At 43.4% G+C, this 72,089-nt stretch overlaps 3 protein-coding genes, 1 long non-coding RNA gene and 1 pseudogene across 4 annotated transcripts in view; all 5 read left to right on the top strand.

Annotated features, from left to right (window-relative positions):
* LOC139033868 (uncharacterized) overlaps nucleotides 1-2,303 on the top strand; it is a 4,966-nt gene extending 2,663 nt beyond the window's left edge. The window contains exons 2-3 of the long non-coding RNA XR_011486360.1: nucleotides 772-861; nucleotides 940-2,303. This is a non-coding gene — a long non-coding RNA (uncharacterized lncRNA). The remainder of the gene's footprint in view (nucleotides 1-771; nucleotides 862-939) is intronic.
* A 1,391-nt stretch (nucleotides 2,304-3,694) lies between these two features.
* On the top strand, nucleotides 3,695-11,751 carry LOC139033871 (allergen Bos d 2-like; annotated as a pseudogene).
* A 13,784-nt stretch (nucleotides 11,752-25,535) lies between these two features.
* LOC110125862 (allergen Bos d 2-like) lies at nucleotides 25,536-29,844 on the top strand. The gene is made up of 6 exons (XM_020875181.2): nucleotides 25,536-25,616; nucleotides 26,096-26,235; nucleotides 26,429-26,499; nucleotides 28,475-28,582; nucleotides 29,558-29,659; nucleotides 29,828-29,844. Exons 1-6 carry the CDS (start codon nucleotides 25,536-25,538, stop codon nucleotides 29,842-29,844), a joined length of 519 nt encoding a protein of 172 aa, XP_020730840.2.
* Nucleotides 29,845-38,446: 8,602 nt separating this feature from the next.
* Nucleotides 38,447-43,282, top strand: LOC110125863 (allergen Bos d 2-like). The gene is made up of 6 exons (XM_020875182.2): nucleotides 38,447-38,585; nucleotides 39,126-39,265; nucleotides 39,460-39,530; nucleotides 40,838-40,945; nucleotides 42,975-43,076; nucleotides 43,246-43,282. The coding sequence occupies exons 1-6, from the start codon at nucleotides 38,505-38,507 to the stop codon at nucleotides 43,260-43,262; spliced, it is 519 nt and encodes a 172-aa protein (XP_020730841.2). The 5' UTR covers nucleotides 38,447-38,504; the 3' UTR covers nucleotides 43,263-43,282.
* A 25,645-nt stretch (nucleotides 43,283-68,927) lies between these two features.
* Nucleotides 68,928-70,283, top strand: LOC110125857 (aldo-keto reductase family 1 member B1-like). The gene has a single exon (XM_070463837.1). It carries the CDS (start codon nucleotides 68,954-68,956, stop codon nucleotides 69,902-69,904), a length of 951 nt encoding a protein of 316 aa, XP_070319938.1. The 5' UTR covers nucleotides 68,928-68,953; the 3' UTR covers nucleotides 69,905-70,283.
* The last annotated feature ends 1,806 nt before the right edge of the window (nucleotides 70,284-72,089 follow it).

Genomic DNA, 72,089 nt, shown 5'->3' with positions numbered 1-72,089 from the left:
GTCCACTGGGTGGGGGTCTCAGTGTGCATAAAACCGCTCACAGGCTATGACCCAGAATAATGTCTATTGCCCTCGGGGAGGGACTGCAGGCCCCTGTCTTTGCTTCATGACTGCATTACTATTATTTCATCTCCTCTGTCTGTTTCCCTTTGCTATCCGACATTCTCCATTCTCCGATTCAACTTACTCTTTGACTGAAACCTTTCACAGACAAAAAGGCAGGCTGAAAATATCAGGGGTGGGGCAAGGAACATAAGGCCCTGCACTGTCTCACACTGTCTCAATGGGGTCAGTGTGCTTCTGAAAATTCCAGATCATTCCCCACCCATTCATTTCATGAGGGCTCATGCAAAACCCCAGGGATGGAATTCTAGGATGTAAGCAAAGTGAACAGGAAGAGTTATAGTGTTGGGAGGAATTCTGAGTCTCAGACTTGCTATGAACTTCTTCAATGTACCAAGAAGGGTTGCATCTCACGGGGGCATGCTTAAACTCACAGGTGAATGTTGTGTAGCTCACTCAGTACTTGTGAGAACAGGAATGTGGTAACTTGTTAGCTATGTGGACGCTACCCCATGGAAAAGTCTGAAGACCTATGTGCACACTCAGGCAGGTCTGTGGAAAACTACCTGGAGAGCAGGGTTTAGGTGATGGTGGAGGGCAGTGGTGTTGGTGAGTCTTACTAGACACTACCGGTATCAGCTAGGTGACACTCTGTAGAGGATTCTAAAGCTAAACTCTTCTGCCCTGTTTGCTATGAAATCCAGGCAGAGGAGACAGCAGAAGAACTTCAGAAGTATCAGGAACTGAACACTGAAAGGGGGATTCCAAATGAAAATACTGAAAATGTCATCGAAACAGGTAAAGCCCCAGAGGACAACAGGTATCCGAAATGAAAACACATCACAAGGACATTAATATCAAACTTCCCTTTCGCAGAGACATCTGTTATAAAAGCTGCTTTGAAATAATCCCTTGAAATAGAGGCATGTCAATGGTCATCTTTCCCCTTATTCATTCTCTCTCACAGACAACTGTTCTCCTTAAGAACAGAGAACATCAGTTGGGTGAGTACACGTGTGACAGATGACAAGGCTGAGCTTCTCTTTGGTAGCCTTTGGTAACACTTTGGGGAAGGGTTTTTTTTAACTGCTTTAAGAATGGGACACATACAGAATGTCATATTACCCAGTCACGAAAAAGAATGAAATAATGCCACTTGCAGCAACATGAATGGACCTAGAGGTGACCTTACTGAGAGAAGACAGTCAGAAAGAGAAGGGCAAATATATGCTAAGACTTCCATGTGGAGTCCAAAGTGTGATGCAAATGAACCATTCATAAAACAGAAACAGACTCTCAAACATAGACTAAATTAATGGCTACCAAAGGGGAAGCAGGCAAAGGGTAAATTAGGATGACCAGATACACACTAAAATATATAAAATCAACCCAGAAAGATCCACTGGATAGCACAGAGAACTCTACTCAATGTCTTGTAATAACTTAGAAGAAGAATCCATAAACAGGTATACATTTACCTACATATATATAAATGAGGGCTCCAAAGTGACTCAGAGGTCGAGAATCTGCCTGCCAAGGCAGGAAACACAGGAGAGGAGGGTTCTATCCTGGGTCAGGAAGATCCCTTGGAGTAGGAAATGGAAACCCCATCCAGTATTCCTGCCTGGAAAATCCAATGAACAGAAGAGTCTGGCAAGATATAGTCCACAGGACACAAAGTTTGGGACACACCTTAGTGACTCAGCAACAACAAATGTATAAATGAATCACCTTCCTCTATACCTGAAACTAATAAAACATTGCACATCAACTACACGTCAATAAGTCAATTTTAAAAAATAATAGGATGACAAAACGTTTCACATTGCCACATGTCAAAAGCTCAGACTTCCTTAAGTCTTTGGATTCAATATCTAAAGACTGACATGGTCTAGACTCCACAGAAAGATGCTTTGAGGACAAAGGAGGAGACTGTGTGAAGCCCTGAGCTGTGAGTTATGATCGCTAGGGAATCACACTGTGAATGAAGGACCCTGCAGCCACAGCCCATTCATGATGATAAATGAGACTTCAGAAGAGACACAGATGTACAGAACAGACTTTTGGACTCTGTGGGAGAAGGCGAGGGTGGGATGTTTCGAAAGAAACAGCATGTATATTATCTATAGTGAAACAGATCACCAGCCCAGGTGGGATGCATGAGACAAGTGCTCGGGCCTGGTGCACTGGGAAGACCCAGAGGGATCGGGTGGAGAGGGAGGTGGGAGGGGGGATCAGGATGGGGAATGCATGTAACTCCATGGCTGATTCATGTCAATGTATGACAAAACCCACTGCAATGTTGTAAAGTAATTAGCCTCCAACTAATAAAAATAAATGAAAAAAAAAAAAAAAGAGAGAGAGACTTCAGAAGATGTAAGTGGCACGTTTCACATAGATTATAATCTCCTACATTTCAGAGCTGTGAATACGTACCTTAGTACCTGCCAACGTAAGACCAGATACCGGACTGCTCACAACTAATTTCACCAGGTGGTAACTCCATGCAACCCCACAGGGGCAAGCACACAGAGATGAACTTCAGTGAAATAAATCTTGTAGGAAAATTTCTCCACTGTTTCCACCAAAAACCGCTTTTCTAATTTCTCCTCTGGGAAATGTCATGTTAATCCTAGTCAGCTCAACAACGCTTTACTCTCCTTTCAGGCTTAAAGAAAAGAATCATGTAAGAATGCAAGCAGCATTGAAGCATACATATGTGTCCCAATCATACGTATGAGGATAATAGATCTTTTCCTTGAAATTATCATCCCTTCTCTCCCAGGAAATCACGACCCAGAACCCATGGTTTTCCAACTATGACTGTCCTCTGTTCTTCCTGATGTTACTGGATTCCTAAACTGATCAATAAATTCATTAATGCATATATGTGTAGTGAACAAAGCTTCTACAGGCAAGTGCACAAAACAGGTCAATTCAGCTATGAAGAAAATTGAGTGTACAAAGGAGGAGGACATAATGCTGTTTAGGGCGCATGGTGTGAATCCAGCAAGTGTGTTCATGAGAAGAGAGAATAAACCACAGATGCTAGTTGCATATGGTGGCATAATGTTCCTGTCAGATGTCATGGGAGAGGTGGAATTGGTTTCGTCAGACAACCTCAGAGAGAATCCGAGGTGTCCAGTGTAACACTTGAAAACTCAAGTGTGGGGTTAAGCAGCGTTCACCTGCTGCAGGAGACACAAGAATGAACCTTTGATCCCCGGGCCGAGAAGACACCGCAGAGGGGTAAACAGAAACCCACTGCAGGATTCCTGCCTGGGGGACCCCAGAGACACAGGGGCCTGGTGGGCGATAGCCCATGGGGTCGCAAGAGTCAGACACAATTTATCAACTGAGCTCACCCACACACACAACGAGAGTGAGCAGCATTCACCAAAGAAGGAGGCCTGATGGTGTTCACAAAGCACGGCGTCTGTGGTGTCCGACCAGGGGCGGCCGCTCTGCAGCTGAGACCCCGGAAGCAGAGACGTGGGTGCTGATGCACTGCAGGTGCAGAGTTACCTAAAGCTCTGCAGAGAAGTCCCTCATCAGACAGTTTTCAAAGTAATAGTCACTGACTGGCGCTAACTGATGGGAAGAAAGGAGCATCGTGGGTACCAAATAGATCATGCACCTGGACGAGACAAGAGACCAGGCAAAATGTTTAAGAGAGATGGGAGAGATGAGGCAGTCCTAGCCACTCAGGGAACCTTCGGTAAGCTCCTGAGCTTACTCCTTAGAAGGAAAGCTATGACCAACCTAGAGAGCATATTCAAAAGCAGAGACATTACTTTGCCAACAAAGGTCCATCTAGTCAAGGCTATGGTTTTCCCAGTGGTCATGTATGGATGTGAGAGTTGAACTGTGAAGAAAGCTGAGCGCAGAAGAATTGATGCTTTTGAACTGTGGTGCTGGAGAAGACTCTTGAGAGTCCCTTGGACTGCAAGGAGATCCAACCAGTCCATCCTAAAGGAGATCAGTCCTGAGTGTTCATTGGAAGGACTGATGCTGAAGCTGAAACTCCAGTACTTTGGCCACCTTGTGGAGAGTTGATTCATTGGAAAAGACCCTGATGCTGGGGAAGATTGAGGGCAGGAGGAGAAGGAGGACGACAGAGGATGAGATGCTTGGATGGCATCACCGACTCAATGGACATGGGTTTGAGTGGACTCCAGGAGTTGGTGATGGACAGGGATGCCTGGCGTGCTCCGGTTCATGGGATCGCAAAGAGTCAGACACGACTGAGTGAATGAACTGAACTGAACTTAGGATGAAGAAGGCTTGGGTGCACCTGAAATGCTGCAGGAGTAACAGAAAAGACAGGATAGGGCACTGGTCATGTATCCTGCCAGGACTCACTGTAAGCTGGATGTGCTTTGAATGTTTGTAACAACCACATCATGGTCTCCAAGGTCAATATATTTGTCTCCATTAACTCGAGTTGTTGACAGAAAATGGAACTGTAGCAGTTGATGAGTAAGCTATTCCTGCTTCATGGACCACTGCTTGTGTGGTGAAGGGGTTGGCATAACTCAATGAGGCTATGAGCTTTTTCGTGTAGGGTCACCCAAAACAGACATGTCATAGCGAAGACTTCTGACAGAACGTGATCCACTGCAGGAGGGAGTGGCAGACCACTCCAATATTCTCGCTGTGAGAACCCCATGAGCTGTAAGAAAAGGCAAACAGATATGACACAGAAAGATGAGTCCCCCAGGTTGGAAGGTGTCCAGTATTGTTGCTGGGGAAGCGTGGAGGACAACTCAAAATAGCCCTGGAAAGAATGAAGCTAGGCTCACTGAGGTCTCACCCAAGGAAGCTGCCTAAAACAAGAAGCCAATCAGAGAAACAATCACACTGACTTTCGGGTCCAGTGGTTCAGTCCACCAGCCAATGCAGGGGACACAGAGACTGAATCCCTGATCCAGAAAGATTCCACGTGCCACACAGCAAACAAGCCCATGTGCTACACCAACTGAGCTTGTGATCTGGAACCCCAACTGGAAAACCATCACCATGAGAAGGCCTCCAACCGCAAGTCGAATAAAGCAGAACACAGCAACAAACACCCACTGTGTGTTTTAAAATAAAAAAAAAATACATCAAACTGAGAAGAAGTTATAAGAAGTGTGAGCACTGTGACACGCCACAAAACAGTTTCAAAAATTCTAACAGAAACATCTTCAGTTTGAGTCATGAAAGCAACATTAGAAACCAGGCAGGAAATATGAACCGTTAAAAAAATGTTTTACCTGAAATATTTTCAAGTATCTTCATCCAGTTAAAAATATACATCAAATCCTGGGGAAGACAGATCTATGACAAGTGCGTTGAGTTTAATCAGTGTTGACATAGGAACTCTTAGAATTTTTCAGAGTATTCAGATGCAGTAAGGCAGAGACAAAGAAAAAAGGTCACTGGTGATTTACATTAGTTTACACAAGTAAACTAACACATCTGTCTCCACATACATAACCCCGTGTGTGGATGTGTGTCTGTGCGTCTATGAGACAAAAACACATAAAAATTCTACTCCAAGTGACTGACCAGGTATTTGTGCAATACTATTAGTCATAGTCACCATGCTGTTCGTTACATCTTTCTTTAAATCACATGACCTCCTTAGGTAATGATAGCTAGACAGGAAAACACACACACAAAAAAACAGTAGTACTTAATTAAAGCCTTATGTTTGAAACATAAGTATCTGCTTATTTTGAGAACTCTGCAGCCAGCATTTATTCAAGAATTATTTGTTTTGGCTCCAAAACATAGCAAAACTGATGTCTTGCTCTTTCAGACACCCTTGGTGAAATGAAATACACACTACTCTGGCTTCCCTTGTGCCTCAGCTGGTAAAGAATCTGCTTGCAATGCCTGGAGACCTTGGTTTGGGAAGATCCCCTGGAGAAGGGAACAGCTACCCACTCTAGTATTCTGGCCTAGAGAAATTCCATGGACTGTATAGTCCATGGGGTCGCAAAGGGTTGGACATGACTGAATGACTTTCACTTTCAATGATCCATAAATGGATGAGAAATTCTATTTCCACAAGCTTGTGAACCATGAATGCTTTGCTTTTGACACAAAGTTGTTGAAGGCCACCCATGTGATCTTCATGTTCCAACTTTCTTTAACACTGTCCCAAAAAATGAGGCAAGAATGGGGAAACACAAACCAAAACACAAACAAATCTGCTCATGGGGAAGCGACAGGAATACACAGACAAAGAGATTTTGGAAACAGTTAAAAGGAAATTCAGAAAAAAACAGTAATCTTATAGAGATAACTATTGGAGAAATTTGGAGAAGGAAATGGCAACCCACTCTAGTACTCCTGCCTAAAGAAACCCGTGGACAGAGGAGCCTGGTGGGCTGCTGTTCATAGGGTCACACAGAATCAGACACAACTAAAGTGACTTAGCATGCATGCATGCATTGGAGAAATTGGAAATGCACATGCAAAAATACACATATATGCATATATAAGAGCTTCAATCCTTTCATTGGTCCATGTTTGACAATTTACACAGAGACTCATAGATCTACATTTAAGACCAAAAGCAAGAAAGACTCTAGAGGTGGATAATCTGTGACCAAAGATTAGGTGGTTGCTGATTAGAATAAACACCAACCAGTATCCCACATGGGGAACAGAACGTGAATAACCAAGCCTCAATCAAAATATTTACATCTTTGAGGGACAAGCTTAAGGCAACACAAGACAAGCCAGTGACAGGGGAAAACTATTGGCATATCTCTGTCTGAAAAGAGACTCATATGCAGAATGTGTTGAAAAACGTACTAACGTCACTGAAAACAAACAGATAGTTCACTCAGTGATGAACAAACGACTTGCAGAGACACTTAACAGAGAAAATTGACAGACGGCAATTCCACCTCTTTATCCATTCAGGAAATGCAAAGTACCACCGGAACTGGATACAATCACACATTATTATAATAACGAAATGAAAACAACTGACTATACTGAATACCGGGAAGGACAGACCACTGGAAATTTTCATCTCCTGTTGGCAGAAATTGAAAATCAGAAGGCGCTGAGATCTAGCAGTTCCACCTAAGTCTCTACCCATGAGATGAGATGGCTCAGTTCCTGACAAAGACCTGTCTATGAACATGCATCCATCAACATTGGAACGGATAAACATGGGACATGTCCTGATGATCCTATGCAGGGGCAATGGGAACAGGGTCTAAAAACATATATAAAAACATAAATAAATGTGTTTATTCAAACGACTATGTTGAGGGAAAGAAGTCAGAAACACACACACGAGGAATGGAATAAGAGGTACAAAATACTATGTATAAAATAAATAATGGACAAAGATTATTTGAAAAATAAAAATTGTACAACATAGGGAATAAAAAAGCCAATATTTTTATCACTTCAAAAATAGAAATAAAAGTATGAATACCTATATGTTACACCTGTAACAAAAAATACTGTACATCAACTATACTGCAATTTCAGTATTAAAAAAATAGAGACTCCTCGGAGGAATTCCCTGATAACTGGTTCCTGGTAGAGGCACCACATGTTTATCTTCTTCAACAGAACAGTGCCATCATTAGTATTAGAAAATCAGCTTAAAGCGACCTCTTCAATGTGGAAGGGATAACACAGCAGTTGTTCAAGAAGCACAGAATGCCAAAATGCTCAGCTGCCAACCAGGATGTCAGAAGATTGCATCTATGTTACCTACGTCTTGTGACTAAACACTGTTAGGTCATTATACACTCTGCCAAGAGATGGGTCCAATAAAAAGTGCCACTAATGCACATTCTCTCCATTAACTGAGACGCCCTCAGATTCTCTAGAAGGAGGATGACAAGCGTCAGAAGTTGAAGCTTCTGTTGCTGAGTCTGGCCCTTGTCCTGGTTTGTGCTGCCCAGGAAACTCCAGCTGAGACAGACCCCTCACAGGTACCCAGAATGAGCTGATCTGCTCGAAGGCCTTGCTTGTTTGAGTGTGTGAGTGTGTGTTTGCGTGTGCGTGTCTGTGAGGTTGTGTGTGCATGTGACGCAGATATTCTTGTTTATATGTATGACCAGATTGTATACATACCTTCCTCCACGTATCTACATGAGCATAATACAACCCTCTGTGTATCTGCTTTCTTTTTTTTTTAATCTTATTTGCCTGTATGTAAAAAAAAAAAAAAAAAAAGTGCTATCATTCAGAAAGTTATGAACTGTGACAGTCTTTACTGTCATCGTTTTACTTATTTCAAATAACTCTGAATTCTCTGCTAAAAATCTCTGAATTTGATTTCTGCTCCAATAAGAAAGATGATTTCATGTCCTGTTATTCAGCAAGGTAGGGGGTAGAACTCCTCTTTGCTTAATATGATTCAATTTACATCTCTTCTGTGGTAAATGCAGAAGCATAGATACTGCTGTATATTGGTGACTAACCAGAAAGGAGACTGACTGATGTTTATGAAGAACTTCCTTCTTAGGTTCCAGGATGCTGGCGCGCAATTTATATACTGTGGATAACAAGGAGAGGATTGTGGACAGGGGCCCACTGAGCTGTTACTATCATCAGGTTGAATGCAAAAACGACTGCAAACACCTCTCCCTTACATTTTATGTCAAGTAAGCACAATCATCCCCAACTGAGAACAAGGAGTCTGTTGACTTCTGACATGGGGTCCAGTCTCCAATGAGCAGTGAAAGGTGTAAGTCAGAGCTGTGAAGCTGAGCGGGCAAACTCTAGTGACGTAACGGTGTCCTCAGGTCCTGGGAGTGAATAGTGAGGAAGTAATGTCTTGTCTGATTGCTCTTCAGGATTGATGGGAGACGCCAGTTTTTCTCGGGAGAGCTAAAGAGACAAGGAGGAGACATTTACATCATAGAAGGTGAGTATTCCAGCTTTTCTGACGGGTTGTCTTACCCAAACCATGGAACGTGTTCAGACTGATTGTCTCCGTTTCACCAAAAACAGCTAGATGTCTGGACTGGTGAACCGTTTCCTCTACTCATTACCAATGCAACCTTGGAAAAGCCATTAAGTTTTCAGCAATCAATTCTGTCCCACAACACCAGGATGAGGTCCAAGGCTGGAATGTGGCCGTTGGTGGTCTCTGAGAAAAAGCCCCAGAACACCGACTCCTCATGTTCCTCAGGCATGGAGAAGTGTGATAACCTACATAAGATAATAACGACTCTTTCACAATTTTTGCTTTTATTTGACCTACATGATGAATTTTGCCTTAACTAAAGAAATTCTTTAAGTATTAAAAGTTCTTCATTAGCAAGTTTACTAAGTAGAACATAATTAACTTAAAGCCCAAAAATGACAACCGCTAAACCAAGAGTGAAAATTTCAAACTAATTTTTACATAATTTGAAAGGGACTTTAGCGTAGACTTCTATCTCTATAGCTTAAAATAAGGAGAAATAATTCTCAAATATGAATATCAATACATAATTGAAAGGGGAATTAACATAGATTTCTATCTGTAATTAAAACAACAGGAAATAAATCTCAAATATTAATATCAATGCTGTAACATTCTATTCAGTGATCAAATGTCCATGTTTCATTATGATGGAAAAAATGTACAATAGAGCACTCTGATCTTGGTCTGATGCATTTATTTTATTTTCCACTGTGGAACACAGACACAGGAACCAATCTGCAATCATTTCAGTGTTTATGTCTGACATGTTGCAATAGACTAATTTTTACCTCTTTTATTAGCTCTTCTACTACAAAGTAACTCTGGATGATGTACTAACTTTGCTTTAAATAAGATTCATTTAAATTTTTTCAATTCCTTGGTAACCATGGCTGTGCTGGCAAACTGGGTCACAAAATTCCTGGATGTTTAATAGTCAGCTCCTTTGAGCTCAGACGAGAACGTTGAGGTTCAATCCTACTGCAGTCGCAATGAGCAATTTTGCTATCGTTCACAGACTGCCCAGTCTAGAAGACTGGACGTCTTAATTCTCTCTAGGAGAAGGGGGTGTGGAGAGAGCTTTTCTAGTTCACTAAATGTCTTAACCAGTTTTAACAGCACATCACTAGAAATCTCAGTGAGATAGACTCTACCATCTGAGCGAAGGCTGATGACTGCATGTGAAGAATAAGACACTCTCAAATGAAAAGAAGTTAATCATATTGAGGTTTGATTTCTTTTTTTCCTTCTGTTACAGATGTGGATACAAATCTTTTCCAACTGATTCATATACCAGACAATATGCTGGTAACTTATTTTGAAAACGATGATGGACAGAAGATTCCAAAAATAACTGAAGGTGTTTTACAGGTACTGTAGCTTACCCAGTACATGGTTCTGTACCCAGTTCATGTGATCAGTATCATTACAGAAAGGAGGGAGGAATGCACATAACTTATATTAGGGCTTGACTGCTGGCTCAGATGGGAAAGAAGCCACTTGCAATGCGGGAGCCCTGGGTTGGGAAGATCCCCTGGAGGAGGGCAGGGGAACCCCCACCAGTATTCTTGCCTCAAATCCCCATGGACAGAGGAGCCTGGTGGGCCACAGTCCATGGGGTCGCAGAGAGTTGGACACGACTGAGCGACTAAGCAGAGAACTTTTTTATAGCACACTGAACAGGTGTGTGTTCACAAGGAGAGGTCAGATTTCATGTGACATGATTCAGGGATACAGTTTGTCTGCTAGAAAAATGAGGCCATGTATCCACTGGGGATTCCATCAGATGGCTCTTTCAAAAGTGAGATACACTTATCCCCGATTTCAAATGGAATACTCCAAGATGTTCCATGAGTTTCTCACCAAGTATCACACAGCGGAGTTTCCAGGTCCTGAAATCCAAAAAGAACTGAGGTTTAAATCTTGAGTTTAGAAAACTCAAGTGTCCGGGCCATGACTGCATTCATCTCCACCACAGATGCTTTCTTCTTTGTCATGATCTTGAAAGTACTGCCTGAACCTGAACCCAATGCTCCGCAAATACCACTGGATCACACTGAAGACTGAAGAGGCAGTGTGTTCTGGGATGCCAGTCATTCTGCCATCCGGCCAATCCCCTGTGTTCACTGACATGTCCCTTTATCTGTTCTGATGTTATACCCTCATTGGAGATGGGTGGGTGTCATGTCTGGTCTTTGAGGATGACAAGCGTTGAGTTTTTCCCTCTGTAGCATGTGTGATGTTGTTATTAAAAGTGGGTTCCTACTGCCCACCCTTCAAAAGCCAAGTAAGAGGCCAGCTTCATCGAAAGGAAACTCTGCCTTTGTTCAAGTGCCCACAACTGGGAGGAGGGGGGACTTCGGTCCAAAGGCAGACTGCCCCACCCCACAACTGACTCTCAGGGAGATAGAGCTCTACAGACAGACAGAGGGGGCTCCCTGCAGAAGCAACAGACTCAACTCCGACAGTCACGCTGGAGTTGGTCGCTGGTCTGACAGGCCTCATCATGATCGGTTTAGGCACAGTTAATCGACAGTGGCAGGGCCACGATAATCCCATCTCCTTGACGTCAATTCTCTGAACCGTGGCGGCTTCTGTCATGGCCACAGTCTGGTCATCCTGTAGTTGACCTGTCCACCAGGTGAGGGTTTCAGTGTCTGTGAGACGGGATATGACCCAGAATAGTATCTACTGCTCTTGGGGAGGAAAGAGAGGTTCTTGTCTTTGCTTCATGAATACATTACCATTTGGTCTCCTTTGACGGTTTTCCTTGCTTTCCCATGTTCTCATTATTGACTAAACTTCTTCTTTGACTAAAATCTTTCACAGACAAAAGGCATGCAGAAAACACAGCGGGTGGGGTAAGGAACACAGGGTCCTGTACCGTCTCAATGGGGTCAGTGTGCTTCTGAAAAGTCCAGATCATTCCCCTGCCCCATTCAGTTCATGAGGGATCATGAAAACCCCAGGGATGGACGTCGAGGATGTAGACAGAGTGGACAGGAAGAGTTAGAGCTGCGAGGAGTTCTGAGTCTCAGACTCGCCATGGCCTTCTCTGATGTGCCACGCAAGGCTGCATTTCACTGGGGCATGCTTAAACTCACAGCTGAATGATCTGTAGTTCACTCAGTAGCTGTGAGAACTGGAACATGTTAATGGTGTGGACTCTGCCCTTATGGACACAGCTGAAGACCTCTGTGCACACTCGGGCACATCTGTAGGAAACTACCTGGAGAGCAGGGTTTAGGTGAGGGTGGAGGGCAGTGGTGTTGGTGAGATTTATGGATGACTACAGGTAGGAGCCAGGTGACACTCTATAACCTATAAAGGATTCTATTGCACACGTCTTCTGCCCTGTTTGCTATGAAATGCAGCCAAAGGACAGTTTCACTCAAGAAGAACTTCAGAAGTATCAGGAACTGAACAATGAAAAGGGGATTCCAAACGAAAATATAGATAATGTCATTGAAACAGGTAAAGCCCCAGAGGACAACAGGTATCCTAAATGAAAACACATCACAAGGACATTCAATTCAAAATTCCCATTGGCACAGAAATCTTTTTCAAAAGCTGTTATGAAATAATCCTTGGAAAGAGAGGCATGTCAATGGCCATTATTCCCCATATTCATTCTCTTTCACAGACAACTGTCCTCTATAAAAGCAGAGAACATCTGTTGGGTGAGTGGAAATATAACACATACCACACTGAGCTTTCTTGTACTAGGTTACCACTTTGGGGGGGTGGGTGTTCACTGCTCTAAGAATGGGATACATACTTGATGGAGTATTACCCACCCGTGAAAAAGAATGAAATCATGCCATCTGCAGCAACATGGATGGACACAGAGATGATCTTACTAAACAAAGTAAGTCACAAAGGAAAGTGAAATATCAGGTCATCACTTCCATTTGGAGTCTAAGATATGATGCAAATGAACCATTCATAAAACAGAAACAGACTCTCAACATAGAAAAAATTAATGGTTACCAAAGGGGAAGCAGACAAAGGGTAAATTAGGAGTTTGAGATGAGCAGATACACACTAAAATATACAAAATAAACAACAAAGACCTACTGGAGAGCGCAGAGAACTATACTCAATGTCTTGTAATAACTTTCAGAAGAAGAATCTAAAATTGTATACATTTACCTACATATATATGAAAGTGAAGGCTTCCCAGGTGCCTCAAAGGTCAAGAATTTGCCTGCCAATGCAGGAGACACTGGAGAGGTGGGTTCTATCCCTGGGTCAGGAAGATCCCTTGGAGTAGGAGATGGTAACCCATGCCAGTATTCTTTCCTGGAAAATCCTTTGGACAGAGGAGTCTGGAAGGCTATATTCCATATGGTCACAGAAGAGTGGGAAATGAACCAGTGACAAAACAACAACAAAAGTATAAATGAATCACTTTGCTGTATCCCTGAAATGAACAAACACTGCACGTCAACTAAATTAGAATAAAAATGAACTGAAAAAATATGGGATAACAAAACGCTTCACCTTGCCATGTGCCAAAGGCTTGGGCTTCCTTAGAAGCCCATTGATGTAAATATCGAAACACTGACACTGGTCTAGCCTCCACAGTGAGATACTTTAAGGACAACAGAGGAGACTGTGTGAAGCCCCGAGCTGTGAGTTATGATGATCGTTGGGGAATCCCACTGTGAATGAAGGGCCTTGCAGCCAAAACACCTTCATGATGATAAATGAAACTTCAGAGGATGTAAGTGGCACAGGTCACATAGAATACTATTTCATACATCTCAGACTTCTGAATACACAATATAGTAACTCTCAACAGAAGAGCTCATACTGGTCTGCTTACAGCTGGTTTCACCAGGTGGTAATTCTATGCAACCCCACAGGTGTACGCACACAGAGGAAATTCTGTGAAATGGGTCTTGTAGGAGAATTTCTCCACTCTTTCCATCAACAACTGCTTCTATACTTTCTTTCATGCTCTGGCCAATATCATATTAATCCTAATCAGCTCAACAAAGTTTTACACTATTTTCATGTTTAAAGAAAAAATAAATAAAGTAGGAACATGAACAGCATCGAAGCACTAATGTGTCCCAATCATCCAGCTGAAGATAATAGACCTTTTCCTTTAAAATCATCATTTCTTCTCTCCCAGGAAATCAAGGCTCTGAACCCATGGGTTTCCATCTATGAATGTCTCTGCTCTTGCTGATGCTACTGGGTTCCTAAACTGATCAATAAATTGATTAATGCCCATATGTGTAGAGAACAAAGGAGGTCTATTTGCGAATGCACAAAAGATGTAAATTAAATTAAGCAGAAAATCGAGTGCATGACGAAGGAGGTGATAACTCTGTTTAGGGCGCATGGTGTGAATCATGCAAGTCTCTTTTTGAGAAGAGAGAATAAAGCACAGATGGTAGTTTTATATGGTGAAATAAGGTTTCGACCAGGTGTCACATGAGAGATGGAACTGGTTAGACAAGACAACTACACACAGAATCTGAGCTGTTCTAAGGGGCACCTGAAAAAAACTAAACTATGTTGTTAAGCAGTGTTCATCTGCCATGGGGTTGCCAGGGGTGGTAAAGATGTTGCAGAATGCAGTCTTACATGGGCTCCCAGGAGGTGCAGTGGAAAAAAAAATACACCTACCAATAGAAGAGACACATGAGACGCAGCTTCGATCCCTGGGTCGAGAAGATGCACTGGAAGAGGAAGTGGTAACCCCCTCCAGTATTCTTCCCTGGAGAATCCCATGGACAGAGGAGCCTGGCAGGCCACAGGCTGCAAGAGTCAGACACGATTTGTCAACTGAGCACAAAAACACATATAAGAGAAGTGAACAGTGTTCACTAAAGAAAGGGTACTGATGGTGTTTACAAAGCCTGGGGCCTGTGGTGTCCGACTGGGGGGCGGTGGCTAAGCTCCAGCTCAAAGCCCAGAAGCAGAGGTCTTGCTGCTGATGCAGGTGCTGAGTTACCTAAAGCTCTGTGTGAAAGTTCCTCATCAGACACTTTTCAAAGTAACAGCCATTGGTTGGTGCCAACTGCTGGGCCAAAGGAGAATCAAGGATGCCCCACAGGTCATGACACTGGGCTAGACAAGCGATCAGAAGAAACGTCTAAGGGAGATGGGGAAGAAGAGGCAGTCCTAGACCACTCTGCAGACCTCCGGTAGGCTCCTGAGGGCGTGGACGGCTGGGTGCGCCTGCAGTGCTGCAAGATGACAGGGAAGCCAGAATAGGGCTCTGGTCGCATACCCTGCCCGGGCTCACTGTAAGCTGCACACACCTTGAATGCGTGTTACAAACACACACAGCACTCCAAGGTCAAGGTATTTGTGTCCACTGACTCTAGTTGTTGACAGAAAACGGACAAGAGTGGTTGACATATAAGCTCTACACCCTTCACGGATTACTGTGTTGTGTGCTGAAGGGGCTGGCATAACTCAGGGAATCTATGAGCCATTTCGTGTAGGACCGCCAATGACAAACATGTCATAGTGAAGAGTTCTGACAGAACATGACCCGCTGGAAGACGGAGTGGCAAACCACTCCAGTATTCTTGCTGTGCAGGACCCCAAGAGCTGTGTAAAATGGCAAACAGATATGACACTGAAAGATGAGCCCCCCCTCCACCGGTTGGAAAGTGTCCAATATTGCTACTGGGGAAGAGTGGAGGACAACTTCTAATAGGCCCAGAAACAATGAAGCCATGCGCACTTAGGTCTCACCCAAGGAAGCCACCTACAACAAAAATTCAAACTAAGAAAGAACAACCTGGGCAGAGGGACTTCTCTAAGCGTCCAGTGGTTCAGAATCCACTGACAATGCAGGGGACACAGACTGACTTCCTCACCGGGGAAGATCCCACATGCTGTTATGACAACAAAGCCCATGCACCTCATCATCTGTGCCTGCGCTAAAGAGCCCAAAAGGCAGAACTATCACCATGAGAAGCCCTCCAAATGCAAGTAGAGAAAAGCAGAACACAGCACTGAGACCCAGTGTATGCTTTTAAATTCAAAAAAATAATAATAATAACTGAGCAGGGGCTATAAGAAGTGTGACCACCGAGACACACCATGAAAAGGCTTTTAAAAATTCTAACAGAAGTTGCCAATTGAATGATGAAAGCCACATTAGGAACCAGGCAGGAAACACGAAGCATTAAAAGTTTTTATCTGAAAAAGTAATTTCAGGGATCTTTATCCAATTGGCAATATATCAAATCCTGGGGAAGAGGGATCCTCTATCACAAGTGGATTCAGTTTAATCAGTGTGGATATACCAACTCTTAGAGGTTTGTAGGGAGATAAGGAGCAGGAAGGAAGAGCCAAAGGAAAAATGTCACTGGTGATTTATATAACACACAAGGTAACTAACACATCTGCACCTCACTATACCCCATGTGTTTGTGTGTATGTCTGTGTTAGAGATAAAAATACTTAAAAGTTCTCCTCTAAGCAACTGACAGGTTCTATGTGCAATCCTATCTGTTGTAGTCACCATGGTGTTCATTCCATCTTTCCTTAAATCACATGAGCTCTTCAGACAATACAATAAACAGAAAAACACATAGGGGAAAAAAACAGAACTGAAGTTGATTAAAGCCTTATGCTTGAAAGTGAATATCTGCTTCTGTTGAGAGCCCTGCAGAGTCAGCATTTACCCAAGGATTCTTTCTTTTGGCTCCAAAATGTAGCAAAACTAATGTCTTCCTATTTCAGGCACCTTTGTGAAAATCAAAACATACATACAATACTCTAATGATCCACAAATGGATAAAAATTCTACTTTCACAAGCTTGTGAACTGTGAACATCTCGCTTTTGACACAAAGGTGCTGGGGGCTAGTCATACGACCTTCATCCTCTAACTGTCTTTATCATTGCCCAAAAGAAGATATCTACATTGCGGAAATTCAAACCAAAACCCAACGAAACCTGCTCATGGGGAAGGGACAGGAATATACCAATAAACAGATTTTGGATATAGTTAACAAGAAAATCCGGTGAAATAATTACCGTATAGCGAAAAATGCTGGAGAAATTGGAAATTCATTTGACAAAAAAAAAATAAAAGTAACTTCAACTTATTCATTGCTCCATGTTTTACAAGTAGCACACAGACTCGTAGACCTATATGTAAGACAGAAAGCAAGAAAGACTCTACAGGTAAAGCACACGTGGATACTCTGTGGCCAGACATTAGGCGATTACTGATTAGGATACACACCAAGCAGGATCCCACACTGGGAACAGAACATTAATAACCAAGGCTCTATCAAAATATTTACATCTTTGGGCAACAACATTAAGGAAGCAGAAGAGAAGCCAGCAATGGGAGAAAGATATTGGCACATCTCTCTCTTAAAAGGGACTCATACCCAGAATACTTTTAAAGCCTACAACCTCCATAAAAAATAAAAACAATTCGCTCTGGAATGAACAAACGACTTGGAGACACACTTCACAAAGAGAAGGGACAAATGGCCATCGCCCCTCTTTATTCATTCAGGAAGCGGAACTTGCAGCTGTAACTGCATCCCATCACATACTTATCATACTATCTAAACTGAACACAACTGATCACACAGAACGCTGGCAGGGATGAAGGAACAGCAACTGTCATCTCCTGTTGGCAGGAAGCAAGAATCAGAAGGCGCGGAGATCCACCAGTTCCACCCTTGAGTGGCTGCCCAGCAGATGAGCAGCTTAGTCCCTTACAAAAACTTGTCTGTGAACATGGATCCATCAACACTGTGAAGGATAAAAATGGGACATACCCTGAAGATACTATACAGGGCCAATGGGAATGGATCTGCAAAAAATATAGGTATTTACTCAAATGAATATGCTGAGGGAAATAACCCAGATACACACACACTAATTCAATGTTTGAAAAATTCTAAAGAATACCAATTAATCATCTATTGTGCCATAAAACTGAGGAGTGGGTTCCCAAATCTGGGCTTGGGGAGTTGGTTGAAAAGGGCTGGAGTGGGTTTCACCGGGGAGCCCAAGGGTAGTTTTAAAGCTGACAGATATACTCAGATACTACCTGGGGGAAAGTTTTCACAGCTGTATTCATCCAACGTTTATCAACTGTACAATCTGAAATATGTGCGTTTTTGTTGTGTATCACTTACATCTCAAATAAGAGTTTTAAAAACTCATCTTTCAGTTTAGCCATAGAGTTCAGTTCAGTAACACAGGTCTAATTCAATTTCTGTATTTTAGTCCTCTAATTAGGATCCATGCATTTACTTTTTAGTATTACCATGATCATTATTTCTTCTACTAAGGGGTTCCTGTCCACAGTTGTAGGTATAATGGTCATCTGAGTTAAATTCACCCATTCCAGTCCATTTTACTCCACTAATTTCTCAAATGTCAAGGCTCACTCTTGCCATCTCCTGTTTGATCACTTCCAATTTGACTTGATTTATGGACCTAACATTCCAGGTTCCTATGCAATACTGCTCTTTACAGCATCAGACCTGACTTCTGTCACCAGTCACATCCACAACTGAGTGTTGTTTCTGCTTTGGCTCCATCTCTTCATTCTTTCTGGAGTTATTTCTCCACCGATCTCCAGTAGCATATTGGGCACCTACCGACCTGGGAGTTCCTCTTTCAGTGTCCTATATTTCTGCCTTTTCATACTCTTCATGGCGCTCTTAAGGCAGGAATACTGAAGTGGTTTGCCATTCCCTTCTCCAGGGGACCACGTTTTGTCAGAACTCTCCACCATGAACCATCTGTCTTGGGTGGCCCTCCACAGCATGGTTCATAGTTAAACTGAGTTAGACAAGGCTGTGGTCCATGCGATTAGATTGGTTAGTTTTCTGTGATGGTGGTTTTCAGTCTGTCTGCCCTCTGATGGAGAAGGATAAGAGGCTTATGAAAGCTTCCTGATGGGATAGACTGACTGAGAGGGATACTGGGTCTTGTTCTGATGGGCGGGGCCATGCTCAGTAAATCTTTAATCCAATTTTCTGTTGATGGGTGGAGCTGTGTTCCCTCCCTGCTATTTACCTGGGGCCAAACTATGGTGGAGGTAATGAAGATAATGGTGACCTCCCTCAAAAGATCCCAGGCATGTACTGCTACAGTCCACGCCTCCAACTCTGCAGGAGGCTAACACTGTCCCAGGCCTTCGCCAGAGACTCCTGGACACCCACAGGCAAATCTCCTATGGGGCCACTGCTCCTTTCTCCTGGGTCCTGGTGCACAAACTTCTGATGTGCCCTCCATGAGTCTATTTCCCAGTCCTCCATAAGTTCTGGCTTCTCTACAGTGGGGTTAATGGCGACCTCCTTCAAGAGGACTTATGCCATACTCACACCCAGAGTGCCTGTCCCTGCGGCAGACCACTGCCAACCCGTACCTCCACAGGAGATGCTCAAACACAGTTCTGTCTCAGTCTCTGTGGGATCTCTGGGTCCTGGTATGGACAAGGTTTGTTTGGGCCCTCTGAGAGTCTCTGGCAGCAACAGGGTTTGATTCTAAATGTGAATTCGACCCTCCAACTGTCTTGCCATCTTAGAGAAATGGAGTAGCCATCACAGTCAACAAGACAGTTGGAAATGCAGTACGTGGATGCAATCTCAAAAATGACAGCATGATCTCTGTCCGTTTCCAAGGCAAACCATTCAATATCACGGTAATCCAAGTCTATGCCCCGACCAGTAATGCTGAAGAAGCTGAAGTAGAACAGTTCTACAAAGACCTACAAGACCTTCTAGAATTAACACTCCAAAAATATGTCCTTTTCATTATAGGGGATTGGAATGCAAAAGGAAGAAGTCAAGAAACACCTGGAGTAACAGGCAAATTTGGCCTTGGAGTACAGAATGAAGCAGGGCAAAGACTAGTAGAGTTCTGCCAAGAGAATGCACTGGTCATAGCAAACATGCTCTTCCAACAACACAAGAGAAGACTCTACACATGGACATCACCAGATGCTCAACACCAAAATCAGGCTGATTATATTTTTTGCAGCCAAAGACAGAGAAGCTCTCTACAGTCAGCAAAAAAAGACCGGGAGCTGACTGTGACTCAGATCATGAACTTCTAATTGCCAAATTCAGATGTAATTAGAGAAAGTAGGGAAAACCACTAGACCATTCAGGTATGACCTAAATCAAATCTGTAACAATTATACAGTGGAAGTGACAAACAGATTTAAGGGACTAGATCTGATAGACAGAGTGCCTGATGAACTATGGACAGAGGTTCATGACATTGTATGGGAGACAGGGATCAAGATCATCCACAAGAAAAGGAAATACAAAAAAGCAAAATGGCTGTCTGAGCAGGCCTTACAAACAGGTGTGAAAAGAAGAAAAGTGAAAAGCAAAGGAGGAAAGGAAAGATATTCCCATTTGAATGCAGAGTTCCAAAGAATAGCAAGGAGAGATAAGAAAGCCTTCCTCAGCGATCAATGCAAAGAGACAGAACAAAACAATGGAATGGAAAAGACTAGAGATCTCTTCAAGAAAATAAGAGATACCAAGGCAACATTTCATGCAAAGATGGGCTCAATAAAGGACAGAAATTATAGGACCTAAAAGAAGCAGAAGATATTAAGAAATGGCAAGAACACACAGAACTGTACAAAAAAGATCTTTATGACCCAGATAATCACAATGGTGTGATCACTCACCTAGAGCCAGATCCTAGGAATGTGAAGTCAACTGGGCCTTAGGAAGCATCACTACGAACAAAGCTAGTGGAGGTGATGGAATTCCAGTGGAGCTATTTCAAATCCTAAAGGATGATGCTGTGAAAGTGCTGCACTCAATATGCCAGCACATTTAGAAAACTCAGTAGTGGCCACAGGACTGGAAAAGGACAGTTTTCATTCCAATGCCTGAGAAAGGCACTGCCAAAGAATGCTCAAACTAGCGCACGATGCACTCATCTCACACACTAGCAAAGTAATGCTCAAAATTCTCCAAGCCAGGCTTCCACAATACATGAACCGTGAACTTCCAGATGTTCAAGCTGATTTAAAAAAGGCAGAGGAATCAGAGATGAAATTGTCAGCAACAGCTAGATCATCAAAAAAGCAAGACAGCTGCAGAAAAAAAGCTATTTCTGCTTTATTGACTATGCCAAAGCCTTTGACTGTGTGGATCACAATAAACTGTGGAAAATTCTGAAAGAGGTGGGAACACCAGGCCACCTGACCTGAAACTTGAGAAATCTTATGACATCCAGTCCCATCACTTCATGGTAAACAGATGGGGAAACAGTGGAGACGGTGGCAGACTCCAAAATCACTGTGGATGGTGACTGTAGCCATGAAATAAAAAGACGCTTGCTCCTTAGAAGAAAAATTATGACCAGCTTATACAGCATATTAAAAAGTAGAAACATTACTTTGCCAACAAAAGTCCGTCTAGTCAATGCTATGGCTTTTCCAGTAGTCATGTATGGATGTGAGAGTTGGACTAAAAAGAAAGCTGAGCACAGAAGAATTGATGCTTTTGAACTGTGGTGTTGGAGAAGACTCTTGAGAGTCCCCTGGACTGCAAGGAGATCCAACCAGTCCATCCTAAAGGAAATCAGTACTGAATGTTCATTGGAAGAACTGATGTTGAAGCTGAAACTCCAATACTTTGACCACCTCATGCAATGAGCTGACTCATTTGAAAAGACCCTAATGCTAGGAAAAAGATTGGAGGCAGGAGGAGAAGGGGATGACAGAGGATGAGATGGTTGGATGGCATCACCGACTCAATGGACATGAGTCTGAGTAAGCGCTGGGAGTTGGTGATGGACAGGGAGGGCTGGCGTCCTGCGGCCCATGGGGTCACAGAGTCGGACATGACTGAGCAACTTAACTGAACTGATGATCATCACAGGGCTGGTGTCATCCTGGAAGCAAACTGCCCAAGCGAGTATCATTTAGAGAGTGGCTTTCCACAGGTTCTTTAATCTAATTTGCCTGATGCATGAACAGGCAGGAGGATGGTTTAAAGAACCTGGATCTCAGTGTCAGGGGCTACATGTAAGGCTAAAATCTCATACGCTGCACTGAGTGTAGCTAATAACCTAAAAGCAAAATTAAATTGGAGAGACAAATTTGGGAGGGATCCTTGAGTGGGGTAGAAGATGAAAGTTGGCTCCTATTGAAATTTTTTCATTAAAATTAAATAAAATATAAAAGAAACCATGGTAATGATGCTTTAGTCAATAAGTCATGTCCAACACTTGTGACCCCAGGGACTGTAGCCCGCTAGGCTCCTGTCTGCATGAGATTCTCCAGGCAAGAATACTGAAGTTGGCTATTTCCTTCTCCAGGGGATCATCCCAAGATCCCAAGTCAAGGATGGAATCTGCACTCATCTCTTACATTGGCAGGTGGATTATTTACCACTAGCAAAGAAGGCATAGGAAGTATATCCATATATATATGGATATATATATATGGATATATATATATATATGGATATATATATGGATATATATATATATGGATATATATATATATATATATATATATATATGGACATATATATATATATGGATATATATATGGATATACTTCCTATGCCTTCTTTGAGCTTCACAGGTGTTGCTAGTGGTAAACAATCCACCTGCCAATGTAAAAGATGAGTGCAGATTCCATCCTTTGTATTTATTTTTCTATTATTGTAGAAATACAATCTAAATATTGTATTTATTATTCTATTTATATTTATGTGCATCAGTTCAGTTCAGTCACTCAGTCATATCCGACTCTTTGCAGCACCATCGACTGCAACTAGCCAGGCTTCCCAGTCTTTCATCACATTCTGGAGTTTGCTCAGACTCATGTCCACTGAGTTGGTGATGCCATCCTCTGTCGTCCCCTTCTCCTCCCACTTTCAATCATTCCCAGCATCAGGGTCTTTTCCAATGAATCAGTTCTTCACATCAGGTGGCTATATCATTAGAGTTTCAACCTCAGCATCAGTCCTTCCAATGTATATTGAGGAATAATTTACATTAGGTTGACTGGTTGCATCTCCTTGCAGTCCAAGGGACTCTCAAGAGGCTTCTCCAACACCACAGTTCAAAAGCATCAATTCTTCAGCGCTCAGCCTTCTCTATGGTCCAACTTTCACATCCATACATGACTACTGGAAAAACCACAGCTCTTAGTAGGCGGACCTTTGTTGAAAAAGTAATGTCTCTGCTTTTTAATATGCTTTCTAGCTTGGTCATAGCTTTTTCTTCCAAGGAGCAAGTGTCATTTAATTTCATGGCTGCAGTCACCACCTGCAGTGATTTTGGAGCCCAAGAAAATAAAGTCTCTCACTGTTTCCATTGTTTCCCCATCTATTTGCCATGAACTGATGGGACCAGATGCTGTGATGTTAGTTTTTGAAGGTTGAGCTTTAAGACAGCTTTTTCACTCTCCTCTTTCACCTTCCTCAAGAGGATCTTTAGTTTCTCTCACTTTCTGCCATAAAGGTGGTGTCTTCTGCATATCTGAGGTTATTGATATTTCTCCAGGAAATTTTGGTTCCAGCTTGTGCTTTATCCAGCCCAGGTTTTCACATAATGTACACTGCATATGAGTTAAATCAGCAGAGTGACAATATACAGCCTTGATGTACTCCTTTCCCAACTTTCAACCAGTCTGTTGTTCTATGTCCGGTTCTAACTGTTGCTTCTTGACCTGCATACAGATTTCTCCGGAGGCAGGTAAAGTGGTCTGGTGTTCCCATCTCTTGAAGAATTTTCTACAGATTGTTGTGATCCACACAAAGTCTTTAGCATAGTCAATAAAACAGAAGTAGATGGACTTACCTGTAGCTCAAACAGTAAAGAACCTTCCTGCGATGTAGCAGACCAGAGATCAATCCCTGTGCTGAGAAGTTCCTCTGAAAAGGAGAATGGAAATCCACTCCAGTATTCATGCCTGGAGAATTCCATGGACAGAGAAGCCTGGTGGGCTACAGTCTGTGGGATTGCAAACAGTCAGGCCAGACTAGAAACTAACACACACACAGATGCTTTTCTGGATCTGTCTTGCTTTTTTGATAATCCAATGGATGTTGGCAATTTGATTTCTTATTCCTCTGCCTTCTCTAAATTCAGCTTGAACATCTATATATGTATAAACACACATACACACATCTGTTATATCCATACACAAATCAGTGGAACACTTGGCAACCATAAATATGTGAAGTTTAAAGCAATGTGGATGGACTTTTAGGGTATTATGCTAAGTGAAATTAGTCAGATGGAGAAAGACAAATACTGTATGATATGGCAAATGACTGTGACAGTTTATGACTCTATGAATCATAACATGTTAAGATTTTTTTAAGCCCACAAATAAGATGAAGAAAAAAATTAAAAAATGGATAGCCAAAGGGTTGCATTCTACTTCAGTTCAGTTCAGTTGGTCAGTCGTGTCCGACTCTTTGTGACCCCATGAACCGCAGCACGCCAGGCCTCCCTGTCCATCACCAACTCCCGGAGTTTACTCAAACTCATGCCCATCGAGTTGGTGACGCCATCCAGCCATCTCATCCTCTGTCGTCCCCTTCTCCTCCTGCCCCCAATCCCTCCCAGCATCAGGGTCTTTTCCAATGAGTCAGCTCTTCGCATGAGGTAGCCAAAGTACTGGAGTTTCAGCTTCAGCATCAGTCCTTCCAGTGAACACCCAGGACTGATCTCCTTTAGGATGGACTGGTTGGATCTCCTTGCAGTCCAAGGAACTCTCAAGAGTCTTCTCCATTCTACTTATGTGTGTAAAATAAAAAATAAAACAAACTCCAGAATATAACAAGAAAAGATACAGAGAAGAAACTAGTGGTGATCAGTGGGGTGAAGAAAAATGGTAGGTTAAGACCGAAGGAGTGGAATAAGAGGTAGAAACTACTATGTTAAAATAAATAACATATAAATATATATTATAAAAGATAGGCAATAAAAAAGCCTACATATTTATAACTTCAAAAGAAGCAATAAAATTATGAATATCTATATGGTATACCTATAACAAAAAATATTTTACCTCAAATATATTTCAATTTCGTATAAAAAAAAATACAGACCCCTCTGAGGAATGCTCTGATAACTGATTCCTAGTAGAAACAACACATACTGATTTTCTTAAAATGGGACAGTGCCATCTGTACTTTTAGAAAATAAGCTTAAACAGACCTCTTCAACATGAGAGAAATAACACAGAGGTTGAGGATGTGTGTCTTGGACTCTTTGAGGATGGACAAGAATATAAATATCACTGTCCTGGAAATACCTCAAGTGTCCTCTGAGTTCTTATTTACTCTGAAGACTTAATGTCCAGATCCAACTGCGGCTTCTCTAAAAATAAATATCTCTATGAGAACCGCAGAAAACCACTAAAAGCCATCCAGGATGTCAGAAGATGACATCTATGGAACTGCATCATGTGATTAACCACTGTGTGATCATTATGCATTCTGCCAAGACACGTATCCTATAAAGAGTGCAACAATTCAAAACCTATCCAACAACTGGGATGCGCTCAGCTTCCCTAGAAGGACCAGAAGGGTCACAAGATGAAGGCTGTGTTCCTGACTCTCCTCTTTGGTGTGGCTTGTGGGGCCCAGGAAACTCCAGCTGAGATAGACCCCTCAAAGGTACCCAGAAGGAGGTGATCTCCTAGAAGGTCTTGCTTGTTTGAGTGTGTGTGTCTGTGTGTCTGGTTGTTTTTGTGTACATGTAAAAGATAAGCTCATTTATATGTATAATCAGATTGTATCATGGACTGTGGTCCAGTGAGCAAAATACAACCCTTTGTGTAACCAGTCTTTCATTTTCTTCTTCATCTTATTTGTCTATAGGCTTCAAAAAAAAAGTTTAACACACTATCATTCAGAGAGTCATTCAATCATGACATGTTTTATTTCAAAAAACCCCGAACTCTACGTTTTCTGCTCCAATAGGAATCATGAATTCATGTCATGTTATTCAACAAGGTAGGGGGAAGAACTCTGCTTAATAAGGTTGAATTTACTTCTCTTCCGTGTGAAATGCAGAAGCAAAGGTGGTTCTGGGTACTGGTGAGTAACCATAAAAGATATTGACTGATGTTTATGGAGACCTCCTTCCTCCTTAGATTCCAGGAGAGTGGCGTACCATTTACGCAGCTGCGGATAACAAGGAGAAGATTGTGGAAGGGGGCTCACTGAGGGGCTACTATCGTCGGATTGAATGTATCAACGACTGTGAATACCTCTCCATCACATTTTATGACAAGTAAGCACGACATCCTCCCCACAGTGGAAAGCAAGGAAACTGTTGATGTTTGGCATGCGGTCTGGGCTCCAATGTGCAGTGAAAGGCATGGGTCATGACTGCAAAGTGGAGGGTGTAAACTCTATTCAAGGGCGTCCTCAAGGGCTGGGTAAGAGATGGCAAGAAAGGACTGTTCTGTCTCTTGGTTTTTCAGGGACGATGGAACATGCTTGTTACTCAAAGAAGTGGCAAAGAGAAAAGAGGGATATGTTTATGTCATAGAATGTGAGTATTCCAGCTTTTTGGATGGGCTGTCTTCCCCAAACCATGGAACGTGTTCAGTTCGATAGCCTCGATTCCATCAAAGACAACCAGATGTCTGGATGGGTGGACTGTTTCTGCTACTCATTACCAAGGTAATCTTGGAAGAGCCATTTAACTTTTCAGGGATCACCTCTGTCCCACAACACCAGGGTGAGGTCCAAGGGTGGAATGTGTCCATTGATGGGCTCTGGGAGAAAGCCCCAGAATGGTGACTATACTTGTTCCCTGGGCATGGTGAAGTGCAAAAGATGATATATATATATTATATATATATATGTACATATATATTATACATTATATATATGTACATATATATGTATGTATGTATGCATATATTATATATATGTACATATTATATATGTGTACATATATATTATATATGTATGTATGTATGCATGTATTATATATATGTACATATATATTATATATATGCATGTGTGTATATACATGTATATGTAATACATATACAGGTATATATGTACATATAATATATATATTATATGTGTGTGTATATATACAGATACATACATACATATTATGTACATATATATTATATATGTGTGTACATATATATGTATGTGTGTGTATATATATGTATGTATGTATGTGTATATATATGTATATGTATGTGTGTATATATATGTATGTATGTATCTATGTGTATATGTGTATACATATATATAATTATTTTAAGATTATAAAGACTCAAAATATTTTTTTATTTCACCTACATGATCAAATTTGCTTAAAATGAAGAAATTTCTTAAATGTTAAAAGTTCTTTATTAGTAACTGTAGTAAGTAGAACATGATTAATCTCAAGTCCCAAAATGAGAACAGCTAAAGTAAGAGCTCTGCAATGCAGGAGACCCAGGTTCAATCCCTGGATTGGGAAGTACTCTGGAGAAGGAAATGACTATCCACTCTAGTCTTCTTGCCTGGAGAATCCCATGGACAGGACAGTCTGCTGGGTGACAGGCCGAGGTGCACAGATGTCAGACACGACTGATTTTTTGCTTCACTTCAAAATAAGAGCAAAAATTTTAAACTAATTTTTACATACACTGAATGTGACTTTAGCATAGGCTTTGATCTCCACAGTTTGAAATAACAAGAAATATTTCTCAAATATAATATCAACACATAAGTTGAAAGGGGCACTCACATAGATTTCTATCTCTGTAGTTGACAATGATAGGAAATGATACTCAAATGTTAATATAAACACTGTAACATTACATGAAGTGATAACATGTCCATGGGTTTCATCTTCATTGAAAACATATAGAATGGAGCACTCTAATCCTGGTCTGCTGCAAGTATTTTAATTTCAACTGTGGACATGCAGCCACAGAATGTAATCTGCAATCATTAAAGAGTATATATGCCCAACATTAGGCAACAGGCTAACTGGTCCCTCTTTTGTTACTTTTGTGCTAAGAAACAACTCTGGATCATGCAGTCCCTTTCATTTCACTAAGATTCATTTAATTATTTAGAATTCCTTTCTAGCCATGACTGTACTTGCAAACTGGGTCACAAAATCCCTGAAAATGTACCAATTAGCTCTTGTGAGCGGGTATGCGATGGTTGAGGTTCAATTCACACTATAGTTGCAACAAGCAACTTTGCTATCGTTCACAGAAGGCTCAGTATAGAAGATTGGAAGTCTTAAAGATCTTCAAGAGAGCGGTGTGTGGAGAGAGCATCCCTACTTCATGAGTTGTGTTAAAGAGTCTAACAACACACCACTAGAAATGTCACTGAGACAGAGTTTACCATCAGAGGGAAAATGGATGACAGAGAGCGTGTGAAGAATAAGACATGTTCAACTGAAAAGGAAAGAAGTTAATCCTACTGAGGTTTGAATGTTTGTTCTTGTTTTTTTTGTGTTTTTTTTGTTTGTTTGTTTGTCTGTTTGTTTTTTCCTGTCACAGATGCGGGTGCAAATACTTTGGAACTGATTCATGTATCAGAAAACATGCTGGTGACTTATGTTGAAAACTATGATGGGGAGAAGATCACAAAAATGAGTGAAGGTCTTGGTAAGTCCTGTAGCTTATGTAAATGAGCTTGTATGATCAGTACTTTTATACTAAGAAGAGAGGTACACACACATTACAATAGGGCTTCACTGGTGGCTCAGATGGGAAAGAACCCACGTCCAATGCAGGAGACCTGGGTTTGATCCCTGGGTAGGGAAGATCCCATGGAGGTGGGCATAACAACCCACTCCAGTGTTCTTGCCTGGGAAATCCCCATGGACAGAGGAGCCTGGCGGGCTACAGTCCATGGGGTTGCAAAGAACTCACAGGAGATGACCCAGAACAGTATCTATTGTCCTTGGGAGGAAGTACAGGTCCTTTTCTTTGTTTCATGACTACATGATTATTATTTGGTCTCTTTTGACTGTTTTCCTTTGCTTTCGCACATTGTCATTTCTCTGATTAAACTTATGCTTTGACCTAAATATTTCACAGACAAAAGGCAGGCCAGAAACATGGTGGGTGGGGCAAGGAACACAGGGTCCTGTTCCATCTCACTAGGATAAGTGTGGTTTTGAAACTTCCCCATCATTCCTGCATCCATTCATTTCATAAGCGTTCATGAAAACCCCAGGGATGGACTTCTAGAATGTAGACAAAGTGGACAGGAAGAGATAAGAGTTGGGAGGAATTCTGAGTCTCAGACCCACCATGACCTTCTTTGATGTCCCATGAAAGACTGTATCTCACAGCGGGATGCCTAAGGTCTCGGCTGAATGATTAGTTGTTCTCTGAACTGGAATGTAATAACATGTTAACTATGTGGACTCTACCCGCCGGACACATCTGAAGACCTGTGTGCACACTCGGGCACGTCTGTAGAAAAACAGCTGGAGAGCGGGGTTTAAATGATGGTGGAGGGCAGTGGTGTTGGTGAGTCTTACTGGACACTGCAGGAATGAGCCAGGTGGCACTCTATAACCTATAAAGGATTCTAATGCACACGTCTTCTGCCCTGTTTGCTATGAAATCCAGGCAAAGGAACCAGCTACACTCAAGAAGAACTTCAGAAGTATCAGGAACTGAACAGTGAAAGGGGGATTCCACCTGAAAATATAGATCATGTCATAGAAACAGGTAAAGCCCCAGACGATGGCAGGTATCCACAATGAAAGACATCACTAGAACATTCAATTCAAATTACCTATTGGCAGAGATGTCTTTAATAAGAACTGCTTTGTAATAATCTTTTGAAATATAGGCATGTCAATGATCATTTCCCCCCTTATTCATTCTCTTTCACAGACAGCTGTCCTCCATAAGAACACTGAAGAGTGGTTGCGTGAGTAGAAATATGACACATACAACCTATTTTTTTCTCAGCAGGTTAACACTTTGGGGAAAGGGGGCTTACTGCTTGAAGAATGGGATACATACATAGTGGAATATTGCTCAGCCAGGAAAACAAAAGAAATAACGCCATTTGCAGCAACATGGATGAAGCTACAGATAATTTTACTAAGCAAAGTAACTCAGAAAGAGAAAGGCAAATATCATATGCTATCACTTCCATGTGGAATCTAAAATATGATTCAAATGAACCATTAAAAAACAGAGACAGACTCAAACACAGACAAAATTAATGGTTACCAAAGGGAAAGCAGGCAGGCACGGGGTAGATTCGGAGTTTGAGAGAAGCAGATACACACTAAAATATATAAAATAAACAACAAAGACCAATTGGAGAGAGCAGAGAACTATACGCAATGTCTTCTAATAACTTTAAGAAGAAGAATGAAACTAGGTATACACATACCTAAACATATATGGAACTGACAGCTTCCCAGGTGACTCAGAGTTCCAGAATCTGCCTGCCAATGCAGGAGACACAGAAGATGTGCGTTCATCCCTGGGTCAGGAAGATCCTTGGTTCAGGTACCCCACGCCAGTATGCTTGCCTTGATAATCCAATGGACAGAGGAATCTGGGAATAGTCCATATGGCCACAGAAGAGTGGGACACAACCCAGAGAGAAAACAACAACAAATGTATAAATGAATCACTTTGCTCTATACCTGAAACTAACACAACATTGAACAGCAACTGCATTTCAATAAAAATTAATTTTAAAAAGGATGGGATGACAGAACACTTCACCTTGTCAAGTGTCAAAAGCTTGGGCTTCCTTAGTGTTTGGATTAGAATATCTAAACCCTGACATCGGCCTAGAATCCACACTGAGATGCTTTACGGGCAATGGAGGTGGTGTGAAGCCCTGAGCTATAAGATAGGATGATTGCTGGGGAAGGCCACTGTGAATGAATGACCCTGCAGCCACAACACATGCATGATGATAAAGGATATCACAGAAGATGTAAGTGGCACAGGTCACAGAGCATATAGTCTCCTACATCTCAGAGCTGTGAATGCATAACGTACTAACTCTCAATATCAGAACTGATACCAGACTGTTCACAGCTGGTTTCACCAGGTGGTAATTCTACAGTACCCCCAGGGATACACACACAAGAGAAACTTCTGTGAAATGGGTCTGGTAGGAAAACTTCTCCACTGCTTTCCCGTCAGCAACTGGTTCTACTCTTTCTCTCATGCCGTAGCCAATATCATATTAATAATCATCAGCTCAACAACATTTTCCTTTTTCTCACGCTTAAAGAAAAACATGGAGTAAGAATGCGAGCAAAATCGAAGCACTCATGTGTCCCAATCATCCAGATGAAGATAGCAGACCTTTTCCTTGAAATCATCATTGCCTCTATGCCAGGAAATCATGACCCTGAACCCAAGGCTTTCCCACTATGAATATCCTCTGCTCTAGCTGATGTGACTGAATTGTTCAATAAATTGATTAATGCACATATTCGTAGTGAACAAAGGTTCTATGTTTTCAAATACTCAAAACATGTAAATTCAACCATGCAGAAAATCGAGTGTACAATGAAGGAGGAAATAACTCTGTTTAGAGTGCACAGTCTGAATCCTGAAAGTGTTTCTGCAAGATGAGAAAATAAACCACAGAAGGTAGTTTTTATATGGTGAAATGAGGTTCCAATCAGATATCACACAAGAAAGGGAACTGGGGAGTCAGACACCTTCAAGTAGAATCTCAGCTGTACTAAGTGGACCTTGAAAACAACTCAACGATGGTGTTAAGTAGCGTTCATCTGCTGTGGGGTTGCAGGAGGTGGTAAGGTTTGCAGAATGCAGTCTTACATGGCTTCCAGGGGTTGCAGTGGTTAAAAAAAAAGATATATATATACCAAAAATACCTACCAATGCAGGAGACACAAGAGACGCAGGTTCAATCCCTGGGTCGAGAAGATGCCCAAAGGAGGAAATGGAAATCCAATCCAGTATTCTTTTTTTTTAATTATTCATATATTTTGTTTATTCAATAAGTGTTGATAAGATATTTTCTTTTTATTTATTTATTTAATTTTAGGCTAATTACTTTACATTGTGTAGAGGTTTTGCAATACACTGACATGATTCAGCCATGGGTGTACATTTGGCCGCCATTCTGAACCCCCTTCACACTTCCCTCCCCATCCCATTCCTCAGGGTCATCCCAGTGTACCAGCCCGGGGCATCCTGTCTCATGCATTGGACCTGGAATGGTCATCTATTTCACATATGATAATATACACGTTTCAATGCTATTCTCTCAAATCATCCCACCCTCTCTTTCTCCCACAGAATACAAAAGTCCGTCCTTTACATCTGTGTCTCCTTTGCTGTCTTGCATAGGGTCATCGTCCATCTTTCTAAATTCCATATATATGCATTAACATACTGTATTGGTGTTTTCCTTCTGACGTACTTCACTCTATATAATAGGTTCCAGTTTCATCCACCTCAGTAGAACAGATTCAAATGTATTCTTTTCAATGGCTAATAATATTCCATTGTGTATATGTACTGCAGTTTTCTTATCCATTCGTCTGCTGATGAACATCAAGGTTGCTTCCATGTCCAGGCTATTGTAAACAGCACTGTGATGAACACTGGGGTACACGTGTCTCTTTCAATTGTGGTTTCCTCAGGGTGTATGCCCAGGAATGGGATTGCTGGGTCATACGGCAGTTCTATTTCCAGATTTTTAAGGAATCTCACACAGTTCGCCATAGTGGCTGCACTAGTTTGCATTCCTGGCAGCAGTGTAAGAGGGTTCCCTTTTCTCCACACCCTCTCCAGAATTTACTGTTTGTAGACTTTATGATGGTGGCCATTCTGAATTCCGTGAGATGGTTCCACACTGTGATTTTGATTTGCATTTCTCTAATAATGAGTGATGTTGAGCATCTTTTCATGTGTTTGTTAGCCATCTGTATGTCTTCTTTGAAGAAATGTCTGTTTAGTTCTTTGACCCATTTTTTGATTGGGTCGTTTATTTTTCTGGAATTGAGCTGCAGGAGATGCTTTTATATCTTTGAGATTAATTCTTTGTCAGTTACTTCATTTGCTATTATAATCTCCCCTTCTGAAGCCTGTCTTTCCAACTTTCATATAGTTTCCTTCTTTGTGCAAAAGCTCTTAAGTTTAATTAGGTCCCATTTGTTTATTTTTGCTTTTATTTCCATTACTCTAGGAGGTGGGTCATAGAGGATCCTGCTATGATTTACATCAGAGAGTGTTTTGCCTATGCTTTTCTCTAGGAGTTTCATAGTTTCTGGTCTTACATTTAGATCTTTAATCCACTTTAAGTTTATTTTTGTGTATAGTGTTAGAAAGCGTTCTAGTTTCATTCTTTTCCAAGTGGTTGACTAGTTTTCCCAGCATCACGTGTTAAAGAGATTGTCGTTTCTCCATTGTATATTCTTGCCTTCTTTGTTGAAGATAAGGTGTCATAGGTACATGGATTTATCTCTGGGATTCCTATTTTGTTCCATTGATCTATATTTCTGTCTCTGAGCCAGTACCATACTGTCTTAATGATTGTAGCTTTATAGTAGAGTCTGAAGTCAGGCTTGATTGACTCCAGTTGATTCCTCCAGTTCCATTCTTCTTTCTCAAGATTGCGTTGGCTATTTGAGGTTTTCTGTATTTCCAAACAAATTGTGAAATTATTTGTTCTCGTTCTCTGAAAAATACCATGGTGGCAGGATAGGGATTGCATTTGAATCTATAGATTGCTTTGGGTAGTATACTCATTTTCACTATATTGATTCTTCTGATCCAAGAACATGGTATACTTCTCCATCTCTTTGTGTCCTCTTTTATTTCTTTCATCAGTGTTTTGTAGTTTTCTATATATAGGGCTTTTGTTTCTTTAGGTAGCTTTATTCCTAAATATTTCACTCTTTTTGTTGCAATGGTGAATGGAGTTGTTTCCTTAATTCCTCTTTCTGTTTTCTCATTGTTAGTGTATAGGAATGCAATGGATTTCTGTGTGTTAATTTTATATCCTATAACTTTTCTATATTTATTGATTAGCTCTAGTAATCTTCTGGTGGAGTACTTAGGGTTTTCTGTGTAGAGGATCATGTCATCTGCAAACAGTGAGAGTTTTACTTCTTCTTTTCCAATCTGGATTCCTTTTATTTCTTTTTCTTCTCTGATTGCTGTGGCTAAAACTTCCAAAACTATGTTGAATAGTAGTGGTGAGAGTGGGCACCCCTTGTCTTGTTCCTGACTTTAGGGGAAATGCTTTCAATTTTTCACCATTGAGGATAATGTTTGCTGTGGGTTTATCACATATGGCTTTTATTATGTTGAGGTATGTTCTTTCTATGCCTGCTTTCCAGAGGGTTTTTATCATAAATGGATGTTGAATTTTGTCAAAGGCTTTCTCTGCATCCATTGAGATAATCATACGGTTTTTATCTTTCCACTTGTTAATGTGGTGTATCACACTGATTGATTTGCAGATATTGAAGAATCCCTGTGTTCCTGGGATAAACCCCACTTGGTCATGATGTATGATCTTTTTAATACGTTGTTGGATTCTGTTGGCTAGAATTTTGTTCACGATCTTTCCATCTATGTTCATCAGTGATACTGGCCTATAGTTTTCTTTTCCTTTTCTTCTTCTTTTTTTTTTTTTTTTTTATGGTATCTTTGTCTGGTTTTGGTATCAGGGGGATGGTAGCCTCAGAGAATGAGTTCGGAAGTTAACCTTCCTCTGCAATTTTCTGGAAGACTTTGAGAAAGTGTTAGCTCTTCTCTAAATTTTTGGTAGAATTCAGCTGTGAAGCCATCTGGACCTTGGCTTTTGTTTGTGCCCACTCCAGTATTCTTCCCTGGAGAATCCCATGGACAGAGGAACCTGGCAGGCTACAGTCCATGGACTTGCAAGAGTCAGACATGATTGATGAACTGAGCGCACACACACACACACACACACATGCGACAAAAGTGAACAGTGTTCACTAAAGAAAGGGCAACGATGGTGTTTACAAAGCACGGGGTCTGTGGTGTCCAACTCGGGGGATCTCCTCTCCAGCTCAAACCCCAGAAGCAGAGGCCTTGCTGCAGATGCAAGAGCAGAGTTGCCTAAAGTTCTTCAGAAAAGTTCCTCATCAGACATTGCTCAAAGTAATAGTCATTGGTTGGTGCCAACTGCTGGGCAAAAGGAGCATCATGGGTACCCCACAGGTCATGACACTGGACTAGACAAGAGACCAGCAAAAGTGTGTAAGGGAGATGGGAAAGATGAGGCACTCCACTCTGCAGAACTCTGGTAGGCTCCTGAGGATGTGGAAGGCTGGTGCACGTGAAATGCTGTGGAGTGAGAGGAAATGGAGAACAGGGCACTGGTCACATACCCTGCCAGGGCTCACAGTGAGCTGCATGCACCGTGAATGCACATTCCAACCACACTCTGGTCTCCAAGGTCAAGCTATTGATGTCCGTTGTCTTGAGTTGTTGACAGGAAATGGAACAATAGTGGTTGACGACTAAGTTATACCCCCTTCGTGGATCAGTGCCTAGTGTGGTGAAGGGGCTGGCATAACTCAGGGAGGCTATGAGCCGTTTCATGTAGGGTCACCCAAGACAGATGGGTCACAGTGAAGAGTTCTGACAGAACGTGATCCACTGGAGGAGGGAGTTTCAAACCACTCCAGTACGCTTGCTCTGAGAACCCCACGAGCTGTGTTAATTGGCAAACAGTTATGACACTGAAATAGGACCCCTGCCCCCAGGATGGAACGTGTCCAATACTGCTACTAGGGAAGAGCGGAGGACAGCTACTATTAGCCCCAGAGAATGAAGCTATGCTCACTAAGGTCTCAACCAAGCAAGCCAGCCTAAAGCAAGAACTAAAACTAAGAAACAGGAAAATTAACTGAGCAGAAGGACTTCCCCAGGGATCCAGTGGTTCAGAATCCACCTGCGAGTGCAGGGGACACACATGGAATCTTGATCCTGGAAGATCCCACAAGCTGTAATGACAACAAAGGCTACACAAACTCTGCCTGGCTCCAGAGCCTGAGCAAGAAAACCATCACAATGACAAGCCCTGAGTCCATTACTAGCAAAAGGCAGAACACAGCAAGTAAGACCAAGAGTGTGTTGTAAAATTGGAAAAAAAAAAAAAAAACCTTAGCAGAAGTTATAAGTGTGACCACTGAGATACCCCACGGAAATACTTTTAAAAAAATTATCAGAGAAACAGCTGCCATATGAATAATGAAAACAACATAAGGAACCAGGCAGGAAATATGAACCATTAAAACATTTTTATCTGAAAAATTATTTTAAAGGCTCTCTATCCAGTTTACAAAACATCAAATCCTGGAGAAGACGGATCCTCTAGCACAAGTGTATTAAGTTTAATCAGTGTGGATATACCAACTCTTAGAAGGTTGAAGGGAGTTAAGGAGCAGGAAGGTAGAGTCAAAGAAAAAATGTCACTGGTGATTTACATAGTACACAAGTGAACTAACACATTGGTTACTCACTTCACCCCGTGTGTGTGTGTGTGTGTGTGTGTGTGAGATAAAAACACTTAAAAGTTCTGCTCTAAGCAACTGACAGGTTATATGTGCAGGTTATATCTTATTTGTCATAGTCACCATGCTGTTCATTACATGCTTCTTTAAATCACAGGAGCTCCTTAGGTAATTATAACTAAACAGGAAAAAACACACACACCAAAAAAAAAAGCAGTAGAACTTAAGTCAGTTAAACTCTTACGTTTGAAACTGAGTATCTTCTTATGTTGATAACTCTGCAGCCAGCATTGGCTCAAGGATTATTTCCTTTGGCTCCAAAATGTAGCAAAATTAACGCCTTGCTCTTTCAGACACCCTTTGTGAAAATCAAAAGAAATATGCACTGCTCTAATGATCCATAAATGGATGAAAATTCTCTTTTCCCAAGCTCGTGAATCGTGAATGCTTTGCTTCTGACACAAACTTGTTGAAGGCCATGAATGGGATCTTCATGTGCTAACTGTCTTTGACACTTCCCAAAAAGAGAACCAAGATTGGGGAAATACAAACCAAAATACAAACAAACCTGCTCCTAGGGAAGGGACAGGAATATACAGACAAACATATTTTGGATACAGTTACAAAGGAAATTCAGAAGAGAATAATAATCTTATAAGGAAAACTGCTGGAGAAATTGGGAATTCATATGACAAAAAGATATAAATAACTTCAACTGTTTCATTGCTCCCCATTTTTCAACTAACACGGAGAGACTCAAAGACGTGTATTTAAGACCCAAAGCAAGAAAGACTAGAGGTAAACCACAGGTGGACATTCTGTGACCAAAGATTGGGTGATTACAGTTTAGGATATACACCAAGCAGGATCCCACACTGGGAACACAACATTAATAACAAATCCTCATTCAAAATATTTACATCTTTGAGGGACAACCTTAAGGAAACACAAGTGAAGCCTTGAGCAATGGGGGAAAAATATTCACACATCTCCATCTGAAAACAGACTTATATCCAGAATATGTTAAAACCTAGAAACTTCATAAAAAATAAATAATTCACACAATAATGAATAAAGGACTTGCAGAGACACCTAACAAAGGAAATAGACAAATGGCTTCCACCACCTTATTCATCAAGGAAATGGAAAGTACTTCTGAAACTGGATACACTCACACATTTATTACAATCTCTGAAATGAAAACAAATGACCACACAGAGCCCTGGCAAGGATAGAGCAATGGAAATTCTCATCTCCTGTTGACAGGCATCGAAAATCAGAGGCACTGAGATCCAGCAATTCAGCCCCTAAGCCCCTACCCAGGAGATAAGATGGCTCACTTACTTACTAAATCTTGCCTATGAACATGCATTCTTCAACACTGGAATGGATAAAAGTGGGACATATCCCAGTGATACAATGCAGGGGCAATGGGCAAGGAGTCTACAAAAATATACGCTGTTTATTCAAACGAATCTGCTGAGGGAAAGAAGTCAGTAACGCACACACAAGGAGTGGAAAAAGTGGTGCAAAGTACATCAATAATATACAAAGATTATTTGAAAAATAATGATTGGAAAACATAGAGAATTAAAAGACCAATATTTTATAAATCCAAAAGGAGAAATAAAATTATGAGTACCTATAAGATACACCTATAACAAAAAATATTGTACATCAATTATACTGCAATTTCAATATTAAAAAAAAAAATTATTGACCCCTCTGAGGAAGTTCCTCCTAAGTGATTCCTGGTAGAGATACCACATATTTATCCTCTTAAAACAAAGGTGCCATCATTAGTTTTAGAAAATAAGCTTAAACAGACCTCTTCAATGTGAAAGGAATAACACAGGGGTTGTATAAGAAGCACAGAATGCCAAAATGCTCAGCTGCCAACCAGGATATCAGAGGATCACCTTTAGGTCACCATGATCTGGTGATTAACCACTGTTTGATCAACATGTATTCCGCCAAAAGACATATCCTATAAAAAGTGGAACCAACTCACAACCTCTCCAACAACCAAGACACCCTCAGCTTCTCTAGAAGGACGCAAGAGTCCCAAGATGAAGGTGGTGTTCCTGACTCTCCTCCTTGGTCTGGTTTGTGGGGCCCAGGAAACTCCAGCTGAAATAGACCCCTCAAAGGTACCCAGAATGAGCTGACCTGCTTGAAGGTCTTGCTTGTTTGATTCTGTGTGTGTGTGTGTCTGTGTTTGTGCATGTGTGTGTGAGGTTGTGTGTGCATGTGACAGAGATATTTTTGTGTAAATGTATGACCAGATTGTAAGCCTTCTGTGGTTGACATATCTATGTGAATGTAATATCTGTTTCTGGTATTTTTCACTTATCTTATTCATCTGTAGGTAAAACAAACAAGTAAAAAAGCCAAACAAGCTAACATTCAGAAAGATTTGAACTGTCACGGTCTTTCCTGGCATAGTTTTAGCTATTTCAAAAAACTCTGAATTGTCTGCGAAAGAATTCTGCATTCTATGCTTTGTGCTCCAATAGGAAAGATGATTTCATGTCGTGTTAGTCAGCAAGGTAGGGGGTGGAACTCCTCTTTGCTTAATAAGATTCAATTAGCTTTTCCTCTGTGGTAAATGCAGAAGCAAAGGCAGTGCTGTGTATTGGTGAGTAACCAGAAAAGAGACTGACTGATGTTTATGAAGACCTTCCTTTTAGGTCACAGGAGAGTGGCGCACCATTTATGTGGCCGCGGATAACAAGGAGAAGGTTGTGGAAGGGGGCCCACTGAGGTGTTATAATCGTCAGATTGAATGCAAAAATGACTGCGAATACCTGCTCATTTCATTTTATGTCAAGTAAGCACGATCCTCCTGAACTGAGAACAAGACGCCTGTTGGCTTCTGACATGGGGTCCGATGCCCAATGTGCAGTGAGAGGTGTGACTCAGGGTTGTTGGTTCGGTGTTCGAACCCTATTCACGGTGGGGCGTCCCCAAGCCCTGGGGAGTGGTGAGTGTGAGAAGGAACGTCTTGTCTGTTGGGCTTTTCAGATTTGACGGCAGATGCGAGTTTTTCTCGGAAGAGCTCAAGAGACAAGAAGGCGGTATTTACGTCATAGAATGTGAGTATTCCAGCTTCTCTGACGGGTGGTCTTCCCCCAACCACGGAACGTGTTTGGACTGACAGTCTCCATTTCATCCAAGACACCTAGGTGTCTGCATTGGTGAACTATTTCCTCTACTCATCACCAATGCAACTTTGGAAAAGTCATTAATGTTTCAGCAATCCATTCTGTCCCACAACACCAGGATGACGTCCAAGGTTGCAACGTGGCCATTCACGGTCTCTGAGAAAAAGCCCCAGAACACTGACTCCTCGTGTTCCTCGGGCATGGAGAAGTGCCATTACCTGCATAGGCTCATGACGACTGCTTCACAATTTTTGCTTTTACTTGACCTACATGATGAAATTTGTTTTGACTAAAGAAATTCTTTAAACATTAAAAGCTCCTCGTTAGCAAGTTTAGTAAGTAGAACATGATTAACTGAAAGTCCAAAAATGGAAACAGTTAAAATGACGGCCAAAATTTCCAACTCATTTTTACATAATTGGAAAGGGACTTCAGCATAGACTTCTATCTCTATAGCTTAAAATAAGGAGAAATAATTCTCAAATATGAATATCAATACTTAATTTGAAAGAGGCATTAACATAGATTTCTATCTCTGTAGTTGAAAACGACAGGAAATAATTCTCAAACATTAATATCAGTACTGCAATATTCTATTCAGTGATCAAATGTCTGTATGTTTCATTTTCATGGGGAAAAAAATGTACAACTGAGCACTCTAATCTTGGTCTGATGCATTTATTTTAATTTCAACTGTGGACAAAGAGCCACAGGATCTAATCTGCAACCATTTCAGATTATCTATGTCCAACATTTTGCAATAGACTAATTTATACCTCTTTTATTACTTGTACTAGGAAATAACTCTGGATGAGGTACTGACATTTATGTTAATATCATTCATTTAAATTTTTGAATTCCTTTCTAACCACACTTGTGCTTGCAAACTGGGTTACGAAATTCTTGAAAATTTAACAGTCAGCTCTTGCGAGCTTGCATGAGATGGCTGAGGTTCAACACCTACTAGAGTTGCAGTCAACAACTTTTTATCATGCACAGACTTCTCAGTCTAGAAGACTGGAAGTCTTCATCTTCAGGAGAAGGGGGTGTGGAGGAAGCTTTCCTAGTTCACTAACTGTCTTAACTAGTTCTAACAACGTATCACTAGAAATCTCAGTGAGGCAGAGGTCACCATCCAAGTGAAGACTGATGATAGCATGTGAAGAATATGTAAGGCTCAAATGAAAAGAAAATAAGTTAATCATATTGAAGTTTGATTTTTTTTTTCTCTGCCACAGTCGCGGGTACAAATTATTTGCAAATCATTCATGTAACAGACAACATACTGGTATTTTATTTTGAAAACGATGATGGACAGAAGATCACAAAAATAACTGAAGCTTCTGGTACGTACTACAGCTTACCCAATACAACGCAGATGTGTTCATATGATCAGTATTTTTACAGAAAGGAGAGAGATACACACATAACTTCTATTAGGGCTTCCCTGGTGGCTCAGATGGTAAAGAACCCACCTGCAATGCAGGAGACCTGGCTTTGATCCCTGGGTTGGGAAGATCCCCTGGAGGAGGGAACGGCAATGCACTCCAGTATTCTTGCCTGGAGAATCCCAGGGACAGTGGAGCCTGGTGGTCTATACACCATGGGGTCACAAAGAGTCGGACACGACTGAGCAACTGAGCACAGCATCTTCTATGAAGCACAGATGTGTGTTTACATGGAGAATTCAGACTTCATGTGACATGAGTCAGGGATATAGAAAGTCTGTCTGCTAGAAAAATGAGGAAATGTGTCCACTGGGGGATTCTATCAGATGGCTTTTGGGTTTTTTTTAATGAGATACACTTATCCCAGAGATCCAAGGAAATCTTCCAGGATGCTCCATGAGTTCCCTGACAAGTGTCACGCAAACAGAGTTGCTGGGTCCTGACACCAAAGTGAACCGAGGTTTAAATCTGAGTTTAGAAAACTCACAGGTCCCGGCCATGACTGCGGTCATCTCCACGACAAATGCTTTCTCCTTTGTCACAATCATGAGAGTGCTGCCTCAGCCTGAACCCCACGCTCTGCAAATACCACTGGATCACCCTGAAGACTGCAGAGGCAGAGTGGTCTGGAATATCAGTCATTCTGCCATCCGGCCAATCCCTTGAGTTCACTGCCACATCCCTTTATCCCCTCTGCTATTATATCCTCATCAGGGATGGGTGGGGGTTGTATCTGTTCTTTGAAGATGACAGAGCATGAGTGTTTCCCTCAGTAGCATGTGTGATGCTGTTACCAAATGTGGGATCCTGCTGCCTGCCCTTCAAAAGGCAACTAAGAGGCCAGCTTCTTAGAAAGAAAAGTCGGCTTTTGCTCAGAGGCAGACAACTGGGGGGGAGGGTGGACTTCTGTCCAAGGGCTGACTGCCCCACCCCACAACTGGCAAACAGTGGGCAAGAGCTTTTATAGACAGAGGGAGGGGGCTCCTTGCAAAAACAGAAGTCAGCTCCAAAAGTCATTTTCAAATCGGTCATCAGTGGTCTGACCAGCATCATCGTGATTGTTTTAGGCACAGTTAATCAACAATTCCCTATCTTCCCATCTCCTTGAAATCAATTCTCAGAAACATGGGAGCTTCCGCCATGGCTGCTGTCTGGTCAGCCTGTATTTATCTTGTCCACAAGGGGAGCTTTCAGTGTCTATACGACAGCTCACAGGATATGACCCAGAAGAGTATCCACTCTCCTTGGGGAGGAAATAGAGGCCCTTGTCTATGCTTCATGACGACATTAGTATTATTTCATCTCCTCTGTCTGTTTTCCTTTGCTATCCGACATTCTCAATTTTCTGATTCAACTTATTCTTTGACTAAAATCTTTCACAGACAAAAGGCAGGCTGAAAATAGCAGGGGCCGGGCAAGGAACATAAGGTCTTACACCGCCTCAATAGGATTACTGTGCTTTTGAAAATTCCAAATCATTCCCCACCCATTCATTTCATCAGAGTTCATGAAAACCCCAGGGATGCCATTCTAGGATGCAGACAAAGTGGACAGGAAGCATTAGAATTGGGGCAGATTCTGAGTCTCAGACGTGCCACGACCTTCTGTGATGTACCATGAAAAACTGCATCTCACCAGGGCATGCTTTAAGCTCACAGCTGAATGATCTGTAGCTCACTCAGTCGTTGCAAGAACTGGAATGTGGTAACATGTTAACTATGTGGACTCTACCCTCATGGACACATCTGAAGACCTCTGTGCACACTCGGGCATGTCTGTAGAAAGATAGCTGGATTTTAGGTGAGGGTGGAGGGCAGTGGTGTTGGTGAGACTTACTAGACTCTACAAGAATGAGCCACGTGACTCTTTATAACCTATAAAGGATTCTAACGCACACCTCTTCTGCCCTGTTTGCTATGAAATCCAGCCAGAGGAACCAGTTTCACTCAAGAAGAACTTCAGAAGTATCAGGAGCTGAACAGTGAAAGGGGGATTCCAAATGAAAATATTGACAATGTCATCGAAACAGGTAAAGCCCCGGAGGAAAACAGCTATTCGAAATGAAAACCCATCACTAGGACATTCGATTCAAAATTCCCGTTGGCACAGATACCTTTTTAAAAAGCTGTGATGAAATAATCCTTGGAAACAAAGGCATGTCAATGTTCATTATTCCCCTTATTCATTCTCTTTCACAGACAACTGTCCTCCATAAGAACAGAGAACATCAGCTTGGTGAGTAGAAACATAACGCATACAACACTGAGCTTTTTTCAGTACATTCACTCTTTGGGGGAGGGGGCTTTCACTGTTTTAAGAATGGGATACATACAAGATGGAATATTACTCAGCCATGAAAAAGAATGAAATCATGCCATCTGCAGTAAGATGGATGGACCAAGAGATGATCTTACTAACTGAAGTCAGTCAGAAAGAGAAAGGCAAATATCATATGCCATCACTTCCACATGGAATCTAAAATATGATTCAAGTGAACCATTCATAAAACTGAAACAGACTCTCAAACACAGACAACATGGATGGTTACCAAAGGGGAAGCAGGCAAGGGGTAAATTAGGAGTTTTAGATGCACAGCTACACAGTAAAATATATAAAATAAATGACAAAGACACAGTGGATAGCACAGAGAACTATACTCAATGTCTTGTCATAATTTATAAAGAAGAATCTAAAAGGTGTACATTTACATACAGACATGTATAACTGAGGCTTTGGAGGTGACTCAGTGGTAAAGAATCTGCCTGCCAATGTAGGAGACACAGGAGACCTGGGTTCTATCCCTGATTCAGGAAGATCCCTCGGGGTAGATCTCCCTCCAGTGTTCTTCCCCGGAAAATGCAATGGACAGAGGAGTCTGGCAAGTTATAGTCCATAGAACACAAAAGGTGGGACATGACTTAGCGACTAACCAGCAACAACAGATATATAAAGAAACCACTTTGCTGTACTGCCGGAAGTAACACAATGTTGTAAATCAAGGATGTTTCAATAAAAACTAATTTACGAAAAGAACAGGATAACAGAACAGTCCACCTAGCCAGGCAGCGAGGGATGGGGCCTCCATAAGTGTTTGGATTTAAATATCCAAACACAGTACTGGTCTAGACACCACAGTGAGATGCTCTGAGGACAGAGGAGCAGGCTGGGTGAAGCCCCGAGCTGTGAGATATGATGCGCCCCGGTGAATCCCACTGTGAATGAACGGACCTTGCAGCCACAACACATTCATGATGATACACGAGACGACAGAAGATGTAAGCCGCACAGGTGACACAGGGTACAGTCTCCTCCATCTCAGACCTCTGAGTATGTCACTCAGTGACCCTCGGCATAAGAGCTGATTCAGGGCTGCTCACATCTGCTTTCACCAGGTGGTAGTTCTATGCAATCCCACAGGGCCACACTCACAGAGGGACTTCTGTGAAAGTTGTAGGGAAATTTCTGCATGGGTTCCACCATCCACTGCTTCTAGCTTCTCTTTCATGCTATGACCAACATCGTATCAATCCTAATCAGCTCAACAATGTGCTACTTTTTTTTTTCATGTTTCAAGAAGAAAACAAAGTTAAGAATATGAGCAGCGTCCCAACACTAATGGGTCACACTCATTCGTATGAAGATAACAGACTTTTTCCTTGAAATCATCATTTCTTCTCTCCCAGGAGGTCATGACCCATGACTTTCCTACTATGAAACTCCTTGTGCTGTTGCTGATGTTACTGGATTTCTAAACTGATCAATAAACTGATTAATGCACGTATGTGTCAGTGAGGACATTTGCCATACCTCTAATGCACAAAGCATGTAAATCCAACTATGTAGAGATCAAGTCCACAATGAAGCAAGTGATAGCCCTGTTTAGGACCCTTAGTGTGAATCCCGAAAGTGTCTTGGTGAGAAGAGAGAATAAACCACAGATGGTAGCTTTACATTGCTTTGCCTGGATTGCAATGAGAACAACATGCAATGATAATATACAGTGTCTACAAGTGAACCTATTTTTAACAAAACAGAAATAGACTCTCGTAGACATACGAGAGATCAGACTTGTGGGTTCCAAGAGGCAGGGGAGGGGTTGGGTAGGAGTTTGACATTAACAGATGCAAACTTTTATATGCAGGACGAACAAACAATAAGGTCCTGCTATGGAGCACAGAGAAGTATATCCAGTCTCCTGAAATAAATCACACTGGGAAAGAATATGATGAAAAAGAATGGCTGTATGTCTGCAACTGAGTCACTAGTCTGTACAGATCAGTTCAGTCGCTCAGTCGTGTCTGACTCATGACCCCATGGACTGCAGGATGCCAGGCCTCCCTGTCCATCACCAACTCCCACAGTTTACTCAAACTCATGTCCATTAAGTCAGTGGTGCCATCCAACCATCTCATCCTCTGTCGTCCCCTTCTCCTCCCGCCTTCAATCTTTCCCAGCAACAGGGCCTTTTCTAATAAGCCGGTTCTTTGTATAAGGTGGCCAAAATATTGGAGTCTCCTCTTCAGCATCAGTCCTTCCAATGAATATTCAGGACTGATCTCCTTTAGGATGGACTGGTTGGATCTCCTTGCAGTCCAAGGGACTCTCAAGAGTCTTCTCCAACACCACAGTTCAAAAGCATCAATTCTTCAGTACTCAGCTTTCTTTATAGTTCAACTCTCACATCCATACATGACTACTGGAAAAACCATAGCTTTGACTAGACAGACTTTGTTGGCAAAGTAATGTCTCTGCTTTTTAATATGCTGTCTAGGTTGGTCATAACTTTTCTTCCAAGGAGCAGGCATCTTTTAATTTCATGGCTGCAGTCACCATCTGCAGTGATTTTGGAGCCCCCAAAAAATAAAGTCTCTCACTGTTTCCACTGTTTCCTCATCTATTTGCCATGAAGTGATGGAACCGGATGCCATGATCTTACTTTTCTGAAATGTTGAGCTTTAAGCCAACTTTTCCACTCTCCTCTTTCACTTACCTCAAGAAGCTCTTTAGTTCTTCACTTTCTGTCATAAGGATGGTATCATCTTCATATCTGAGGTTATTGATATTTCTCCTGGCAATCTTGATTCCAGCTTGTGCTTATTCCAGCCCAGCGTTTCTTATGATGTACTCTGCATATAAATTAAATAAGCAGGGTGACAATATACAGCCTTGACATACTCCTTTCCTATTTGGAACCAGTCTGTTGTTCCATGTCCAGTTCTAACTGTTGCTTCTTGACCTGCCTACAGATTTCTCAAGAGGCTGGTCAGGTGGTGTGGTATTCCCATTTCTTTCAGAATTTTCCTGTTTGTTGTCATCCACACAAAGGCTTTGGCATAGTCAATAAAGAAGTAGATGTTTTTTCTGGAATTCTCTTGCTTTTTTGATGAGCCAATGGATATTGGCAATTTGACCTCTGGTTCCTCTGCCTTTTCTAAAACCAGCTTGAACATCTGGAAGTTCACAGTTCATGTACTGTTGAAGCCTGACTTGGAGAATTTTGAGCATTACTTTGCTAGCGTGTGAGATGAGTGCAATTGTGCGGTAGTTTGAGCATTCTTTGGCATTGCCTTTCTTTGGGCCTGGAATGAAAACCGAGCTTTTCCAGTCCTGTGGCCACTGCTGAGTTTTCCAGGTTTGCTGGCATATTGAGTGCAGCACTTTCGCAGCATCATCTTTCAGGACCTGAAACAGTTCAGCTGGGCTTGCATCACCTGCACTAGCTCAGTCTTCCTCACTCAGCACATGGTCTCCTGGTGAATACCACAGGCACACAAAAGCTGGAGTCCTCTGCCCTGAGTCTGTTTACCAGGCCAGCCCCTCCATCCCTTGGTGAGTAATGGGATGTGCCGTCAGGGATGCCGAGACAGAAGGAAAAAGCACGTTCACGGCTTACAGTGAGCGGGACACAGAGAGAGGCCTGGCCTTTCTGCATTCAGAGCCAGGGCCCTGGAAGGAAGTTTGGTGGGGTTGTTCCAAGCGGGACTGGAAGGATCCAGGGTGTCTGTGTCTCAGGGTCCTATGACTCAGTCATCCACTGCACGCTTCTCTGTGAGACACGTGGCTGGTTCCCCAAACAGATGACTGGAGCGGGATGCCTGAACCTCACAGAACAAGCCACCATTCCTCATGCACACAGCTCATTCGTAAAGCCATCTCTGGGCTTCCCTGGTCGCTCTGTGGTTAAGAATCCACCTGCCAACCACAAGGATCTAAACTGAGTGCTTGATGGAGGAAGTCAATTGCTGTGCTTTCTTTAAAAATGTAGAGCAAACATCATTATTATTTGATGACTATATATCAGAATACTCCCATGACCAAAAAAGTACTAAATTTAAAGGTCATTTGTAAAACTCTATCATGGAAATAAATAGATGTTGTCTATAAATACCAAGACGTTTTGCAAACAAACATTAGAACCTAGAAAGTGTGTTTGGAATAATGAGCAATATATCCATCAAATGTGTATAAACATATACAAATATGTATAAACATTGGTGACAACAACTCAGTGGACAGGGGTTTGAGTCAACTCTGGGAGTTGGTGATGGACAGGGAAGCCTGGCGTGCTGCAGTCCATGGGGGTCGCAAAGAGTCAGACACGACTGAGCGACTGAACTGAACTGATTGGTTACTTCAAAATGATGGCTCTAAACGTAAAGGTAACTTGCACTAAGCTATCAAATACATAAACTATGCCTCATTTTCTCTTTACCCTCACTAACTTAATTAAAACCATCAATAATAAATGGTATTCTGTTAAAAAAAAAAAAAAAAAGAATCCGCCTGCCAATGCAGGAGACACGGGACTGCTCTGCGAAGATCCCACATGTGGCCCGGAGAAACCAAGTCTTGGAGCCACAAGTGTTGAGTCCATGTTGGAGAACAAGAGAAGACACCACAATGAAAAACCCCACACTGCAAGGAAGAGAAGCTTCCGCTCCACATGACTACAGAAGGCCCACACAAAAGCAACGGAAAGGTCAGCAGAGCCAAAAATAAATAATTTCAAAAACTTATTTTCCAAAAAGGACTGGCTCCTGCTGGCTTCCTGAACCGGTCACTGAACCAAGTTCGTCTGCCCAGATGCCCAGCAAGTGCAGACGCCCAGCTGGTAGAAGGTGAGGGCGTCCAGCTGGCACCAGGCGAGGCGATGGGAGGACCCGGCCGCCAGTCCACCCGGGCAGCGGGTGGATGGTAGGAGATGAAGCTGCAGGCCCGGTCGGGACGATGCAGCAAGGCCGGAGGGACAGGAGAAATGCATGCAAGGCCGTCCCCAGGTGCTTCTGCGCCGGCGGCCCCTGACGATCGCGAGGATACCCCGTGCGCACACAGAGGCGCACAGGCCCGGTAGAGACAGCGCAGTGAGTCCAGCGGCCCACAGGAGATGAGAACAAAACCTGCCCCGGGTTCTTCTCTGCAGGCAGGACCGTGCCCCCGGCCCCCTGCGATCACGAGGGTACCCCACACGCACAGGCGCGCAGGCCTGGGGAGGGGCGTGTGGCGCCAGCCAGCCGCTCAGCTCAACCAGGCCCAGCTGAAACTCCACGTTCCTGGAAAGACTGCACCCAACCACGCAGCCTCGCAGGCTGCCTGCTGGCTGGACGACAGGTAACTCTCTGTAGGGCTTTGGTTAAAGAGTAAAGCTTTCAAAGGAAAAAAAAAAAAACACACACACACACACACACACACAGAAATACTCCTGAAGCTAGTGAGTCTGCAGAGCGGTGCCGTGCATCAAGAGAAGACGCGCGGAGCCTTCGATCCCAAAGAAAAGTAGCCCCGGCTCCCCGCAAATACACGAAGCCTGTGTGCCGCAAGGAAGATCCAGTCTGGTCAAAAATAAAAATAGATAATTGAAATGTAAAACCACCATCTAGAGTGCAGCTCAGACAGCAATCTGCCTACAATGCAGGAGACTCAGGTTGGATACCCAGGTTGGATCCCTGGGTGGGGAAGATTCCCTGGAGAAGGAAATGGCAACCCACTCCAGTATTCTTTTTTTTTTTTTTTCATTTATTTTTATTAGTTGGAGGCTAATTACTTTACAATATTGTAGTGGATTTTGTCATACATTGAAATGAATTAGCATTTACATTTATTCCCCATCCCGATCCCCCCTTCCACCTCCCTCTCTACCTCTGGGTCTTCCCAGTGCACCAGCCCCGAGCACTTGTCTCATGCATCCAACCTGGGCTGGTGATCTGTTTCACCCTAGATAATATACATGTTTCGATGCTGTTCTCTCGAAACATCCCATCCTTGCCTTCTCCTGCAGAGTCCAAAATTCTGTTCCGTACATCTGTGCCTCTTTTTCTGTTTTGCATATAGGATTATCGTTACCATCTTTCTAAATTCCATATATATGCATTAGTATACTGTATTTGTCTTTATCTTTCTGGCTTACTTTACTCTGTATAATGGGCTCCAGTTTCAGCCATCTCATTAGAACTGATTCAAATGAATTCTTTTTAATAGCTGAGTAATATTCCATGGTGTATATGTACCACATATACACCTTCCTTATCCATTTGTCTGCTGATGGGCATCTAGGTTGCTTCCATGTCCTGGCTCTTATAAACAGTGCTGTGATGAACATTGGGGTGCACATGTCTCTTTCAGGTCTGGTTTCTTCAGTGTGTATGCCCAGAAGTGGGATTGTTGGGTCATATGGTAGTTCTATTTCCAGTTTTTTAAGAAGTCTCCACACTGTTCTCCATAGCGGCTGTACTAGTTTGCATTCCCAACAACCATGTCAGAGGGTTCCCTTTTCTCCACACCCTCTCCAGCATTTATTGCTTGTAGACTTTTGGATAGCAGCCATCCTGACTGGCATGTAATGGTACCTCATTGTGGTTTTGATTTGCATTTCTCTGATAATGAGTGATGTTGAGCATCTTTTCATGTGTTTGTTAGCCATCTGTATGTCTTCTTTGGAGAAATGTCTGTTTAGTTCTATGGCCCATATTTTGATTGGGTCATTTATTTTTCTGGGATTGAGCTTCAGGAGTTGCTTGTATATTTTTGAGATTAATCCTTTGTCTGTTGCTTCATTTACAATTATTTTCTCCCAATCTGAGGGCTGTCTTTTTACCTTGCTTATAGTTTCCTTTGTTGTGCAAAAGCTTTTAAGTTTAATTAGGTCCCATTTGTTTATTTTTGCTTTTATTTCCAATATTCTGGGATGTGGGTCATAGAGGATCCTGCTGTGATTTATGTTGGAGAGTGTTTTGTCTATGTTCTCCTCTAGGAGTTCTATAGTTTCTGGTCTTACATTTAGATCTTTAATCCATTTTGAGTTTATTTTTGTGTATGGTGTTAGAAAGTGTTCCAGTTTCATTCTTTTACAAGTGGTTGACCAGTTTTCCCAGCACCACTTGTTAAAGAGGTTGTCTTTTGTCCATTGTATATTCTTGCCTCCTTTGTCGAAGATAAGGTGTCCATAGGTTCGTGGATTTATCTCTGGGCTTTCTATTCTGTTCCATTGATCTATATTTCTGTCTTTGCACCAGTACCATACTGTCTTGATGACTGTGTGGCTTCACTCCAGTATTTTTGCCTGGAAATGCCATGGGCAGAGGAGCCTGGTGGGCTACATGGGGTTTTGCAAGAGTTGGATAGAACCTTACACAAAAGTAAGGATACGACCGTACAAACACACAGAAACAGTTGGATACATGTGATTCATGAGGTCACAAGAGTTGGATATAACCTTACACAAAAACAACATCATAACTGGGCCAAAGATGATAAATAAATACTTGCAGGACACAACAGTGTGAATGTGCTTTCTGCCACTGAGCCGTACAGTTAAATATAGTTCAAATAATATGTTTTATTATTATATGACTTTTACCACAATAAAAACAAACAAATAATTCAGGGTAGTGGTTAATCATGGGTGGACCCAAGATTGCAGCATGATTGCTAGAATAGAGACACGTGGGCTGCTTACTGTTCGGTCGCTCAGTCTGTCCAACCCTATATGACCCCATATATATATATAGTGGAGTACTCCACTAGGCTCCTCTGGAAGAAGGAAATGGTAACCCACTCCAGGGTTCTCGCCTGGAGAATCCCATGGACAGAGGAGCCTGGGGGGGCTACAGTCCATGGAGGTCACAGGAGTGGGACTTAGTGATGGTAAGTAATCCGCTCGCAATGCGGAAGACCTGGGCTCCATCCCTGGGTTGGGAAGATCCCCTGGAGAAGGGAAGGGCAACCCACTCCAGTGTTCTCGCCTGGAGAATCCCAGGGACAGTGGAGCCTGGTGGGCTGCCGTCTATGGGGTCGCCCAGATTCGGACACGACTGAAGCGACTTAGCAGCAGCAGCAGACGTGACTGAATAACACAGCAGAGGCTCCTGTGTGCATGGGATTCTCCAGGCAAGAATACTGGGGTGGGTTGCCATCTCCTCCTCCAGGGGATCTTCCCAACCCAGGGATGAAAACCGGGTCTCCTGCATCAGCAGGGGTTTCTTTACTACCGTATATATTTTATTTCCCGGCACCACCTTCTCTGATGCCGAGAAGAGTCGGCCAGTGGAGACATGTGAAAAGACAGCCACTCTTCCCCTTCACTGTGTCTCTCCTTACAGACCCTTCAGTGTTCTTAAAAGCAAGCCTACTTAGCTGTCATGCCCTGCAGGGGAGGATGAAAACCAGTTCAGCCACTCTGACAAGCTCCTTCCTGCTTCGCTTACACATTTACATTGACGGCAATCTCTCCGCAGTATCCCCCCTAGGTGTTTATGTAAGATGATTGAGTCCCGTCTATGGAAAGCCAACTGCCTGCAGGTTTGTCCTCAAAAGCCCCAAACTGGAAGTACTCTCATTATGCCCACAGCACAGAGAAGGGATAAAAAAAAATAAATAAATAAAAATAAAAGATGGGATGTTCGCACATGGAGTTCTAATCAGAAGTGAAGTGGAACAACCTATCAAGGTGGGCAACTTCCTCCTGCAACCGGGAGTGGGGTCTGGCTGCTCCCTGCTGCGAAGCCAGTGAAAAGACCAGGTTGCTGGGAAGGAAAGTTTATTTTGGAAGCCGGCAACAAAGGAGAGGGGGAGACCGAACTCCTGTCCAAAGGCTGACTCCCCATCCCCCTCAAATGACAGTCGGGGGGTAAGAGCTCTTATACCCAAAGGGAGGGTGCTCCACGGACAAAGAGCAGGCAGCTTTGACAGTCAACTCGGAACTGATCATTGGTTGTCTGCTCACTTGCAGACAACTCACCTGCTAACCTTGAGTTCCAGGGTCCCTCCACTCCCATTTCTTGAGGCCAGTTCTTGGACTTGGGTCACCTTATGTCCGGGCTACAGCCTGGTCATTGTGTACTTAGCCTCCCCACCTGGTGAGGGTTTTGGTAGCTCTAAGACAGCCCACAGAACGTGGCTCAGAGTATCATCTCCAGCGCTTGAGGAGGAACTGCAGGTCCTTGGCTTTGCGTAATGACTATGAGGAAGGCATTCGTAGGGCTCGGACTCCATCTCAGGCCTGTCCGTGCTGCTCTAGCGCGGCCACCTCTCTGGTGGACTCTGAACTCTGTGCTTAGCGCCTGTGGGAATGACAATGGAAGCATGAGGCCCCCTCTGGGCAGGGGAACCTTGAAGATCACATCCAGGTGACTCATTGCCTAAGAGAAAACAGACACTAATCACCCCTGCCTCCGGATCGGAATCTAACCACAGGCTTATCCGTTATTAACTGGTTGGAATGTAACCGCAGGAACACATAACACGTGAATGATGGGGTTATTGTATTTACCCTTCCTTTGTAAGTCTCAAGGGATTTGGGCTGATGGGTTTGGACACGTACACATGGGGTATAAAAGATTTTCACAAATGCTGGTCGGGGTCCTTGGCTAAGAGGAGACTCTGCCTTGGGCCCACTGGTGTAATAAACTGCACTCCACTATCTGCATTGTCCTTCTGAGTGAGTTTGTTTCCCAGGAAAGCGTGGCTATAACATTTGGTGCATTGGCCGGGAAACTCCTCACTTTGAGGAGACAGGTCTCATTTGAGGCCACCCCGAGGCTTTGTAGCTTGAATCTCCTAGAGGGGGGAAGGCGCCTCGCCCCTCTGGAAGGATTCTGCTTCTCAACGCCCGGACCTTTCACGTTAGCAGGTAGTGGACGGCAGCAGGGGAACTGAGCGCTCAGGTGAGGAGGAACCCACCCAGCAGGGTGGAAGAGGGGGCCTGATCACCCCCCTGGGAGGGACTAGAAGGAGCGGGGACCCACAGGAGCCTGGAATAGGCAGGCGGTGATTGCTTGGTACACAGGTCGATGAGCGTGCTAGGGTTTAGGAAGGAAATTTGTGAAGGTCATTTATGAGGTGTGTCCACGCCGTCTCAGGGAAAATTATTACCAAGCGATCGCCAGGGGACTTTTAGGATAGGAAACTGGTCCTTGTATGCTCATATTCTGCCCTCCCCTAGGAGGTGTCCCATCTGCTGTGAAATTCTTGACCCCCTCGGAATTGTTAGGCTAGAAGGAGGGGGATACAGAAGTGAGTATGAATTGGCTTTTCCAGAGATGGCCTGGGACATGGGATATTTAACCCATCTGTGTTTTCAAGCCCACCAAGGCAGAACGGACTTTAAGGGGAGAAACAGTCTTGGACCATGTGGTGTTCTGGTTCAGCTGTGCTGACCGGCAGGTGAAGACACGCCGATCCCCCTTCTCCCTCTGGGATCTGGCAGGTAAGGCTCTTCTCACCCCAATTAGGAAGGAGGCAGAATGGCAATTTAAGTGTCATTGAGTGGAAATATCAGAAGTACATAGGGTACTGAGAACTTCGTAGACAGAACGAAAAGGAAAAGTAGAAGAAGGTCCGAGAAGGTAAGCAGATGGGGGAAGGGAATCTGAGGCAACTGTGTTGGAGTGAAAAATTTAAAGAAGGGATTAGGAGGAGACTATGGGGTGAAGATGAAGCCTAACCACCTCCACATACTCTGTGAGGTCGAATGGCCCCTATGGGAGCAGGATGGCCACCAGAGAACACCGTGAACTTAAAAATAGTGGAAGCAACCTACACAGTAGTCACAGGAGAGCCAGGACACCTGGATCAATATCCATCTATTGACTCATGGCTAGGGTTAGCTCAAGACCCTCCTACTTGGACAAGGTTCTGTATCCAGAAGGGAAAGGGGAAAATATTAATGGCACAAAAACTGACTGATGATAAAAAGGAAATTCTACAGGATTTGGACGGGGATGACCTGACCCCTCCCCCATGCTGGATAATGACGCGCCTGCCTCCCAGTGCTTCACCAGGACCGGAGGCCGCCTTAATGCCCGATCCAGGGCCAGGTGAAGTTCCTGCAGCAGCCGCTGCTCCTCCGCCAGCTCTCCCGGAGTTCGTAGAGCCGCCGTTTGGGCAGGCTCCGATCCTGGTGACAGAAGCCTCTGGCCAACACTTCCAGGATCCGGCTCCAGCCGAACCGCCCAAGCTATACCCGCCTCTCCCATGAGTACTGACAAGAAGGGGAGGGAGACATTGGAATTAAGCAGAGACTGCGCTCTGCCAGAGAGCCGGAGTTAACGAAAGAGAACAGACAAGAGACTTAAGTGCAAGCTGCTGCTCTGGGAAAGTCTATCTCAGGCCCTCCAGAAAACCTCCTCTGCCCCAGGGACAGGACAGTCCTTCAACCGGTCCCAACAGAGGCCCCGGGTCCCGTTACAGCCAAACCAGTGTGCCCGCCGAGCTTCTGGCCACTGGAAGAATGAATGCCCTAAGGCAAGGAAGGAAGAGGAAGCTCCCGCAGTTGTGGGGCTTGCTGACTTGGAAATTAACTAGGGCTGCTGGGGCTCAGAGATATCAGGTCCCTGAGAGCCCATGGTAACCGTAAAAGTGGGGACCAAAACATTGACTTCGTGGTGGATACAGGAGCAGAACTGTCGCTACTACTACAAAACCTTTGGCAGCACTGTCCCAGTACCCCTGTTGGGAAGAGACTTGCTCTTCAAACTGGGAGCAAAATGGAAACTGCACACTGCACATAGGCCCAGAGTTCTGAGATGGTGGAATGAACCAACCGGACACTTAAAGAGACTCTCCAAGTGGATCAGAGAGACTGACTGCTCCTGGATGGACTTGCTTCCAATGGCTCTGCTCAGACTCAGGATGACCCCACAGTCCCAAGGCTATTCTCCATACGAAATTGTGTATGGGAGGCCTCCTCCCATAATAAACAGGTGTCAACAAATTTGCCTCAGGTAAGGGGGGATAGGATTTCACAGCAGATGGAACTGGGTAAGGTAATAAATCGGGTAACTAAGTTTGTACAAGAAAGGGTGCCGTTCCCCCTTGGGGAACAGATTCATGAGTTTACACTTGGTGACCAAGTATGGGTCAAAGATTGGAAACATGATTTGCTAGCCCTTTGGTGAAAGGGCCCTTATGTTATTCTAACTACCCCTACTGCAGTTAAAGTTGCAGGTATTGTCCCTTGATCCATCACACCAGAGCGAAGAAGGCATACCACGCTGACCCGGAGGACGCCGAGTGGACCACCCAGAAGGACCCCACCGACCCACGGGAAACCAAGATCATTCTGAGGAGGAAGAAGAAAACGAGGTCCCGGACGAGCCCTCTACAGGATGGAGCTGGGTAAACGACTCCTGCTGCTCGGCCTCCCCAATGCAATTCTGAACTTGGGTATGTGGGGCTATGCCCCTGTCAGTAATGGACAGACTCCCCTGGTGGGTATCGCCACTCCGTTATGGGGACTTTATACCACTGTGCTCCTTTTTAGAACAACAGAAAGGAACTTTCCTCTCTCTCACCAACCATAACCTTTCTTTGCTCTCCTGGTGTAAGAAGAAGCCATCAATGGGCCAGGGACATAGGGTTACATTTAACATGAACACCAGCCTTACGGAGATAACAAAGGCTTATACCTCATATATGAAAATTAAAGAGGAAAAGGGCTCCCTTACAAAAGGGGGACAGGCCTCCCGGTACCTTGAGCAATACTACCAGGTCTGGGATGAATATTTCTGGATGACTCCTGAGAAAGGACAGGTGATCGCCCCTGCTACTATTTGCTGGGAACTAAAAGAACAGAAAGTTGGATTTGGAGACCGTCCCCTAGACCCAAAAGAATTGTTGCCTTGTGAATTTTGTAACCCAGAGGTTGATCGCATTCTCTCATGTGGGTGGCAGGAGGGCTAAGGTACAATATATCTCAATAAATGATGCTCGTTTTGGAAACTAAGAGCATCAAGGGGGGGGGAATGAAGAAGGAATTCGTAGGGCCTGGACTCCATCTCAGGCCTGTCCATGCTGCTCTTGCGGGGCCACCTCTCCGGTGGACTCTGAACTCTGTGCTTAGCGCCTGTGGGAATGACAATGGAAGCATGAGGCCCCCTCTGGGCAGGGGAACCTTGAAGATCACATCCAGGTGACTCATTGCCTAAGAGAAAACAGACTCTAATCACCCCTGCCTCCGGATCGGAATGTAACCACAGGCTTATCCGTTATTAACTGGTTGGAATGTAACCGCAGGAACACATAACACGTCAATGATGGGGTTATTGTATTTACCCTTCCTTTGTAAGCCTCAAGGGATTTGGGCTGATGGGTTTGGACACGTACACATGGGGTATAAAAGATTTTCACAAATGCTGGCCGGGGTCCTTGGCTAAGAGGAGACTCTGCCTTGGGCCCACTGGTGCAATAAACTGCACTCCACTATCTGCATTGTCCTTCTGAGTGAGTTTGTTTCCCGGAAAGCGTGGCTATAACAACTAAACTATTATTATTTAGTCTGGCTGGACCATCGTTAGGGAAATTAAATAAATAGTCTTGTTTAGGCTTCAGAGACAAAGCAGAGCAGGCCTCTGACCTTGCTTCTAACCTGCCTGGACACTGCTTGCAACGCCACAGACGAGATGGGGCAGGAATCTTGAAACTTGTGGAGGGGTCCTGGGGTCCTGGCCAACCAAGCCCCAAGCTGTACTACATGCCAAGTTTTGCAAGACAAAATAGACAGCACTGACATGAAACCAGAGCTGCTGTGTGCTTACAGACTGAGGATACTGGCGTGGGTGTGTGTGTTTGTGTGTGTCTGCATGTGTGTGTCTGTGAGTGTGTATGACTGTGTGTCTGTGTGTCTGTGTCTACATGTGATTTCTCCTTGCGTGTGCGGCTGTGTGTGTGCACGCACGCATGCTATTTTTCTTGGTTCTGGACTGAACACCATGGGGACGACTGTGTAGTTAATGGGGACAGGTCACTGCAAGACGGCACACAGACACCACACATGCTACACTTACAGACGTTTCTCTAATAACCTGATGAGTGAAGGGGTGACTCTTCTCAAGGACAGAAGAATTCAGAGTTTCCATAACTCGCTCATAATGCCAACAGGAAGTGGGGGTTTGGTCAAGAGACAGGAGGTGCATGAATCCCTGAGTCAGGGAAACAGCTGCTGCCATTTAATTCTTAAGAAATAATTATCAGTCAGTAAACACCTCACCACGGTTCCCAGCACCCTAGATCCTTGGCAGACTGTGCTTCTGGGAAAGAGGACCCATTTCTGCCTTTCATATTGTGCACAGAAAGACTTGCACAATAGATGTGCAAAGCTCTTTTAAACTCTGGAAGGTACATTAATTAGCCGAAATTCAAAATAGTTTGAATTCCAAAACATATTTAAAGATTCACATAATGGAGGGAAGGCCCACATTTCCTGCCTCTGAAATTCTTCTTCACAGAGAATGAGACTATAAATCGCTGAAGGACGTATTTTTTTTTTCCACACATGTATATTAGACTACAATGAATTTACTAGTGTTTTCATATAATTGAGAAAAACATGAGGACTTATTTCCTTCACTTAAAACTTTATGTTTGAAACTGTATATCTTCTTAGGTTATTATTAGGTTATGGGGGCTTCCCTGATAGCTAAGTTCGTAAAGAATCCACCTGCAATGTGGGAGAACTGGGTTCGATTCCTAGGTTGGGAAGATCCCCCGGAGAAGGGATAGGCTACCCACTCCAGTATTCTTGGGCTTCCCTTGTGGCTCAGCTGGTAAAGAATCCGCCTGCAATGCCGGAGACCTGGGTTCCATCCCTGGGTTGGGAAGATCCCTTGGAGAAGGGAACGGCTGCCCACTCCAGTACTCTGGCCTGGAGAATTCCACAGACTGTATAGTCCATAGGGTCGCAAAGAGTTGGACACGACTGAGCGACTTTCACATACTACCATATCACACACTACCATCTTCTTAGGCTGAGGGGTCAACGAGTGTCAAGCTTTTACTCAGGTACGATTAATGTTGGTAAAGCTTGCCTCTTTGTTGGCAAACCATGAGCCTGAAAACGCGGCAGCCTAGAGAATGAATGTCCATGTAATGACGACTCTAGTTCACGCAGTCTCGCGAGGCCCCACAGAAGTCTCTAGGTGATGGGGAGGGGCTTGTCTCTAAGAGTCTAGGGGAAAAGGGTTGCTGAAAGAATGGCCTTGGGGACTTCCGTGGCGGTCCGGTGGTTAAGAATCCATCTTGCAATGCAGGGGTCATGGGTTCAATCCCTACAGTTCAAACTACACTCCGTGTGCCATGCAAAAGATCCCGTATGCTACCACGAAGACGCAACACAGCCAAATAAATCTATAAATAAATATTAACAACAACAACAAAAGAAAAACAAATAAATCTATGAATAAATATTAACAAAAAGAAAAAAAGAAGAAGAAGAAGAACATGATGATGATCTCGGACCTGGGTCCAAAACACAGCAAACCTAATGTCGTCTGGTTTCAGATAGATCCCCTGGGGAAAAAAATCAGTAGAAGTATATAATAGGGTAATGATCTACAAATGGATACAAAATTATATTTTCACAAGTTTATGAAGCATGAACAGTTGATGCTGTTGACACAAATCTGGAAGTCTGGGAGTCTTCGCCTGTCTCAGGAAATGCACGTTATCTCCTTAAACACTGGCACTGAATACATATTTTCTGGCTTGAGGGCTAGGTCATGCTTTTTGCAGGTCAAACTCCCGGAGACAACCGCCCTCTGCTCCAACAAGCCAAAGCCATCTAATTACAAAATACCCTGTTTTACATGTGTTTGCCTATTAGCAGGCATTTCCTTTTAGCTTTGTTTCACTCACCTCCGCCTACATCCCATGCCAACCATTAACTGCTCCTCCAGTTCAACAGCAAATGAGACTGTGTCCTAGTCCATCTGGCTGTCTTCCACAATTTAGGGCCTTCTGTTAAGTGTTCTGTAAGTGGCCTATAGGGAAAGGTGTTTGGACAATTAAACTAAAAACAGTTCCCAATTCCATCATCCTGGGAGCAGCCACACTGAGTCAGACCCCTTCAATGACCAAGATGGATTAAAAAAAAAAAAAACCGAACAGGCTCCTTCTTTTGTTAATTTATTATCTCCAGGGTGAACGATTCCTTTCCAGGCACCTAATAGAGAGAAGTGTCGATCAACCAACCCACAAAGAAAAAAAGTAAAGTGGTTGCAGGCTAAGTCACTTCAGTCGTGTCTGACTCTCTGCGATTCAATGGACTCTATTCTTTGAAAGGTGAAGTCTTAACCACTGGACCACCAGGGAAGTCCCATCAAGTGGGTGCTGTTTCTCAGGCCAATTTCAACTGTGAAAAATCAGAACTGTCTTTTTAGTTACCAAGGGCTTCACTAATGACTCAGACCATAGAGAACCTGCCTGCCAAGGCAGGAGACGTAAGACACCTGTGCTCCCTCCCTGGGTGGGGAAGACCCCCTGGAGAAGGAGATGACAACCCACACCAGTATTCCTGCCTGGAGAACTGCATGGGCAGAAGAACCTGGTGGACTATAGCCCATGGGGTCACAAAGAGTCTGACATGACTGAGCGACTAACACCACACAAATTTCCATTTTACTTCACTTTTATCCTAAAATAAATCTAGACAGTGGATGGCAAAAACGAAGTCCATATGGAGTGACTCAGCTGCTAGCTCCAGATCCCTAATAAGTCTCCGTGCTTACTTTTCAGCTGACTTGTTCCTATCTGTAAATGTCATAATTTCCAGGAAAACATCATGGTCTTAATAACCCACCTTTCTGGAGTGAAAATGAAAGTGGTATGAGGAAAGATACTTTTGGATGACTGCTGGAACATTTTATGCTTCAATGATTGAGTTAATAGTCTCCTATTTAGTCTTTTTTTTTCTCCTGACCATTTAAGTAAAATATCGAGAACATTTAAGAATGGCTCTCTCCATCATTTGTGTGAGTGCTAAGTACACAGAACAAAATGAAAATGAAGAAAGATATATGTCTGCAGATATGGAAGACATACAATGTGTATATTCCAATGTGTACAAATATATGATGTGACTTAATAGAGCCTTTTAAATAAATCTCTCACTTCAATGCTTTTAGCAGTGTGCATGTTTGTTTGCTTCTTTGATTTAATTATCTTTACCAAAACTGAACTAATTAAACTGAGTTTCAAGAATTTTAGCAAAGAGAAGGAAAGGGAGAGAGAGAGTCAAATGAATCATAGTGTTGCTTGATAAATAGTTCTCTGTAAGGACGATACAAAGGAAGCAACAGAAAAAGAAAAACTGGATCATAAAAAATTGCACTAAAGTCTGAAATAGAAACAGGATGGCCCCATGAACCCTGACACTTGGCCGAGCACGGATAATTGAACCTCATATCAAAAATTCTTAAAAGCACATTGAATAATGCAATAATTATAAGTACGATGGTGAGTATGTATTACAGGTAGAGAATGAAAATGACACAAGGATGTATGTACACTGCATGAAACAGTAAAACTCTCTCTATATATGTGTGTTAGTCGCTCAGTCATGTCTGACTCTTTGAACCCCATGGACTGTAGCTTTTCAGGCTCTTCTGTCCACGGGATTCTCCAGGCAAGAACACTGGAGTGGGTTGCCGTTCCCTTCTCCAGGGGACCTTCCCAAGTCAGGGGTCAAACCTGGGTCTCTCGAGTTGCAGGCAGATTCCTTACCATCTGAGACACTAAGGAAGCCCTAAAACTGTATATGGTTGAATTTAAAATACATTGTTTGGATTTACCCATCAAGATAGATATATAAGTAAACACTGTTCTAGATGTCTTTCAGCTCCCCAAAAAAAAAAAAAATCACGGTTTTGAATGCAAATATATTGATCTTATTTCCCGGAAATAAAGCCTGAACACTGGGTTGTAAACGCCTACCAATATTCCTTATACATATGAAATCATCATTTCTTACTCCAAGTGCTTGTTTTAAAGTTAAGAGGTCCTATTTATAAAATGGCTAGGGATGACGCCTTATTTACAGAGCACTAAAACGGAAGTTATTTTGTACGTTGTGTGAACAATCAACATTATAGCATGAATATAGCATGTTAAATGGAATTTTTTCCCTTTGCTTTCTTATGTAGTACAACATAATATATACATTTTTTTACATAAAACTCATGCAGTTAAACAGGAACAAAAGTAAAATTCTGTCCCTACTTTTAACATTCTCAACCACCTAGGAAGACTTTCATTGTTTATCATCTTACTGTAGATATAGATTAGATATTAGATATGGACAGACATTATGCAAATATAGAGGGTGGCAGTGATGATAGCTAAGTTTTCTACAGATTAACATTCAATTATTACAGCTTTACTCATGGAAACACACGCACTATAGACACACACACACACAAAAAAAATGTCATGATAAAAAATGTATCCAGTGATGATTTGGGACTTCCTTGTAAAGAATCCATCTGCAGAAGACCCAGGTTTGATCCCCGGGTCAGGAAGACACCCTGAAGAAGGGAATAGCAAGCCACTCCAGTATTCTTGCCTGGAGAATCCCATGGACAGAAGAACCTCGCAGGCTACAGTCCATGGGGGTCACAAAAGAGTTGGACATAGTGAGGAAACAACAACAGTGATGATTCAGTTTAAAAAAAGCAGTGTGCTAAAGATCTTACTTAAGAAATGTTTGAATAGCAGTTGCTATGACATTGAACGGTAATAGGTTTGAAAACGGAAGAAACTGAAATCTGAGAATTAAGACCATCAATGAGGCAGAGGACACATATAATATTAATCAATATAGGTCTTGCATATATAATGAGCTTATAAGCCATGAAATACATAGTTAGGAAGTATCAGTTTTTTCAACAATCTGAAATGGGTCAACCTAATATTAAACTACAAAAATAAGACTAACCTAATCCAGCTCAAAGTTGCCCTGGATGAAACCTTAGCAGTCCCAACAATGGACTTTGCCACCTACAAAGAGGCCTGATTTTGCCCACCATATATATGCACACATTACACACTGCTGCTGCTGCTAAGTCTCTGAAAAGTCGTGTCCGACTCTGTGCAACCCCATAGACGGCAGCTCACCAGGCTCCTCTGTCCCTGGTATTCTCCAGGCAAAAACACTGGAGTGGGTTGCGATTTCTTTCTCCAATGCATACATGCATGCTAAGCCGCCTCAGTCGTGTCCGATTCTGTGCAACCCTATGGACAGCAGCCTACCAGGCTCCTCCGTCCACAGGATTCTCCAAGCAAGAATACTGGACTGGGTTGCCATTTCCTTCTCCTACACATTACATATGGTCAAATAATATCAGAAAGTATCTTAACATCATGTCCTTTAAAAATCTTGGGAGGTACTTTCTCAAAATTAACATATTCCGCAAAACTCTTGAGCACATACATTGAGTGTGGCTTAAAAGATTTCTTGAAAACCGGTTTATCTCAAGGACCCAAATGTAGATATTCAACATGCTTGTCTGTGACCGACCAATGGGAATGAGTTTGTGTTTGAAAAGTAACATAACACCAAGGAAAACAAAATTTGACTCAAGGAAAACACTCTTTTCCCAATTTAATGGCATCCGTTAAATACCACTTTTAAAAAAGGTACAACTAAAATCACTAGAGGATTTTTATTACATTTTTCTAAAGGTGAAAATGGTGGAAATTCCCAGGTGGCACCAGTGGTAATAAATCCGCCTGCCAACACAGGACTTGTAAGAGATGCAGGTTCCATCCGTGGGTGGCGAAGATACCCTGAAGGAGGACGTGGCAACCCACTCCAGTGTTCTTGCTGGAACAATCCCATGGACAGAGGAGCCTGGCAGGCTACAGTCCATATGGTCACACAGAATTGGACATGACTAAAGTAACACAGCATGCAAGCACAATATGAAAAAGACAGAATCTCTCCAGCCCAAGTACTACAAGCTTGAGACATGATACATAGACAAAGGACAAAATTATACACTGATTTTCTGACTTGGGTATGCAAACAGACGCAAAGCTAAAGTACATTTATAAATGTCACCGCAAAATGTAGTTACGTGCTATGTTTAAGTTCTTTCACTATTAATTCTCCACAATGTTGTACTGCCTGATCTTCACGAAAAATTATATTTCTGCTGACTATATAAAATTTGCCAACTATTGGCAAATATAAAAATGAAAGGAACTCATGATGAAAGGAAAACAACTATCCATTGAGAGTTCTACCTGAGGAAATACAATAGACAGTCATGAAATGTATTTCTAAAACATAAAACATCAGGTATACCCTGTTAATATTTATAGGGGCAAACTGTTAGAGATTTCACACTCTGATTAACATTCTATCAGTATGCAAGCAAGGAGATGATTGTGTTTGAAATTAGGAGATAAGACATTTATATTTGCTATACTAAGATGATTTTTTTTTTGATGAAGCTAATTTCAGGTAGAGAAGTTCAGATTAATCAGAGGAAGTGTGTGTGTTTAATAGTCTTCCATAAAAATCTAAAGTTATCCTCTCAAAGTAAGTAGAATGCAAGTGGTTGCCAGAACATCAATTAAGTACCCTTATTCCAATTCTGGTCCTGATCAGTACAAATGAGATAATTTATGTTACAAGTATTTGATTCTTTTCCCCTCTTAGAGTATTAAAAAGCAGAGAGATCACTTTGCCAACAAAGATCCATCTAGTCTAAGGTATGGTTTTTCCAGTACTTATATACAGACGTGAGAGCTGGACCATAATGAAGGCTGAGTGCCAAAGAATTGATGCTTTTGAACTGTGGTGCTGGAGAAGACTGTTGAGAGTCCCTTGGACAGAAAGGAGATCCAACCAGTCCTAAAGGACATCAACCCAGACTACTGATTAGAAGGACTGATGCTGAAGCTGAAGCTCCAATACTCTGGCCACCTGATGCGAACAGTCAACTCACTGGAAAAGACCCTGATGCCGGGAAAGGCTGATGGCAAAAGGAGAAGGGGGCAAGAGAGGATGAGATGGTTGGATGGCATCACTGACTCGATGGGCATGAGTGTCCGGGAGTTGGTGATGGACAGGGAGGCCTGGCATGCTGCGATTCATGGGGTCACAAAGAGGCGGACACGACTGAGTGACTGAACAACTTAGTGTTATATGGCAAAACTGGTAATGTATTATCGGCTGTCCTATTGGCTAATTGTGGAATGTGGACCGAATTCCACATCTACAAATAAGCTGTGAAGCGCTGAGGGTGGCATGGACTTCATTTCCTGTTGTGAAAGAGAAAGTGAAGTTGCTCAGTCGTGTCCGACTCTTTGCAACCCCATGGACTGCAGTCTACCAGGCTCCTCCATCCATGGGATTTTCCAGGCAAGAGTACTGGAGTGGGTTGCCATTTCCTTCTCCAGGGGATCTTCCTGACCCAGGGATCGAACCCGGGTCTCCCGCATTGTAGGCAGACGCTTTACCGTCTGAGCCACCACAAAGGTCACCTGATGATGTTCATTTCCTGTTGGATGCCCTGTATTTCAGGCAGCAAGGAAAACACTGATGATTCTTCTCCTTGATCAGGCTTCCAGTCCACCCGGATCAACAGGATGGGAAACACGGTCCCACTCCCACCTCCCCAGGACAGGCGGCTGTGCACACAATGAAAAACGATGCTCCCTGGGACACTGTGAGGCCCAAACCAGGAGGGAGGAACTGTGAGTCTTCATCACTACCCATGTACAGAAGAGGTTTGCAGAGGACATCGAGCGTGCTTGTTCTATCACCTCTCTTGCATTTTTCTTTCTTAATTAATTATTATCGTAGTATAGTTGCTTTATGGTCTTGAGTTAGTTTATAGTTGTGTTAGTTTCTGCTGCCAGCAAAGCGAATCAGCTTCATGTATAAATATATCTCCCCCCCAACTTTTGGGGGTTTCCTTCCCATTGAGGTCATCACAGAGAATTCAGTAGTGTTCCCTGAGCCATACAGGAAGTTCTCATTAGTTATCCATCAACAGTGCTTGACTTCCCCAGTGGTTCAGTGGTACAGAGTCTTCCCGCCAATGCAGGAGACGCCAGTTGGGTCCAACTGACCAGGTGTGTTGGTAGCAAGAGGTTATTCATTTCCATCATTTCAGAGATGACTTACAGGAAATAGCTTCCATGTATGTACTCATTCAGAGCTTCGCAAGTGGCTCAGTGGTAAAGAACCCACCTGCCAATGCAGGAGATGTGGGTTTGATCTCTGGGTCAGGAAGATCCCCTGGAGGAGGAAATAGCAACCCACTCCAGTATTCTTGCCTGGAGAAATCCCATGGACAGGAGCCTGGCGGGGCCACAGTCCAAGGGGTTGCAAAGAGTCGGATACGACTGAGTCCGCACATCAACAGTATATATTTCCACTCTGGCTGCTCTTCACCCACCTAGAGTGGTCCAGACAAGACACCTGAAAGGTGCATGTCCTCCATCATTAATCCGAGATGTGCTTTATGGATCTAACTGTAGTTTCAGAATCGACGGTCACGCTTGTGTCTGGATTAACAGTGTTCAGTCCCTAAAACCTCACTTTTGTCATCACAAAGGGGCCGATTCATTTGGCAACCTGGAGGGTGGGTTGCCATCTCTTTTCCACTTGGCAGCTTTGTTTCTGAAGAAAGTTACATATACCTTCTCTGCCAGGCAGGAAGTCCTCACACATGCATGCCTCCAATTTTAAAAACGCATACGTATACACATACCACGTCTTCTACAACGGAGTATAACTCAGACATTAAGAAGAATGAAACAAGGCCATTTTCAGCAAAACGGATGAACCTATAGAGTGTCATCTTCAGTGAAGGTAGTCAGAGAAGGAGAAATATCGCATGATATCCCTTATTAAGTGAACTCGCTCAGTCGTGTCTGACTCTCTGCGACCCCATGGACTGTAGCCCACCAGGCTCTTCCATCCATGGGATTCTCCAGGCAAGAATCCTGGAGTGGGTTGCCACTTCCTTCTCCAGGGGATCTTCCCGACCCAGGGATCAAACTCAGGTCTCCCACATTGCAAGCAGATGCTTTAACCTCTGAGCCACCAGGGAAGCCTATCCCTTATTAGTAGAGTCTAAAAAGAAATAATACAAGTGAAGTTATAAAACAGAAAGAGACTCAGAGACTTAAAGAACAAACTTAGTATTGCCAGGGACAGGGAAGTGTTGGGGGAGGGACAGTCAGGGAGTCTGGGATGGACATGGACACACTGCTGTGTTTAACATGGAGAACCAGCAAGGACCTGCTGGACAGCTCAGGGAACTCTGCTCAACACTCTGTAATAACCTGATGGTCACCAGGGGGAAGGATGGGGGAAGGGGATAGTCAGGGAGTCTGGGATGGACATGGACACTCTGCTGTGTTTAACATGGAGAACCAGCAAGGACCCGCTGGACAGCACAGGGAGCTCTGCTCAACACTCTGTAATAACCTGATGGTCACCAGGGGGAAGGATGGGGGAAGGGATAGTCAGGGAGTCTGGGATGGACATGGACACATGGCTGTGTTTAACATGGAGAACCAGCAAGGACCTGCTGGACAGCTCAGGGAACTCTGCTCAATACTCTGTAATAACCTGATGGTCACCAGGGGGAAGGATGGGGGAAGGGATAGTCAGGGAGTCTGGGATGGACATGGACACTCTGCTGTGTTTAACATGGAGAACCAGCAAGGACCTGCTGGACAGCCCAGGGAACTCTGCTCAATACTCTGTGATAACCTGATGGTCCCCAGGGGGAAGGATGGGGGAAGGGATAGTCAGGGAGTCTGGGATGGACATGGACACACTGCTGTGTTTAACATGGAGAACCAGCAAGGACCTGCTGGACAGCACAGGGAACTCTGCTCAATACTCTGTGATAACCTGATGGTCACCAGGGGGAAGGATGGGGGAAGGGATAGTCAGGGAGTCTGGGATGGACATGGACACACGGCTGTGTTTAACATGGAGAACCAGCAAGGACCTGCTGGACAGCTCAGGGAACTCTGCTCAATACTCTGTAATAACCTGATGGTGAGTCACCAGGGGGAAGGATGGGGGAAGGGACAGTCAGGGAGTCTGGGATGGACATGGACACACGGCTGTGTTTAACATGGAGAACCAGCAAGGACCTGCTGGCCAGCACAGGGAACTCTGCTCAATACCCTGTGATAACCTGATGGTCACCAGGGGGAAGGATGGGGGAAGGGACAGTCATGGAGTCTGGGATGGACATGGACACACGGCTGTATTTACCATGGAGAACCCAGCAAGGACCTGCTGGACAGCTCAGGGAACTCTGCTCAAGACTCTGTGATAACCTTCTGGTTGCCAGGGGGAAGGATGGGGGAAGGGATAGTCAGGGAGTTTGGGATGGACATGGACACACGGCTGTATTTAACATGGAGAACCAGCAAGGACCTGCTGGACAGCACAGGGAACTCTGCTCAATGTCACGTGGCAGCCTGGATGGGAGGGGAGTTTTCGGGAGAATGGGTACATGTGTATGGATGGCTGAGTGCCTTTGCTGCCCCCTGAAACTATCACAACATTGTTAATCAGCTATACCTCAATACAAAATAAAAAGTTTGAAAAAAAATGCATACCTGACTCCCAGACAGGTATGTCCCACAGAACTGCTAATAAAGACACGTGTGTTTGTGTATTTCTCTCTCACTGACACTCATTCATAAATAAAGCTTCCCCACATTTTATGGCTATTTAGAGGTTTTTCTTCTGTTTTTTGAACAGACATTTTGATGAGAATTTGAGGGAAGACTTGAAGAATAGCTGTGTAAGAAATAGTAATAATACATCTCCCGTCTCACTTTGAAAACAAAAACATACGGTGATTACTACATGATTGCCCTACATACGTTACATATTGTAATTCAGATAATTTTATGCTCTTAACTATCTTAAGTAGCTAATGAAGTCACCTTGCTGAAAACACTGTGATAATTATGTAAATAATTTGACATATGTGTACAAGGTTGTTTCGTATAAAAACAGACATAGATGTATATAGTTAAGTCTGTGTTTATTTTTAACAGCGATACATTCCTATGCAAAATGAATGCAGGATACCCACAGTGGTGGACACAGTTTGTGTTTGAGTCTGCAGATGAACTAGTGATATTCTTTCACTTGGAGGACAACGGCTTTACAATGGTATGTTAGTCTTTGCTATACGGGAACATGAATCTGCCACAACTATGCGTATATCCCCTCCCTCTCGCGTGTCCCTCCCACCCCGCCATCCCATTCTCTTGGTCATCACAGAGCACCGAGCTGGGCTCCCTGTGTATCCCCTGATTTCTTCCCGTGTGGTGGAGACACAGAGGACACCAGTAACATTGAACACAGGATGTGTGAAAGGTATTCTGGCATCATTTGCAACATTACGAACGCAAAGCTATTCACAACTTTTCATTTTATTACCATGAAAATCTCTGAAGAGTAGAGGGAAAGAACAAAGATGACACTGTCTTTGTGTATTGTTATAAGTGACATATTATTAAAAGGAGATGCATGCCAAGAGGACAAGCAGGTGTCTTGTCATTAAAAGGGTTTCCCAGGTGGCTCAGCCGGTCAAGAATCTGTCCGCAGACCGTTCTCTGACCCGGGTCAGCGGAGCTCAAGCAGTCATGGCCAACCACATCATGCTCTACACCGGCGCCAAGATGCCCATCTTGGGGCTGGGCACCTGGAAGTCCCCTCCAGGCAAAGTGACAGAGGCTGTGAAGGTGGCGATTGACCTTGGGTACCGTCACATTGACTGTGCCCACGTGTACCAGAATGAGAATGAGGTGGGTTTGGCCCTCCAGGCAAAGCTGCAGGAGAAGGTGGTGAAGCGTGAGGACCTCTTCATCGTCAGCAAGCTGTGGTGCACGTATCACGACAAGGACCTGGTGAAAGGTGCCTGCCAGAAGATGCTCAGCGACCTGAAGCTGGACTACCTGGATCTCTACCTCATCCACTGGCCCACGGGCTTCAAGCCTGGGAAAGACTTCTTCCCGTTGGATGAGGACGGCAACGTGATTCCCAGTGAGAAAGATTTCGTGGATACCTGGACGGCCATGGAAGAGCTGGTGGACGAAGGGCTGGTGAAAGCTATTGGAGTCTCCAACTTCAGCCATCTCCAAGTGGAGAAGATCTTAAACAAACCTGGCTTAAAATACAAGCCGGCGGTTAACCAGATTGAGTGCCACCCATACCTCACTCAGGAGAAGTTAATCCAGTACTGCAACTCCAAAGGCATTGTGGTGACTGCCCATAGTCCCCTTGGCTCTCCCGACAGGCCCTGGGCCAAGCCCGAGGACCCTTCCATACTGGAGGACCCCAGGATCAAAGCGATTGCAGACAAGCACAATAAAACCACAGCCCAGGTGCTGATCCGATTCCCCATGCAGAGGAACCTGATTGTGATCCCCAAGTCAGTGACGCCTGAACGCATTGCTGAGAACTTCCAGGTCTTTGACTTTGAACTGGACAAGGAGGATATGAACACCTTGCTCAGCTTCAACAGGGCCTGGAGGGCCTGTGCCTTGGTGAGCTGTGCCTCACACAGGGATTACCCCTTTCACGAGGAGTTTTGAAGGAGTTTTGAAGCTGCAGGTCCCTTCCCCTTGCCCAGGTGACCTGCCGTCTCCCACCTCACTTCTCTTACGTGTAGCGTAATTTGGCCCGTGTCCCTCAGTGGTGGGTCATCGAGGGCTCGGCCAGCTTGGTGTCGGGTCCAAAGAGCAGAATCAGTAGATTAGTAGAAATCTTTTCAGTTTTCCTTTGCCCTTCTAGTCTGGGGAACTGGGGAACATGCAACCCAAATACTCTTTTCTAAATTGAATTTACAGAATCAGAATAGTGCCTCTAACAGTGGGGTTTTGATTGCTTGGAACTGTAATCCTTTCAGCTAGACTTTTCTTTGCCTCAAATAAAAACTGCTCTTATGAGTTTGAAAAAAAAAAAAAAAAAGAATCTGTCCGCAGTGCGGGAGACCCGGATTCGATCCCTGCGTTGGGAAGATCCCCTGGAGAAGGGAATGGCTACCCACTCCAGGATTCTGGCCTGGAGAATTCCAGGGACTCTATAGGCCCTGTGGTCGCAAAGAGTCGGACCCGACTGAGCGACCATCACTTGTCATTAAAGACAGCACCTTCACAGTGATGTCTACCTCTTGTAACCACTCCAGCCCCCACAACTCCCCCCCCCAAGCCCCCCAAACCCCTGTATCGTTTTGCTTAGGACTGCCCTGGGTACTGTGCTTAGTCGCCGTGTCCGACTCTTTGCGACCGCATGGACTGTATCCTTCTGGGCTCCCGTGTCCACGGAATTCCCCAGGCCAGGACACTGCAGAGGGTAGCCGTTCCCTTCTCCAGGGGATCTTCCCAACCCAGGGATCAGACCCAGGTCTCCCGCCTTGCAGGTGGATTCTTTACTGCCTGAGCCACCAGGGAAGCCCAAGAAAATGGAAGGGGGTAGCCTACCCCTTCTCCAGGGAAACTTCCTGACCCAGGGCATGCTCCAAATGCCTCCATGAGGCTGTTTCCTTACCACTGTAACCTGAGGGAGACCCAGACAGAAACTCCAGTGTGTTATACATAATCCCTTCTGTTCTCAAGAGCTCCTCGGCATTTCCAGATGATTACAGATCCCACTCAACAAGCAAAGTGCTGACTTTACATGCCCGCAATCTGCCTGTGAGTGTTTACATCTTATGAGGGAAATAAATTTTAGGACATGGTTGAGTGGTTCCACATGTGAGGTCTGCGTGGGTCACCGGCTCATTCTTGAGTCCTTCACGCTGGCAACATATTGCAGCTAGGAGACAGTGATGCCGGCACTATAGGGAACCCGTGTTAATTATTGTTCCTTGAGATCAACGGTTTTTAGCTTCTTATTAAGAAATGTAATCAGATTATGGTGACCGCTGACAGGCAATTAGTTGCAGACAGTGAGTTTTCAGCATGGATGATGAACTTAAGACAGGGATGTTTTTAGAATCTAATGCAGCATGTTGCAACTAGTCTAATCAGTCCATCCTAAAGGAAATCAACCCTGAATATTCATTGGAAGGACTGATGTTGAAGCTGAAACTCCAATACTTTGGCCACCTGATGTGAAGAACTGACTCATTGGAAAAGACCCTGATGCTGGGAAAGATTGAAGGTGGGAGGAGAAGGGGATGACAGAGGATGAGATGGTTGGATGGCATCACTGACTTGATGGACATGAGTTTGAGCAAGCTCCGGGAGTTGGTGATGGACAGGGAAGCCTGGCGTGCTGCAGTCCATGGGGTTGCAAAGAGTCAGACACAACTAAGCAACTGAACTGAACTGCAGCTTGTTGTCCTGATTCTTAACCTTGTAATGATCACGCAGACTTTTGCACATGTAAACAGAGTATTTGCATAGTGTCCAAAAAATATCTATTCGTGAAAACGATTAGCCTGGTCCACAATGTTCTCCTATGGCAATCAGAATCATTCCTCTACATTTGTGGGTTTTATTTTTTAGCTAAACCACGCAGCATACAAAATCTTAGCTCCCCAACCAGGGATTGAATGCATGCAGCCTGCAGGAAAGTCATCTGTATTCATGATGATGCAGAGAAAAGCTACAGGGAGAGTGCATTTTAAGTGCCACCTTCTACTACTGATATTTTCTAATGAATAAGCAACTTTCCTCACTGGAAAAGAGCATAACATACGTAGTATGTCTGAATATATCATCTATTAGGATTATGTGCTTAGTTTGGGAATTTTGTTGTTCAGTCGCTCAGTAC

The sequence above is a fragment of the Odocoileus virginianus genome, unplaced genomic scaffold (genome assembly GCF_023699985.2).
Source record: "Odocoileus virginianus isolate 20LAN1187 ecotype Illinois unplaced genomic scaffold, Ovbor_1.2 Unplaced_Contig_6, whole genome shotgun sequence".
In the NCBI taxonomy this organism is placed as follows: Eukaryota; Metazoa; Chordata; class Mammalia; order Artiodactyla; family Cervidae; genus Odocoileus; species Odocoileus virginianus.
This window is presented reverse-complemented; position numbering and strand designations above follow the sequence as displayed.

Coding starts and splice junctions, on each gene's coding strand:
- LOC110125862 (XM_020875181.2), top strand. CDS start 25,536: ATGAAGGCTGTGTTCCTGACTCTCCTCTTTGGTGTGGCTTGTGGGGCC. Junction 25,617..26,095: donor CTGAGATAGACCCCTCAAAG/GTACCCAGAAGG, acceptor CTTCCTCCTTAG/ATTCCAGGAGAGTGGCGTAC. Junction 26,500..28,474: donor ATATGTTTATGTCATAGAAT/GTGAGTATTCCA, acceptor TTCCTGTCACAG/ATGCGGGTGCAAATACTTTG.
- LOC110125863 (XM_020875182.2), top strand. CDS start 38,505: ATGAAGGTGGTGTTCCTGACTCTCCTCCTTGGTCTGGTTTGTGGGGCC. Junction 39,266..39,459: donor CTCATTTCATTTTATGTCAA/GTAAGCACGATC, acceptor TGGGCTTTTCAG/ATTTGACGGCAGATGCGAGT. Junction 39,531..40,837: donor CGGTATTTACGTCATAGAAT/GTGAGTATTCCA, acceptor TCTCTGCCACAG/TCGCGGGTACAAATTATTTG.
- LOC110125857 (XM_070463837.1), top strand. CDS start 68,954: ATGGCCAACCACATCATGCTCTACACCGGCGCCAAGATGCCCATCTTG.